Source organism: Nelumbo nucifera, chromosome 7 (assembly GCF_055504915.1).
Source record: "Nelumbo nucifera cultivar China Antique chromosome 7, China Antique-T2T, whole genome shotgun sequence".
In the NCBI taxonomy this organism is placed as follows: Eukaryota; Viridiplantae; Streptophyta; class Magnoliopsida; order Proteales; family Nelumbonaceae; genus Nelumbo; species Nelumbo nucifera.
The window spans coordinates 50,884,178-50,955,000 of record NC_142655.1 but is presented as its reverse complement, the minus strand read 5'-3'; the positions used below and the strand labels follow the sequence as shown (position 1 = coordinate 50,955,000).

The 70,823-nt window shown below is 37.8% G+C and overlaps 2 protein-coding genes and 1 non-coding gene across 9 annotated transcripts; 2 read left to right on the top strand and 1 right to left on the bottom strand.

Annotated features, from left to right (window-relative positions):
• Window positions 1-21,022: 21,022 nt before the first annotated feature.
• LOC104586520 (O-fucosyltransferase family protein) lies at window positions 21,023-37,117 on the top strand. Of its 7 annotated transcripts, none has more exons than XR_016078360.1 (5): window positions 21,026-21,747; window positions 22,166-22,500; window positions 23,300-23,480; window positions 23,715-26,039; window positions 36,571-37,117. XR_016078360.1 is itself a non-coding variant. In XM_010243782.3 (4 exons), the coding sequence occupies exon 4, from the start codon at window positions 24,497-24,499 to the stop codon at window positions 25,829-25,831; it is 1,335 nt and encodes a 444-aa protein (XP_010242084.1). In that variant the 5' UTR covers window positions 21,026-21,747; window positions 22,166-22,500; window positions 23,300-23,480; window positions 24,438-24,496; the 3' UTR covers window positions 25,832-26,185. The 7 variants fall into 7 exon arrangements, 5 of the variants coding, with proteins under 5 accessions (XP_019051414.1, XP_019051413.1, XP_010242087.1 ...); XR_016078361.1 differs by lacking the exon at window positions 36,571-37,117 and adding an exon at window positions 26,382-28,383; XM_010243782.3 differs by lacking the exon at window positions 36,571-37,117 and having other exon boundaries at window positions 24,438-26,185.
• Window positions 37,118-38,372: 1,255 nt separating this feature from the next.
• LOC148790480 (small nucleolar RNA R71) lies at window positions 38,373-38,479 on the bottom strand. Its single transcript, XR_016078953.1, has one exon. It is a non-coding gene; the product is annotated as a small nucleolar RNA R71 (small nucleolar RNA).
• Window positions 38,480-62,288: 23,809 nt separating this feature from the next.
• Window positions 62,289-68,177, top strand: LOC104586535 (uncharacterized). Its single transcript, XM_088891153.1, has 2 exons — window positions 62,289-62,858; window positions 62,937-68,177. Exons 1-2 carry the CDS (start codon window positions 62,735-62,737, stop codon window positions 63,599-63,601), a joined length of 789 nt encoding a protein of 262 aa, XP_088747279.1. The 5' UTR covers window positions 62,289-62,734; the 3' UTR covers window positions 63,602-68,177.
• The last annotated feature ends 2,646 nt before the right edge of the window (window positions 68,178-70,823 follow it).

The following is a 70,823-nucleotide window of genomic DNA, read 5'->3' as shown; positions in this document are numbered from 1 at the left end:
GATACCTCAAAACTTTATTTGTTGCTCTATAGTGAACCTTTCCATGACTATTTTGATATCTACTAAGTATACTAATTATAAAGGAAATATCTGGTCGGGTGCAAACTTGAGAGTACATGAGGCTTCCAATAATTAAGTCATAGGAGAATTTGTGCATTACTTTTTTCATTTCTTCAACCTCTAACTCAGTCTTTGGACATTGATTTGAACATCCCTAGGAGAACAATGGTCCATTCGACACCTTTTGAGAACTTTATCAATATAAGTTCTTTGAGACAGTCCCAACATGCCCCTGGTTCTATCACGATGTATCTAAATACCGATGATGAAGGATGCTTCTCCTAGGTATTTCATGTCAACATTATCTGTTAAGAACCGCTTAGTTTCTAAAAGAAGTTTCATATAACTACTTTCAAGCAAGATGTCATCAAAATAAATGACCAATATAATAAACTTGCTCCCACTAATTTTGAGATAAATGCATTCATTTACCACATTTTCTTTGAAACCAAAAGAAGTGACAACTTCATCAAACCTTATGTATCATTATCTTGATGCTTGCTTTAAGTCATAAATAGATTTCTTTAGTTTGCACACAAGGTTTTTCTTGCCTTCCACTTCAAACCCTTTAGGTTGAATCATGTATACATCTTCATGTAATAAACCATTTAGAAATGATGTTTTGATGTCCATTTGATGTAACTCTAGATCAAAATGAGCCACAAGAGTCATGACAATTCTGAAGGAATCCTTCTTAGAGATAGGAGAAAAGGTTTCATTATAGTCAACACCTTCCTTTTGAGTGAAACCCCTTGCTACCAATCGCGTTTTATATCTTTTTATATTGCTACTTGAATCTCATTTAGTTTTATACACCCATTTGCAACCAAATGCTTTAGCTCCATTAGAAAATTCTACAAGATCCCAAACTTCATTTTTCTTCATTGATTTCATCTCATCAATCATGACACTTAGCCATTTGGATGATTGTTGACAATTGATGGCTTCTTTTTATGTGGTTAGATCATTTTTAGAGCCAATATCAAAATCACACTCCCATAGATAACAAATGAAATCTCCAGAAATAGGTAGTATTCTCCCCCTTTGGAGATCTCCTTAATGGTACTTCTTTTACTAGAGGATCATCAACTTCCATAGGAGAGTGTGAACCTTCCCTTATATGATTATCAGCCACTACTTGGTAATAAATATTCTCTTCATTTAGAATAGGCAAAACATAATGTTGGGACTCTAGAACAACTAATGTATACCTCTCCTCAAACCCAATGTGTTGAGTAGACATCATCACCAACAAGCCCATCTTTCTATAATTCGGGTTAAGCATGATGAACAATAAAATTAGTAACCTTTAGATCGTTTAGGGTAACCTACAAAATGGAAACTCACTGTTCTAGGATCTAACTTCTTCTCTTGGGGTTTATATATCCTGGTCTCCGCTCTATACCCCCAAACAAGCAAATGGTTTAGACTAAGTTTTCTACTAGTCTATAATTCAAATGGTGTCTTGCATAATGCCTTACTAGGTACACGGTTCAAGATATATGCAGCGGTTTTTAAAAATTCTCCCCACAGGGATTCTGGCAATGTAGAATTGCATATCATACTTCTTACCATATCATTCAGGGTGCGATTTCTTCTTTCTACTACTCCATTTTGTTTGGGAGTCCAAGGCATAGTATATTATGCAATAATATGACATCCTTCTAAAAACTTGGAAAAAGGTCCTAGATGTTGTTTAGATTCATTGAATTTCCCATAATATTCTCCTCTGCGATCAAATCTTACCGCATTAATCCTTTTATTCAATTGATTCTCAACTTCAGTTTTATAAATCTTGAAGAATTTCAAAGCTTGTGCCTTTTCATGTAGCAAATAAATATAACAATAACGAGAAAAATCACCAACAAAAGTAATAAAATATTTTTCACCATTCCAACCAGGTATAGGAAAAGGCCCACAAATGTTAGTATGAATTAATTCCAAAAGATCTGAACTTCTCATGACTCCCTTCTTTCTATCCTTTGTGACTTTACCTTTAATGCACTCTACACATGTGCTAAAATCTATAAAATCCAACTTCTTTAGTATTCCTTCCTTTATCAATCTTTCAATTCTTTCTATGGAAATGTGGTCCAATCGTTTATGCCATAACATTGATGAATTTTCATTAAAAATGCAACGCTTTGTACTGATAACATTATATGCATCCATTGATAAAAGAGATGAAGCATATGCAGTATGAAGATTCAATTTATATAATCCATCACATAATGTCCTAATACCAACAACATGAGATTGAGAAATTAAACTAAAAGCACTATTTCTAAAGTTAAACTTAAAACCAAGAGCATCCAATTTTGCAATTGACAAAAGGTTTCTCTTCATACTAGGTATACATAAATAACATCTTCTAAGTCTAAAACAAAACTAGTGCCTAAAATCAATTTATAGACTCCAACTGTTTCAACTCGAGCTTTGACACCATTCCCCATCATTAAGAAAACCTTACATAGTATTTGAAACATATAAGGTTGCCCCAATATCAATCCACCAAGTATTAGAAGATATATCAACAAGATTAGACTCATAAACTACATAAGTTAGCAAGGTACCTTTCTTCTCCATGTTCTTTTTGAACTTTAAATGATCTTTCTTCATGCGGCCCATCTTCTTGTAGTAAAAACATCGGATTCCACTATTCCCTCCTTTCTGCCCTTGAGAGTTGTACACCCTAAATTTCTTGAACTTTCCGAAATTCCTTTTGCCTTTGTAAAAATTCTTCTTATTTGGCCCTTGGGGTGTCTATATAGCAAGACTCACACTATCAACTCTAATTTTCTTCAGCCTCTCCTCTTCCTATACACACATGGAGATCAACTCACTAAGGTTCCACTTTTCCTTTTGAGTTTTATATGTGACTTTCAATTGATCGAATTGGGATGTGAGAATTCAAAATAAATTGGACAAGGAATCGATCATCTACATTCATCTCTATGCTTTTCATTTTGGTAGTAAAATCAACCATGTGAAGTATGTGTTCTCTTACATTTCCCATACCCTCATATTTCGAATTTATTAATTGTGTCATTAAGAAACTACCAATCGCTTTAGTGGAGTCTACCTAAACCCTAGTCATATATTTTTTACTAACTGTCTCATCTGGGATACTACCTCTAATATTCTTTAAAATTATCCATTTCATTACCATCAAGCAAATACGGTTGACTCTCATCCAATCTTTATGTTTCTCTTTTTCCTCTTTTGTGCTTTGATCAGTGGGCTTTGGAGGTTTGTCCTCTAAAAGGACAAAATCGATCATGAGAATGGCCATGACTATCTGTATTTGTTCTTTGCAATCAGAGAAGCTTGAACCATTCAAAGTTTCAATACCAGACAAATAGCTAAGAATTGTAGCAATATTCAAGGTTGAAAAGAAAAGGAAAACATGCTCACTACATTGCATCTCAATTCCTTATGCATGTTAAGTTAAAATCATGCAATAAGATGCATAATATCAATTAGACAAAACCAAGAGTGACCCTACTGATCAATACAAACATCATAAATTTCCAAGAGTTTACACCTTTGGGTTTAAATCCTTGTTATTTAAGTCATTCATATCAAACATCTTATCCCATTGGTTTGCACAAAATAATGACCCATCTTTGGGTCAATCACCATTTTAATGTAACACAATGCAACTTGTTAATGGGTAATTACTAATCACTTAAACACCATACAAACCAATGAAACCGTCGGGACATGGCATCACAAAATAGGTGAGGCTGTCTGAGTGCGGGTTAACCCTCGAACCCGTTGTCTTCTTCGCCCGTTTCGGGTCTAAATAACCCGAATAATAGAAGAATCTCTACTGCTCTGTAACAGCCATCTCAGACTACCATTCGGCTGAAAAATAGTCGAAAATGGACGAAGACCAAAAAATGACCATCCCTTTATGGTTACATCGCCAGAATTCGGCAATATTGTTGGAAAGTTTAAATCTGATTTTTTTTTCTTCACACGACAGTTGAACAACCTTGGCTCTGATACCAATTATAAATATTATAGAGGATCTTGCATCAAGTATATGAGGAAAAGCGAACTTCATCTTACCTGAACTAGAGGAATCCAAAACGCCATTGTTGCCTTTTCTTGCGGCTTGAAACAATAGTTGGGGTTGATTCAATCCCGTTTCTCTTGCTCTCTAGCTCGATGGGGAAGCTTGCAGATCTTCAGATGATGAGCACGGGATTGGTGACCCCTATATATAGAACCCTCCATGAGTTGTTACTATCCCATCAAGGTAACGACTCAAGATGTGTGTGAATGGCAGTCGTTTCACTTCAGCCATTAAATGGCCATTTGCAAGACCATAACGGCTGAGTGCTTTTAATCATGTTTTCAAAATCGAACCGGTTTGGATGGTTAGACCGGAAAAACAGGGAACCGATCATGTGACTGGTTCCGTTTTTCCCCAAAACTGGATTTTTGCCAAACATTGATTTGATCAACAAACCGCTGACCCGGGTAATTGAACTGTTCAACGATTTTCACCATTTTTTTTTGAACGATCGGACCGTTGGACCCAAGAACCAGAACCCTAACCGGTTAGTTGTCCGGATCAATTTTAAAAACCTTGCTTTTAATTCTAACATCAAGTTGATTAGATCCTTCTTAGTGTGGCACAAAAGTTGGTTGCTTCCATACTTGTGGTTTATAAGTTGTTTAAGAGTTGCTTTAGAAGACTAGTTTGTATTGTTAGTTTGTTACCATGGTTACATTGTTTCTTTCCAGGGAAGCTAATATAATGTGCCAAGTTGGCACTTCCCTACTTTATGGTTTCTTCTCAGAGTCGCTTATCTTTTCTATGGTTTCTCAAAAGCATTTGTCTTTTTCTTTATTCTTTTGAATTTTTTAATTTTAAAATTAAACAAAATAATTCGTATTGACCATCACCTTTAAGACTTTTAACACTCTCATTAACTTTCATTAACTCTCTCTCTCTCATTAACTCTTTTAACTCTTTAATTATGCCATTAACTCTTTCCTTCAATAACTAATATCACTAATTCTCTCTCATCTCCATTACTCCATTAAATTTTACAAAATTCATTAATTTTATCTATATCTATATCCATTTCAATTTAACTATAACTTCATATATACCAGTAAACGTATAGTGCATTTGCACTTGAAAGTATCTTTAAGACAAAACTATTTATATTTCATGGGTAGTTTCTAAATAGTTATGAGTGGACAATTTCTGAAGTGAGAGTAAAGAACATATATGCCTTCTTTATGCCCGTTGTGTGCTAAGACAAGAGGGGTAGAAAACATCCAATGAAAATTCCAAAAGAAAGGGGAATTCGCTTTTTTATAGGTAGTATAGAATAGATTGGGCATATTTACATTAAATTGTAGTTATTAGTATAGATTAATTTTATTGAAATTGAGATGTTCAATCATATATTAGTATGCTTAATAATCTACTTCCATTTAAAATTATACTCCATTTATATTCCATTTGAAAATAATAAAAATTAATTAACTAAAATAATTTAGTAAGTTACTTGAATAAAATAAAAGTAGTTATTAATTGTTGTTATTGATCATTTTTATTAACATAATAAAAATAACTTAATTAATAAATGGAATGAGATAAATTAAAAACCAATTTCAATTTAAAATTAATATAAAACTAATAAAAACTTAGGTTCTACTGAAAAATAAAAACTTAATATAGTTAATTAAATTTCATAAGGAATTTAAATTTAATATACTTAATTAAATTTAGTTTTTACTAATTTAAAAAATTAATATAAAATATTAATTTTAAATATAGTTTAATTATCTTAAAATCAATTTAAATTCCATTTAATAATAAGGAAAATTATAAAAACCTCCTAGGATTTTCTAACAATCATGCGAAACCCCCTAGTGTTTTGACGTTAACAAAAACCATCCTTATTATTTTGAGAAAATGTCCAAATGCTTTCCTTTTATGATCATTCTAAAGAAAAAATGTTGATGTAATGCATTAATTTTACTTCACTTCAACCTTTTTGCCTTACTTTGTACAAGAAGAGTAAGGAGAATTATTCTTTGAAAGTTACTTGTCAAAATAAATTATTGGAGGCCATTGTTAGAGTCAAAACACAACGGTGGTTTATAGGATTCTTATTAAGATGTTTCTTTATAACAACAACAACAACAACAATTGTAGTAGTAGTAAATCAATAAAAATTAGAATTAAGGTACAAAAGCATGCAAATTTATCTAGAGGATTGGAAATTAACCACTCTCACTAAATCACAACTTAGATTGTGATTGAATGAAATAAACATAACCCAAAAAATAATAGTTTTTTTAGAGAACCAAAAAATAATACTTGAATTGAACCTAGATGAACATCACTTAATTGGAAATGTCATAGAGCAGCTCTATCCCCAATTTTGTTTATAAATAAAGTCATGCATTGCTCAAGTCCTACTAGTCCCTATTATATAGGATAAATTGATTATAGGCGCAATGCAATGGGATTATGGGAACGGTTTGTGTCTGGTTTAGTGTTCAAGGCACTTAATTGGGTGGGGTTGGATTTGGATCGGAACTACATTGATATGGGTTCAGATTGAATGAAACCAGATTCTTTGACTATGTATATGTTTAATTATGTGGGTGTTTATAGATGGGCCATTTATTGCTTTAAACGTTTATTTGTACAATTTTATTTTAAACGTTTCTTATTTTTCTTGTATGGTTGGGCCTTACTTTAAACGTTTTTTACTTTCTACCTCATATTAGCACCTATGGTTTTCAAAACCGGACCGGATTGGACGGTAGGGCTGGAAAAATCGGGAACCGGTCAAGTGACCAGTTCCGTTTTTCCCCAAAACCGGATATTTGCAAAAAAATGTTGATTTGGTTAGCAAACCATTGCCCCAGGCGGTTGAACCAAACGGTTTTGAACATTTTTTATTTGTTTGAATTTTTTTTATGTTTTGTCAGAACGGGCCAATTATTCGGTTCAATCAATCAGACCGTTCGACCTGGAAACCGGACCCCTAACTGGTTCGTTCTCCAGATCGGTTTTAAAAACCTTGTCAACACCCCATAAAAAATATGCCATATAAGCATTCCATTTCAAAAAATATTAGAGCATCGGAAAAAATAAGAATTTAACATTTCTCCAAATGTCTCATTCACATAAATCAAAATGTTTCAATTTTTTAATATTTATTTGATAAACAGCAAAACCAAAAAATAGTTTCATATGCAATCTCTCTCTCTCTCTTTATATATATATACACTCAACCACCATTCTCATGAGTTTGAGAATGCACTTTGCTGCATTCTCATTTTTTTTTAGTTTTTTTCCCTTTTTTTTAATTAAATGAGACTTGGAAACCAAACGTCTCAGCAACTCTTACTCAAAACCTATCAAGACCAAACATTGTGTTCCCATTCTTCAGAACCCTCAGAACCTCACACAACCCTCCCACTCTTTCTTCTCAATCTTCTCTTGCAGAACAGATTTCTTCCTCATAGCCACTCTTACTCACACCAAAACCATCTCAGGTATTTAATAGTTTTTTTTTTTCAGACATAGAGACTTTTTTTTCTCTCAAGCACCATTGTCTCTTTTCAGACATAGAGACGTTTTTCTTTTCTCTTGGGCACCATTTTCTCTTAGGGCTTAATAGAGGTTTCAACAGCTCCTCTAGCTTCAAAACGCTTCTGTTGTACCGACTGTAACTGTTTCAGTGCTTCACGTTTTGCTCCAACTTTCAAACATTTCCAAACATCTGGTACTATAAACTACTGGAACACGGATATTTTTAAAAAAGAAAGCAAAACAACGAGTAAAAATGTTGTAAAGTAATAAGGTTGACGCAGGACCCATTTTGATCATCCGGGTGAAGAAGACGATCAAAACAGGTCTGCAATGACCCGATTTCCATAGACCTAAATGCGAAAAGACGGGTCGTCACAGATTTGTTTGTGTAAGGTATGGGTCCAATGGACCTGTGTGATGCACGGGTCATTACTGTGACAACCCATGCATGATACAGGTCCGCTGAACGGTGTGATGCACGGGTCATCATAGATCCACCCGTGCCCAATACGGGTCTGGTGGATCCGTGTGATTCACGGATTGTTACTATGACAACCCGTGCATGACACGAATTAGCTGAACCGTGTGATGCACGGATCGTTACTGTGACAACCCGTGCATGGCATGGGTCCGCTGAACCGTGTGATGCATGGACCGTCATAGATCCACCTGTGCACAACACGGGTCTGATGGATTCATGTAGGTGTGTCATGCATGGATGGTTACTGTAACAACCCGTGCATAGCACGGGTCCGCTGAACCGTGTGATGCAGGAGTATAATAATAATAAAGGAAAATCGATGATTAAATTATTCATTCATTATAATCAATTATTTTTTATGCCATGGCTTCATTTATGATTACATGTATTTAAACCTGGCATTACTTCTACCAAAAAAAACCCGGCATTACCATTATATGGTTTATTTATGCTTTGCTATAATTATTTTTAAGATTCTATACATATATATATTTAAATTGATCTGTCCATGTCACCATACTTCTCCTTGCTTCAAACCCTCCTTTCTTAATTTTCTATTTTTTTGAATTTTATATCTTTGTAATTCTACATAATTATCCATTAACTAATAAGGAAATCATATATGCTTAACTTTTTCTAACAACCATAAAGAAAGAGAGATTGGCTTTTCTAATATTTAGCCAAGTGGCACCACTTTCCCCCACTTCCTCTTAAATTATCTCTAATTCCTATTTATCTCCTAAATTATCTCTAATTCCTATTTATTTATTAAATTATCTCTAATTTAGTAGAGAGATTTTCTCCTAAGCTATCTCTAATTCCTATTTATCCTCTCCCCCACTTTTCATCTATATCTATTTAAAGAAAGTTTCAATTAGGGGTGCATTGGAGCTGAGCCGAGCTGAATAGTACCAGGCTCGAGCTCGACTCGAGACTATTGTACAAGGCTCGAACTCGAGCTCGAGCTCAATTCGAGCCAGAATTTTGAGCTCGAGTTCAGCTCAAGTCAAAAGTTCATAATCTCAAGCTTAGCTCATTTTATATTTTATAAAAAAAAAAATTATACATAAATAATTATTTTATATTTAAAATTTAAGAATTATAATCACTAATAATTATAATATTTTTATTATATCTTATTTTCAATAATTCTATTATATTTATTATATATATATATATATATATATTCGAGCCTGCTCGCGAGCCTCACAAGTCGAGCTCTAGTAGGGTCGAGCTCGGCTCATTTAATAATCGATCCACTAAATTGGGCTCGAGCTCGATTGAAACCGAGTCGAGCTAAGCTTTAGTAGCTCGTGAAAAGCTCGACTAGTTGCCACCTCGAGTTTCAATTAAAAAAATTCATAACTATTTAAATGTTATAACGAAATTATATACTAAATTTAAAATATTTATTCAAAACACAAAAAAATAATAGATTTAATAATATTTATATTATTAATAATTCAATATTTTTACAAAATTGATCATCAAGAAATTACGTAGTAACAATATAAATTATAATTTTATGAATTAATCAATTTAAGTGTTATTCAAATAATAAAAATTTAACATTAAAAAAGTAAACATTATTTAAACATTTCAATAACTAAAAATCTTAAATAAAAACATTAAAAATAGCTAAATAATATCACAAATATTTAATAATTCGTAATAATATTAAAATAAAAAAATCAAATAATGAAAATTTTTAAATATTTTACATATTACTTAAATATTTAACATGACAAAATTTTAAATAGTTAAAATAATGAAATTATGTAATAAATTTATAAAAAAATTCTTAAAAGTAGAAAAATAATTATAATAGAATTCATATATTCATATTAATAATAATTTAATATTTTACAAAATTAAATAATGAATTACATAATAATAGTACAATTCTAACTTTATGGATTATTAAATTCAATAAGTAATTAATATTTTACGAATTTAAATAACAATATTATTTCAATAACTAAATAATATTGTAAATAACTAATTTCACTTATATCAATTAATAATTATAGAAAATAACTATCAACAAAATTATATTTATTAGTAATAATTTTACAATAATAGTGTATATTCATTATATATTTACATATACTATAATTAATATTTATTTTATTTTCTGTAATTTTTTATTGTTTTTTATAAATATGCTTTCAATAATTATCTATAAATGTATTATTATTTTTCTTATTTAATATAACTTTATCAATAATTATTGGAGATTAAATAAATATTATTTAACTTTTGAAATTTAATTTATCATATTTATTGTATTTTTGTTATAAATTTATTTTTAGTAAATATATATTTTTTATAATTTATAGATTAATACTTATTAGACATTAAACTATTATTTAAGATTACACAATTTATTGAGTAATTTAGTAATTTTTAGTATTTATTATATTTTTGTAATTATTGTATTTTTATTATATATCTATTATATTTTCATTATAACTTACTTTCAATGATTGTGTACATTTGCTATAAATTTTCGATAATTGTTGGAGATTAAACTATTGCTATTTATTAGAGATTAGACTATAAATTTAGTTGAAATTAGGAGTGTTCAATGACTGGTTCAGTTCAGTTGCAGGTTGTTTCACCAACCAAATCAATCTGGTCAAGTTCGTAGTTTGTCACTTGAAACTGATTGACCATTAACGAAAACCCACCGACTCGCACGGTGGGGATAATCGTGTAAGGAGAGGCATGGTGACAAGGACCTATGCTTTGTTAAGCGAAAGTTAAACAATAGAAATACATAACAGTACATAATTGTTTTATATTTTAACTTTTTAATAAATAATCCGATCAAACTCAAGCCGTATTGGTCAGTTTTCTAGTATTTCAGATTGGCTTTGGTTTAATAAATATATATTAATATTTTTATATTTTAAATTTAATTTTTTTAATATGGGAAAGTAGGAAAATTCCCATATTTGTTAGTCTAAAATATTTAATATCATAGATTTAATTTTTGTAATTTATTTTTTACAACATCATTGTAATTTATGAAATGTAAAGTTAATTTTTAATTTTTAATTTTTTGAACAAACAAATTTATGAAATGTAAACTTTCTCTCCTCTCCCATTCCCACCACTCCCATTAAACCATGCCACCCAACTACCTAAAAATATTCCTATAATCTCTCTCCTAAGGTATCTCATTTAAACCAATAGAAAAGTATCATGTTGCCCCACTCCCTAATCAATTCCTAAAATGCATCCTCCAATCTATATCCCCTCTCCCCCATTTAAAATATTTATATTAATTAATAAATAGTTAAATACGGTTAATATTTAATCCCACCCATATTCAATGAGTATTAAATAGTGTTATTACCAAAAGTTAATAAATACGGTTAGTAAATTATCAAAAATTAATAACTATTGTTATTAATTAACTCATTAACAACATTTTATAGAAACTGAGAATTATATTTAACAATTATCAAAAAGTATAAAATTTTAGTTATTGTTATTATTATAATTAATAACCGAATACAAATGGGGGAACAAAAAATTATAATGTTAGAAAATGAAATTATTAATTAATTTATATTGAAAATAAAATATAAATTAGTGTAATTTTGTTAGTAAACTAACAAATAAAAAATATATTTAATAACAAATTTAAAAAAGTCAATAAATCCCCATAGTTACACAAATGTAATAAAATTTTCATAAAACTACATTTTTGTAAAATAACATTTTTGAAATTAAAAGATATAAAGTATTTGAAAGTTTATTTAAAATGCATTAAATAATTATTAAAAATTATTAGAATATGTTGGAAATTTTAGGAAAATTTATTACATTTGATATATTTTGGAAAACCATTGAAAAATTATGTAATTTTCATTGCAAATTATTGAAATTTGTCAACACAAATTTCGTGTATTTGATTAGCACAAAATATGAAGACAAATTACAAAAATAAATTTGTAATAAAGAAAACAAACAAGAGAATTAACTCTCTTTGATTTCCGCTCGATGACATGAGCAACCTCTGATTGATGGTCGAATTTGGTGAAGACGAGGGCCGTTGGTGTGTTTCTCGTACTTCTTGAAGTGTTGATGTAGATTTCCTTAATTTTGGTGCTTTAGGAGATTTGGTGTAGATTTCTTCACTCCGGGCTTCGCGCTTGATTGGCTGTGAATGATGCTTCTTTAAGAAAGGCCCTTTTGTGGTGGCTTGATTTTCTTTGGAGAGCTTGAATCCAAGTGTTGTAGAGAACGAAGAAGCTTTTCCCTTTTTTCTTCTCTTTGGATCTTATAGTTGCTGGAGGTTGCAAGAGCTTGTGGTTGTTTGCAATCTTCAAGTGTTGGTGTGTGAGAGCTTCTTGCAGTGTGATTCTCTCAAAAGGAAGAAAAAATGCATTATTTCTTCCTACGCAAGGCTATTTATAACCAAGGGTTAAGGTCGCCACCTCAACTCACTTAGCTAACCAATCCCATGGGAATGGGGTGTTGGGTTAGCATTAAATCCTATACATTCACCATTATGTAGGAGTTAGTGGTCTTGCCAATGGGACCACCCTATTACAATAGGAGATGTGTCAAATTGTACTTAATACACTTGGATCCTTAGGCCATACATATTAATGTAGACTTGGGCCTTGGGCCCATGGATGCCCATATTATTTTAGAGGCTATCATATAAATTCAGCCCATTTGTTTGGTTTAAAAATTCACATGTCTACATACTATTCATCATCTTCTTTATCAAAAAAAAATGAAACAAAGTCCAAACTGTTCATCATCTTCTTTTTCAAGAAAATGAAGATCCGAGAACCCAAAATCAGAGATAGTGATAACCTGTCACTAAGGGGTTACTACAAGTCTACAACCGACCGACCCATGCTACTATGTTAGCACCACTAATTTCAGAGATATTGATAACCCGTCACTAAGGGAAAAAAGACACATCGTATCTGTAAAAGATGATAACAAGAAGCAATTAAGGGCAAAGAATCAAACCCCATAATCTTCAATAACAAATCTCCAATCTTTCAAGTTATAATTCAAACTCCATCCGAGCTTTAAAACCCTGAGTATCTACAGCTTAGTCAAGAAATCAATCGCAACCCAATCCGGCTGAGTTGATGACCAATGCAGTTGCTCAATCGCTGTCTCGGATGTATAAGCCAGAATTGGATCCAATCCACCCTCCACCAGCTGACCAATCAACAAAAGATCCCATTTCAACGCTTGAGAGTCATCTCTAGCCGTACATATATGACAACTACTATGTGGCGCCCAAGCTATTGCGTTAACACTAGCCTCTACAACTCCACCACTAGTAGTGTCCGAAATTGGATGTCCAAAACGAGGTCGGATCTGCTCCTCACACCAGCGCCTCACTAGCGCCTCACACGCACATCCTACCATGCATTGGGAACATCTCCCGTACTTATTAATGAATATTCATGGGAAATGTTCCCAATGCACGGTGGATGTACCTGTGAGGCGCTCATTTGTGAGGAGCAGATCCCATCTCGTCCAAAATCACCACCTTAGCACTGCTTGTTCCACCCCAATCGCACAAGCAGTGTATCGGATTTGAAGCTTTCATAGAAGCATAAAAAGAAGAATGTTCAAAGTCCGGCCAAAGTAGGTGAATAGGTGATTTTCCACTTAGGATTCGGGAATGGCGTTTCATTATGAGATCCCCCGTCGGTTGTTCTTCTTGCCCGCCTTATTGGTTCTGACTATCTCAGGTGTAAGCAAAAACCTTGCCAGCGACAGTTTTCCTATCAGAGAAGCCAATGTGCATGACCTGCGAGAAAACTTGTGGAGTTCAACCTCAGAGAGATTTGTAAGCTGAACCTAGTACTCCGTTGAGTAATAGAGGTGAACCCTGATGCACTGGATCAGTCTGACAAGGCTGATTGGGAAAGAAAGATGAATGCGCCAGCTATCGGGTTGTCCCTGTTTGGCCTGCACGGAATTCCGGTTCTTTTCAAGGATAACACCGCCATTAGGGACAGGCTGAATGCAACAGCGGGGTCGTTAGCGCTGGAAGGATCGATTGTCCCTGGTGACGCCGGTGTGGTGAAAAAGCTAAGAAAAGTAGGAGCTATCATCTTCGGGAAGGCCAACCTTACCGAGTGGTCACATTTTTGTTCTGTAAATCAACCCAATGAATGAAAGAGGTGTTGGAAAATGGGGTCACTATAACTTTGGAGGAGAAGCTCTGAGGCGCGTCTGAAGACACTATCTTTAGAACGTTATTTTCCCCCACTCTGTTTCACTGAGTTTGTTGTTTGGTTACAGGCAAATCCGTTCCCAAGATACAATAGAGCCTTGGGCGAGAATCTACAACCAGCAAAGTTGAAGAATCTTCGAAGAAACCTTCTATGAGACTATAGCAGATCGGACTGAGAGAGAGAGAGAAAGTGGATTTCGAAATTATGTGTGTTTGGAGTCCGATTCATGCTCCTTAAATAGTTTATGAAGAGGTATGAAGAAAAGGTAGGTGCTAGTTCAGAGAAGGCACCTTGAACAATCACAATTTCAAACATTATGATTGTTTAAAAAGTTGTTAACAGCTAATGACTGTTAACTTTGAATTGTGCCTCTTGATCACACCCGATCGAATTGTGACCATTGATCTCATCAACGGTGATCAACGGTCAACATCGCACCAAAACCAAAGCTGCCCTTCGCAAGCCACGCGAAGTGCGAGCAAAGTGCGCTTCTAAAGCGCCTCATTGCGCAGCATGTGCGTGCGCGTTGCACGGTATCCAACCCCCATACTCTCTTCTACTATTTGTAAGGAGTGTAAATCAACTCCTATTAAAATACTGAAAACAAAGCTTATAATTATCCAATGTGGGACAAGTTCAAAACTGGGTTTTGTAAGAGAAAATCTAATTTTTCAATCAAGTGTGCAGGTGCAATTTCTCATGTAATTGACCAATCAAACTCATTGGATTTAATCTCTTATGAGATAAAAATCTAATAATCCCCCACATTGATGATCAATTACATAGTTCTCTCTCAACCCAAACTATTATGACACAATTATGCATACAAAAGGTGTTTATCAACTTAAACCTTTTGTTAGTATAGATATCTCAGAGCCTTGTCAAAGTTATTGGTGGTAAGGCCTTAAACCAATTACTCTCAAGACAGACCGGAGACACCCATACACACAGAAATGTCCAGTCTCTACAAGAATTTCAAGTTTTGCTCAGCACTGTTATGGCCATGTGCTTTTTCCTAGTTTCATGAACAATCCCGAGAGCAAACCCAAACTCTCATGAGAAGTGGCACCACTTCTATGTTCACATAGGTGAAGTTCTACTATGTGTTCTGTTATTTGACACATTTCAGAATTTCATTAAGAGTTTAACTCAACCTCTCATCATAACGGACATCACTGTTTATGTTGTGATGGGAAATTTCTCAATGTCAGTGCTAACAGTCACATTGCTATAACTTGTTTTTACCCATTAAACCGAATACTGATGGTTTTTCAGTTCAGATCGGGTTACCATTACAGGTGACTAAGTAAAGGGTTTTAATTCCATCTCTTTGGTTGTCATTCTTACCAATTCTGTAGCCAAGCCCTTGGTAAGAGGATCAGCCAAGTTTTTTACTTGACCTCACATAGGTTATAGTGATGACTCCATCTTGAATCAGTTGCCTAACAACTTCATGTCTCAGACTTATATGTTTGGACTTACCATTGTAGGTACCATTGTAGGCTCTTGACAGAGTTGCCTCACTATCTTAGTAAATGGAAATTAGAGGCATAGGACTAGGCAAAAGTTTTATATCCAATAATAAATTCCTAATCCATTCAGCCTCTTTTCCAACAACTGCTAAGGCTATAAATTCGGATTGTACAAGCTTCCTATTACACTAGCATACTCAAATTTCTCATGTTTAAAACCAAAAGTTAGGATGCAAGAATCAAATTTCTCATGCCACTGTTTAGGTGCTTGTTTTAATACATATAGTGATTTGACCAGCTTATAGAATTTCTTCTCATTTCCAAGAAGAACAAATCCTTCTGGTTGTTCCATATAAGCTTATTCATTTAAATCACTATTTAATAAAGTAGTTTTAACATCCATTTGGTGCACAGATAAGTGATAAATGGATACTAATGCTATGAGTGTTCTAATAGAAGTTGTTCTAGCCACTGGTGCATAGGTGTCAAAGTAATCAATCCATTCTTTTTTACTAAATCCTTTGGCTACCAATCTAGACTTAAAAATTTGTACAGTTCCATCAGTGTTGTATTTTCTTCTAAACACCCATTTACATTTTATTGGTTTTGATCCTGGAGGCAGGTCTACTAGTACTCATGTGTTATTTGACATTATTGAATTCATTTCATCATTTATAGCTTCCTTCCAAAAGGCAGCATCTCTAGAGGTCATGGCATCACTGTAGGTTTTTGGATCATTTTCAATGTTTAGGACAATAGGTATCTTATTTAAAATCTTCTCTCTATCTGCCTCAACCAAAAATACAATTGACTGAGTGGAGATAAAATCTGAACCTAAGTGTTTCTCTGTTCTTTGTTTTTGACTTCTTCTAGGTCCTATCGTAGGTGTTATAGTTGTGTAATTTCTTTTTTCAGTCTCATTATTTTCAATAGGTATTGAGATCTGAGTTTCATTTTCAGGTTCTCTGTCATTTTCTGTGGATTCATTTTCTGTAGATTCAGAACACAGTTTATTTTCAAAGAATTCAACATCTCTAGTTTCAATTATTATGTTGGACTCTAAGTCTAGAAGCCTATAGACCTTGCTATGTTCTGCATATCCAACAAACATACTTCTCTTAGCTCTGAGTCATAACTTGGTTTTTTTAGGATCTGAAACTTTATAATATGCTAAGCACCCCTACACTTTTAGATATGCTAAATTAGGCTTTCTTCCTATCCATAATTCATATGGGCATTTGTTATTAACTCTAGAAACAATTATGTTATGTAAATGACAGGCTATTAGGAGTGCTTCCCCCCACAGGTTTAATGGTGCATTAGCTTTTAACAACATGCAGTTTATCATTTTTGTAAGTGTTCTATTTTTCTTTTCAGCCAAGTCATTCTATTGAGGGGTATAGGGAGCAGAACACTGATGTATTATTCCAAATTCTTCACAGAAAGAACTAAACTCATTTATAAAGTATTCAAGACCCCTATAACTTCAAAGGATTTTAATTTTCTTTTCTAGTTGATTTTCAACTTTAGTCTTATACAATTTAAACATGTCAAAGGCTTCATCCTTAGTTCTCATAAGGTAGACATAGGTGTACCTAGAAAAGTCATCTATAAATGTTATGAAGTATATCTTACATTTTCTAGTTAATACACCATTGAGTTCACGGATGTCAGAATGAATTAGTTCTAGAAGTTGAGAATTTCTCTCAACACTAGGGAAAAGTTTCTTAGCCATTTTAGATTTTACACATATCTCACATTTTTCAGTTGATTCATTACTGTAAGCAATTATACCAAGTTTGCTCATGTTCTTTATAGATTTAAAATTCAAGTGTGCTAATCTATCATATGCCATAAAGAGAGAATCAACAATACAAGCAGAAACTTTTCCTTCGTTAATACTTAATTTGAACATACCATTACAACCATATCCCTTTCCAACAAATATCCCATTCTTGGATATGATTAGTTTGTCAGATTCAAAGACAACTTTGAATCCCCTCTTACAAACAAGATTTACTGAGACCAAGTTCTTTCTAATGTCGAGAATATGGAGAACATTCAGGAGAGTCAGTGTCTTTTCGGAGGTGAAGTTCAACTCTACACTACCTCTTCCAACAACTTTGGCACTTGTTTGATTTCTCATCTGTACCTCCTGGCCATCAGTCACTTGTTCATATATATCTTGAACAAGGACATGTCCTTCATGTCCTTTCAAACATGGACTGTGGCGCCTGAATCAAACCACCATCCAAAAGACGATTCTGCCATGTTGACTTCAGTAATCATGGCCACTAGATTGTCTTCTACCATGTTTGCAGACTTGGTTCCGCCTTTTCGATGTCGACAGACTTGGGCATAATGCCCCTTCTTTCCACAAACATAGCAGGATCCTTTCGTATTGTTACTCTTCTTGAAGTTCCCATCCTTCTTCTTTACTTGTAATGCAGGGTCAGTTTTCTTTGATCCGTTTTCTACAAAATTGACCTTAGAGTTCAGCATACCGGCCAGGGTCTTATCCCTACTGTCTCTAATCTGAGACTCTTCTTCAATATGAAGGTGTTGTTGAATTTGCTCCAAGGTAAGTTCTTTAGCCTTGTGTAGAAGCTTCTTCCTGTAATCCTTCCAAGAAGGTGAAAGTTTGGCAATGATTGCTCCCACTTGGAGAGATTCAGGAATGATGATGTTAAGGGATCGAATTTTGTTGACTATCACCTGTATTTCATGAACTTGCTCCAGTATGGGTTTATGGTCATTCATGGTGAAGTCAAAGTATTCTGCAGTAAGATACTTATTCGTACCCGCTTCTTGCACTTTGTATTTGAACTCCAGGGCCTTCCAGATTTCTTTTGGAGATGTAAGTTCCTTGTAGAAGTTGTAGAGCTGATTTGATAAGACATTTAATGTGTCCTCGGCACAGAAGTGAGTCATCTTCTCGTTTTGCTCTTTCCTTCTTTAGTTTTTCTAAGTCTTTGTCAGTGGGTTCAAGAAGTGATTGCAGATTCGGGTCCAATAGATAGTATAGTTTTAGTGTGGTCAGAAAGAAGATCACATTGTCTTGCCATCGGCTGAAGTTTGCTTCATCGAACTGGTCTAGTGGAACAAGATCTTGGTTCATCATCTTGATTGAAGTCATGCTTGCTTCCGCCTTCATTGCCAAATAACATTCTAAAATTGTTGGAAAATGGGATCATTGTAACTTTGGAGGAGAAGCTCTGAGGCGCGTCTGAAGACACTGTCTTTAGAACGTTACTTGTCCCCACTCAGTTTTACTGAGTTTGCTGTTGGTTTACAGACAAATCCGTTCTTAGGATACAACAAAGCCTTGGGTGAAAATCTACAACCAGCAAAGTTGAAGAATCTCCGAAGAAACCTTCTGTGAGACTGTAGCATATCGGACTGAGAGAGAGAGAGAAAGTGGATTTCGAAATTGTGTGTTTAGAGTCTGATTCATGCTCCTTAAATAGTTTATGAAGAGGTATGAAGAAAAGGTAGGTGCTGGTTCAGAGAAGGCACCTTGAACAGTCACAATTTCAAACATTGTGACTATTTAAAAAGTAGTTAACAGTTAATGATTGTTAACTTTGAATTATATCTCTTGATCACACCCAATCGAATTGTAACCGTTGATCTCATCAATGGTGATCAACGGTTAGCATCACACCAAAACCAAAGCCGCCCTTCGCGAGCCACGCGAAGTGCGAGCAAAGTGCGCTTCTAAAGCGCCTCATTGCGCAGCATGTGCGCGCATGTTACGCGGTATCCAACCCCCATACTCTCCTCTACTATTTCTAAGGAGTGTAAATCATTTCCTATTAAAATACTGATAACAAAGCTTATAATTTTCCAATGTGGGACAAATTCAAAACTGGGTTTTGTAAAAGAAAAGCTAATTTTTCCATCAAGTGTGCAGGTGCAATTTCTCATGTAATTGACCAATCAAACCTATTGGATTTAATCTCTTATGAGATAAAAATCCAACAAGAGGTAGGAGAGCGGGTGATTTTTTTCTGGTGTTCGTTGTCTTCTTCTTCTGATGTTCTTCGTTGATATAATTTCAAAAGCAACCTAGTACGAAAATATACAATCTTTTCAGTTTTCACTTCTCCTATTTTCTTCTTCTTCTGATATTTTTCTGGTGTTCTTCGTTGATCTATTTCTAGTTTATTTGACTTTTTCCTGGTGTTCTTCGTCTTCTCCAACAATGGCACTGGATTCTTTAATTTCAACTTTTCCTACGTGCATTCAAGCATCGATTTCAATTTTTTCAGCAATGCATTCGCTTGACATTATCAGCGTAAGAGAGCTGGTTTTCGTAATCTCAATAATTGCAAGTGTGAACAGTGGTTCCTAATTACATTTGTCGAAATAGATGATGAGTCATATCGTAATTTTAAATTTGGAATTCATGCATTATACGAAATAGTTGAGAGGTATTTATGCCTTTTTATTTTCTAATTGACGGTGACTGTGAATTAACACCGGATATTAAATTATTAGAAAATAAAAATTTGAATATTAAATTGTCGCGTTTTAAAGATCGAGTATTAAATTACACTCATATATAAATCTTGATTGTTTTATTTTGGAATAACAAAACGGGTCCCCGCTAGTAAATGCTAAACAGACCTATGCTCACCAACCAAACGTGAAACATCAATCCGCATCGCCACCGGCCATGTCTTGCCTCCAGGCTGTCGATGTGGATAACCAAACTACTGGTCCCATGTCCCCGCCGATCAGAGCCAGTAAATGAGCAGATTTTGATCTACTACCGATGGTGGGTCCCTGCTGCGATCATAAAAAACCTGTGATTTACATCTTTAAGCGTCCATCTCGATGACTCAGCTCGGCCAGTCCCTTTCCTAACAGAATCGTGTCCGCACATTCTATGACTCCACAACTAAATTCTTCGGTTTCTTGCTTGGAAAACGACAGGTGCCTGGTGGGGATTCGCCTGGCTGTCAGAGCTACAGTGCGCCTTATCCACAGCGGTTCGACAGCCGGCCGTCGTGGTCACGAGTTTGGTGGGGCCCAGTGGACTGGCGCATGGTGCACGCGTTCCGTTGGGGGCCGTAAAACCAAACCAAATGACGAGTTGTGTTTAGTGTTTTATTTGTCTCGAAACACGGAAGATTTGTTCAGTCAGTTCCCTTCCCTGAAAATGCCCAACAACTCGACATCTCGTGGGCCCCACCCAACCCACTTCACCTCTCTTTTTCGGTGGTATTCGTAATTTCGTTCTCTATTTCCTTTAGTATTTTCCCGATTATAAATTGCCACGTGTCTCAAGCCGGAGATTCAATCAAAGGACCGTCCACTTCTCACTTACGAAAGCTCGAAACCTCCCCCATTCTTTCACGAAACCTCGCGGCCCCCCCCTTCCGACGACTTTTTCTGCCGGAAAACCTCACCGAAATCCTCTCTCCCTTCTTCTTTCTATCGACGTCGGCGTTATTACTCCTTGGAAGAATTCATCCCTGTAAACTAGCTGTTGGATGGAAGGAACCCACACAACAGTATCCCATACTACCGATGTGGCATCCCTCGCTGCGAGGAGAAAGTCTTGCGTCTGTTAGAAAGGGATAAGAGATCATAAACGCCCTCGGATACGAGAGGAACGAGACTTTTGGTTTCTCTCCTAGTTCGTTGCAATGATAGATATTCCACAAGCTCGGAAGAAACTGCCATAGATTGAGAGTTGAAGTTCTAGCTGTGGTACTAGCGGAATCGATCTGATCATCCATCAGTGAAACTATGGCGTCAGACAGCGTCGACGAACAAATGTTTGAAGCTAGGGATGGATGGATCCCCCTCCATGCCTTCTCGGGATGATCTTTCAATTTCGACCGCTGAAGCTTTTCGTGTTTCTCGAATTTGTCTACTACATATACATTTTCGGAGAGTCATTGCTCGTTCTTTTCATTGGAGGTGAACAGCTTTCCGTTGTTTTGTTTAAACAGCGTCTTCTTGTTTCTTTGCTTTGATCTTATTGATATCTATTGGATGTTCTGCCATTCTCATTTCCTGAATCCTGATCGATTAGCTAGTAATTCTTGTTCTTCCAGCGTCCGAACCTTAGGATAGTTACTAAAGAATCTGTACACTAGATCTGTAATGCTTCCAATTATCTGTCTTTTGTAACACTGATTATTGATTAAAGAATTAAGATTCAAAATCTTTTCTGCTTTTTTCTCGTTTGATCTGGTCCGAGTGTCTGAACTTAGATCCTCGTTTCGTTTTTCGTTTTAACCAGAAGATATTATTCATTTTATCGTCTTTGGAAAATTTCCATCTCTGATTCTCTTCCCTGTTACACTCACGATTTGCTATTTGCTTGAATCTTCAGAGCTTCACGGCTTCCTCCTCCGGTTGGATCTCCGACCTCGTTTCGATCTGCGTCCTTCCCACGACGAGTCGCTGGAAAGGGCTTTGTAACCGTAGCAAGATCAACGGAGGGGGTTACGTGTTTGTATTCTCAGTCGCACGTGGGAGATTAATTCTGACAGGTGGAGCTCCCTAATTCATTGAACACTAATTACATTAACAGTGGAGCTCCCTAACTGAAAGGAGAAGAGAAAAAAATAGAGGCACGGTAAAAGCAAGTCCATTACTCTTGGAGTTTTGGGAATCAAGTTCCCCCAATCTTTCAAAGTACTCCTTGAGACATTTCCTTAATGACTGGTGAGTCCCAATTTTCATACTCTTGGCCTTGGTCAGAATTTCCTTCTTCCCTTTATTTATTTTTTATTATTATATATTATATAATATTTTAAACAATGTTAACATCCAAAATTGTTTTGTAAGCCTTACAAATAAATGCCTCAGCGAGTCAAAGAACAAAGATTCACCGTCATATATCCTGCAAAATTGGTCATTTATGAGATGGAATTATAAGGCTTTAAAACGAAGACCAAATGCTTTTTTTTTTTTTTTGTATCGACAAGTTGTTCATTTATAAAGAATTATCTTATAAATATGAAATTGCTTAGTAAGCACTGATAAATTACAGTGGAAATTAGTAATTTTAATCCTGTTTGTAAAAAGGGTTCATGCCAATTATATTATTATTTATTTTTTGATAAACTATTATTTATTTATATTTGTTTGTGAAATTACTTATTTTTATTTATTTATCAATTATATAATTATTTAATAAAAGAAAATTGAACCACATCACAAATTCCATGAAGCAAAAAAAAAACACAATTCAAATTCCGTGACTCATATCCAAAGGACATGTGGAAACTCGGATCTGCTACCCGCAAGGACGCTATTCACATGTACCCACAAGACAGCCGTGCATCGGGAACATCTTTCTGAATATACAGATGTATTTCTCGATGTGTGGCTGTAGTATCTTGTGGGCACCAGATCCCTGGTGGAGTGTCTTGGTGTCTGTTACTCTGTTTTCTCTTTTGATGAATGGTTTTCTTTTTGTTGGTTCTGTGGTTTGAGTGCCAATTTGCAACTTGCTGGTTAGGAAATCGCGAGGGGTATTTTGGTTATTTACGTCTAAAAAGCGCCTTCTCCAGTCTCCAACTGTTTCTGGCGTTACCTTTCCCACTATCACGTATTTTTTTGTTCGTTTAATAATCTTTTCACAACTCAGACTCAGGGAGCGTACAGTTGTTGACGATCCAGCTCAACAAAAGCTGCAAGAGGTACTTTTTTTTGTGCTCGACTAATCATGCAACTGCGCTTTGCACTTCTGACTCCTTTATTGCTTCCCTTTTGGCATCTTCCATTAACCCGGATTCTTCTAATTTTATTCTCTTTTTTTCCTCTTCTGATTTGTTTTTTCTTGTTCTTCTTGCCTTGCTTGTAATTGGGTTTGATCTTGTTTTATTGAGAATTCAGTTTTTCACTTTTTCTTCTTTTGGTTTTTGTTTTTTCAGGGTTTGTTCTGCATGCATGGTGCCATGGTAGTCTGGTTTCTGCGTGTTATTTAGTTTTCTCATCTGGGTTGATTATTTAGGTTCCTCTGTCTCAAGTCTCAACCATTTACGGGTTGAAATTGTTTTCTTTTTCCCTATTAATGTTTATGCTGTTGATGGAAACGGTTTTCTTTTATGTTGAGTCTGAGCCGCAATGATGGTTCTGGATTACAATTCCTCTGTCTCAAGTCTCAACCATTTACGGGTTGAAATTGTTTTCTTTTTCCCTATTAATGTTTATGCTGTTGATGGAAACGGTTTTCTTTTATGTTGAGTCTGAGCCGCAATGATGGTTCTGGATTACATATTTTCTTCAAAGCTTTAAAGCTAGATTTGTCCATATTTTCTGCAATTTTTTTTTTGGCTTGAAATTTCCTCCTCCCTTTTTTCTGTCTTTGGATCTGTGCACGAATTTAATGTCTTCTGGATTTTCTTTTGTTTGCATCTGATGTTTGAGTTCAAATAGAGATTTCGTTATGGGGTTTTATCCAAATACGGCCTAATGCTTCCCGGTAAACTGTCGGCTTTTCGGTTTAAATTTGATCTTGGTGTGTGTTGAATCTGTTTTTAAAACATTGCTAATTTGAATCTCTCTCTCTCCGCGTCTCTGTCTCTGTGTCTGCCTCCCGTCTGTGGTGTGTGAGTGTGTCGGATTGAGTTTTGAAACTTTCTTTTCTTTCCCAGGATGTTTAGGTAGAGTTGCCGTCAAATGATATACAGAACGGGGAATTAAGGATAGATTCATGGATTTTGCCCACTGTAAGCATTTGCGATTTTTAGGTCGGCATATGCACTCTGTGGCTTGCAGATGCCTCTTGTTGGTGTTCCTTTCTCTTGTTTTCAGTGCTTTTCTATGTCCTACAATCCCTGGTTTTGGTGGATCTCTGAATAGCTTTATGTCTGTCGACACATATTCATCACAATCAAGGTTGGAATCGGTAGTCAGGAAGGATAAGTTCTTGGAGGTTCCTCAGATTGTTTGGGGATTAAACAATCAGAAGATTGCATTTGCAAGGGCTTGTCTGACTGCAAGAATGTTGAACCGAACTTTGTTGATGCCCAGCTTAAGTGCTTCTCTGTTTTACAAAGAAATTGATCTGTTGCAACCCATTTCCTTTGACAGGGTCTTCCAGTTTGAGAGATTTAATTCCCTCTGTAATGGGTTTGTACAAGTGGGTCGATACTCGGATCTTTCAAACCGGACTGGAGCATTTGAACTTCCGAAGGGAAGTGGAAGGAAGTGGACTGTGGAGAGAGATTTGAATCAACTAAAGGAATGTAGAGAAGATCCAACTGATGGGTTTGAGGTCATCCGAATTGTTGGTAAGAATCCGTTCTTGTGGCACGACCATTGGCCTGTAAAGGACTATGCGAAGGTATTTGAATGCTTGGTTTTAGTTGACGAGATAGCAGAGGAAGCGGAGAAGGTTGTATATAAGATCAGAGAGTTGGGAAGCAAGGCGAGAAGAAAAACTGATGTGCTCGAAAAGAATGAAACCTTGAAAGACTCTTCTTCTCAGCTTACACCTTTTGTAGCCGTCCATATGAGAATAGAGAAAGATTGGATGATTCACTGTAAGAAGCTTGAACAGAGGTCCAATACCAGCCAAATTTGCAGTAGCAAGGAGGAGATTGTGGAGAGGGTGGGCCATATTGGTGGCCTCGGATACCATACTGTTGTTTATGTTGCTGTTGCCGATAGTCTTCTTGAAGACCCCTCTATTTTGAGTGGTTGGAAGGAAGGACTGCTTCCGTTCGAGAAGAAGAAATTGGGGGTTTGGGATATCTATAAGAAGTATCCATATCTCATTAAATCGGCAATTGACTATGAAGTGTGCTTGAGGGCTGATGCCTTCGTGGGAAACAGTTTTTCTACATTTTCCAATCTTATAGTTCTGGAGAGGACACAGAGAATGATTAGAATGGGTGTCACTAGATCATGCGGTGTAGATGTAAGATGGCCTTCTTATGCATATAATATCTTAGGTGAAGCTGGGGGCCCTCAGAAATGGTTTACAGATATGTCTGGTTCAAGTCTTCAAGCCATTAGCTATGGATCTAACAACATTTCTTGTTGAAAAGGTCTCATAATGTACTTTCTACTGCAACTCTTGGAGCCACAAAGATCTATAGCTCCATTTTTGCCACAATTAGGTGAGACCATTAGAAATAGCTGGGTACAACATCAAGGATATATGTTCTTTTGTAATCATGAGTGATAATGAAGGATTCATTATGGTACCCTTTTGAGAGGAAATGCTACTATGACGTCTCCAGCCAGTAAAGGTGACTTTGTTTTGTTTGTTTGTTTTTTTTTTTTTTTAAATTTGATTCTTTTCATTACATTATACTCTTTGATTCTTTGTACTTCCATATGATAATGTAGAATATTCATCTTATTGTTGAATTCTTTGAAAACGTTTTGTAGATCATATTCCTGGTAAACTTAAAATTTTTACAGCAGCGCATGATGACCTAGTCTATCTTTTGGTTCATATTTCATTAATGTAATACAGAATTTTGAATGAAAAGCAAATCTACAATGCCTTTTCTTTTTGCTGCTAATTCACTACTGCACACAGAAGAATGTTTTCTATAACATAATCATTGTTCTTCACAATATCTCAGAAATGTGGCATTGGGAACCTTCAGTATTTTCTATCATATAATCATGTCAAAGGGAATCCTCAGCATCTTCACTAATATGGCTCTGCAATTTCTTCACAAGAACTCAGTATCAGTGCTTTTTTTGATGGCCATGATGAACATTTCTATGTTAAAGTTCTCCTGATCTTTTATAGGACAGTTAGAATGAGGTCAAGAGTTCTATTATCATCAGAAGAGTGAAAAATGACATCTCCATCTAGTAACTATGAGGCTCTCGGAAATCAGTTGCAGCTCAGGAATGAGAGGGTGGGGTGATGACAACAGCTGTAGAAAGAGTACTTAGAAAAAAAGCTATCAGGACATACTGGTCTTGCTATTGTTGGAGGGACTCATTATATTTTTTGATACGTGCCTTGGAAGAACTCACCCCTAAAAGCGGTTAGAGGGAGGGAACCCAAGCACATATATACCACACAACAGTATCCCAGGATATCTCACATTAGCATCCCGTACTACTAACGTGGGACAAATGGATTGTAACATTTCACAATGTTGCACTAGTCTACCTAGTCTCAGCCGAACATTGCAATACTGACGTCACCACCTGTGCTGCACAATTGCGACTGGGAGGCATGGTGTAGACTCTGATACCATCTGATATGTGCCTTGGAAGAACTCACCCCTAAAAGCTAACTGATAGAGGGAGAGAGCCCAAGCACATATATATATATATATATATATATACCACACAATAGTATCCCATTACTACTATATCTCTCTCACATTAGCATCCCATACTACCAATAGGGGACAAATGGATCGTAACATATTTATATGGTACTTTGCCTGCTATCCCCTATTCTTGTTCATCCAGGAAAGAACTTCCATTCAGAGATTTCATTGTGAGGTCCTAGATTATTCTTTCAATTTTTTTGGAGGAATTGTTTCTTATCCTTCACAACATTGTTTTGATCAAGCTTGCCATCATACCCAACCTCTCCGTCAATGAATAGTGGCACGAAGGAGCAAATGGAAATGGTATTTGTCCACATATTGAAGCAAAGTTTCATACCCTGCAAAAAGAAGGTTTTCTAGAATTAACAAAATCAGTAACAATGAAGGAACAGAGATAGCTTACTTTGGGATTGTTTGAAGTGAGGAATATGGAAAAACAATCTGGGTTTTTTTAGGTAAAAAGAGAAAAAGTGCATTCAGATGCCTTCATCTTTAGAATCCTTAAAGCAAGGATGAAGGCCATGGATTTCATTTTGGATAAGTGAGACAGAGCTTACTACAGAAGATGATTAGAAGAATCTATACGGTTACAATGTACATAAAATACCAAATGGATGGAAAAACCACCTGTGCTTCTAAGCTAAACTAAGAAAACTAGCAATATGTAATGGCGCTATGTGTTAACCAATTACCAAAAGCTCGAAATCCATCTTTAGCCCTAATAAAGGAAGTAGACAAGACACAAACATTCGACTCAGAGCAAAGGAAGGGCAACAAAGAGGTCTGAAAGTAAACCAATGTGATCATGGATGGAGCAGGTATTCTGATCACAAGTCACAACTCCTTTGACAGTCATGCCTAATTGAACTCTGCTACTTTCATTAAGGATCTCAATGTTTTTCTGGATATCAAGAACATTTAACAGATATACGGTTGAAGGGCAGCGTTGTGATTAAACCTCGTTTCTTCTAAAGACATGCTCATTTCAGCTATTTATTCAAAGGGCTAAACCTCAGAATGCTCAATTTGTGCACTTGTGTGCATTAAGTTCAGTTACAGTCCAAGGATGTCAATGTCAGCATCCTCAGTATCTGCAATAAGAAGTGCTGGCTCTTTCCCAAAATCAGCATACCAAGAATTTACATCATAAGGTTTCTGTGGCCCTGTGGATAACATTTCCATAATAATCATCTAATCCCTTTTCGAATTAGCTAGATGAAAGGAAGTATGTGTTCATGCAACAATACTATTTTAGGAGCTCAGAATAAATTGTCATACGTTTTACATCTTTTTTTATTTGCTTTTGTAAACAATGTTCTGTTTATATTTTACATTTATATATTCTTTATACTATATATTGAAAATATAAAAAACCGAGAAACCAAAGAACCGAACCAGTAAAAAATTGAACCAATTAACCAGTTAATCGATTGGTTTTAGTTCAGTTTTGATTAATGATTTTTCAAAAACCAGTGATATTGGTTCAGTTTAAAAATAAAAAACTCATTGTTTGGTTAACCAAACCGTGAGAAACCCCTAGATGGGATGGGATGAGAGAGGAAAAATGAGTGGAAATTTTCCATGTTCCATTATTTGGTCCCAAAAAAGAAAATAGTGAGAAAATCAACCCTAATAACAATTATTGCTTGGGTACCAAAAAACAATTATTACTTAACTAATTAATTATGTAATTAGTACTATTTTTATTATTTTACATATTTTTATTAAATTATTATTAATCATTAATTAATTTTATAATTAATTATTTAGTTACTTAATATTGATAATTAACTAATTATTTATTTAGTAAGAACCAAGGTTTAAAGTATTGATACGCTTGATATGCACGAATAGACGCATTGGGTGTTTTGCTACTTTATAACTTTCTTATTTTAAGTTTCTTTTTTTAAAAATTGCATTATGGGGTCGGTTTTAAGCATGCATACCCCCTCAAAAAAGTCAAAGCTTGATGCACCCCTTATTTTCGGTTTTGGGCAGCTCCTGATACAATATGATATGCCCAATATGGGGTGTATCATATAAAAAATTAGAACCTTGGTAAGAATTAATATTTTATTTTTATTTAAAATTTTATTTTATTAATATTTATTATGAATTATTAAATAGTTTTGATTTTGTATTACTAATTAATTTTTAGTTATTTAATAGTTTTATTATTTATGTATTTAATCACTAATTAAATTAATAATAAAATTATTTTAATTATTTATTAATTAGTAAATTAATTATTCTGATTTTTTTATTTATGTGTTGTAATAATTTTTTTTGACACTCAACTTTTATGTCATGAATTTAGGTTATAAATTTATTTGATTTTTATGTATGGATTTGTTATTTAATTTAAGAGATTAAATCAAGTTTTATTACTACATAATACCCCACATTATGGATCCTACATCATTCAAAATGAGTTATTGTTTTTTTTCCTTTGTGGAGTTAACTACCACTAACTTTTCTAAGAGTAGAGGTAATTAGCATTTGAGTGAGTATACACGTGTAAATGAGGAAAGGAGTTTTTATTTGAGAATAGGAATAACCACTTTAGAGATGCTCCTTGAAAAAAATAAGATGCCACTTTTGAATTATTTTTAATTGACTAATATTTTTATTAATTAATTATTTTAATTAAATTATTTTATTAATATATTATTAAACAATTAATAATTTACAAATGAGTCATGGGTTTAGCATTAATTCTTGGAAATATTACAAGGAAGATGTTTTGTTTTGTTTTGTCTTGTTTTTGTTAAACGAGTTCCCCAACCATTCCCACTTGTTTCCCACCAAATGGTGAGATTCTACATCCCAAAGAATTGGGATTTGTAACTCCACCTTTTTTCTATCTCATCTTATAACATCCTGAAAACCAATCATGGGAAGAGAATAACATTCTAAAGTATTCCATATTTTTCCTTTTGCATCCCACAAATCAAAAGGAGCCTAAGCGTTCTGAGGAAGGCTCTCTTTGCTAAGCAATTTCATTTGTACAGGAACAAACAAGTGGCATTGCAAATAAGAAGAGAGTAAATTCTGGTTCATTTTTTGCTTCAGGTTTTACTTAAGGTTTTATTTTCCAAAGTAAAACTTAAAACAAAAACAAATCAGAATTTGCATTTAATCCATTTGCACTTCTTTATGTTTGCACCAGTGCAAATGAAATTGCATGGAAAGAGAGAGGCCAAACCTAATTATTAGCTTTTAGGCCCATAGACGCAAAAGTACAAAATTTAAAGGGGGGACCATTTTTCTATTTAAAGTGTTGAAACACTATTCAGTAGGAGTTCGACTTCAGTCAGGGCAAAGCCGGTTCGAACACCCTTTTCTTCCTTGCATTGAGAATATCTATGTACTTGTGTGCTTTATTTTATGGGGAGATATTCCCAATGCAAGGGTGGAAAAGGCTATTAGAGTGGTGTGGGCACAAATTTGCCCTAATAGAAGTCAACAGGGAATCCCACGATTATTTTACGTGGAGGGATCATTGCTGTCAGCACCCAATTTTGGCTCGGTCCCCTCTCTAACCCACTTTTCACACTCAAATGCCTGATCAGACCTTACCAACATCTTTAGAATATGCCAAAACCCTATGAAACTAAATTTCAACTCAAATAGCTTCAAATCCATCGTCAAATCCACAAGATTCCCTTTCGATGGTCCCAAATGTCCCACACCACCACACTTGTTACCCGATCAGACTCCACATGAAATAAAGCCATTTATAATCCAATCACACCAAATTTAAACCTTTAAATCCCTTGATTTTGCTATTTATCCATCAAAGATTCCATTTCGATGAACCTCACATTATGACAATTCTCGAGTCTAAAACCTATGATCCACACATTCCCAACACGATTAAACCCTCACAACAACGTTGTAATTCAAATCCATGCCACTCCACCAAATTCAAACTAAAAATTCCCTTATTTACTCATCCATTAACCTAAGATTCCATTTCAAGCCCCCTTATTGGCTAAAATACTCATAACTTAGATCCTCGTGATTCCCACACCTCTAAAGCCATCGCACCTTCCATTAGACTCCAAGGACCCTAGGATACCCACCACCCAAATTTCAGATCCCAAAGTCCCCATTTTGCCCTTTGTACGCAAAGATTCCAAATCGACCATTCTCATTGCTCGTTACTCTCAAAATCCTAGATATCTATCACGACAGCTCCCCCAAGATGCTCAAATCTTCTTCAAACCACCATCAGACCCCTCATCGACCACCCACCAGATTTTAGACCCAAAAATGTCCATTTTACCCCTTATCCAAAAAGATTCCAAACCAACTATTCTTATCGATTATCACTTTCGAAATCATAGATCTCCATCACGACAACTTCCCCAAGACACTCAAATCTTCCTAAAACCTCCATCAGACCCCTGATCAACCATCCACCCAGAAATGACTGTTTTACCCTTCATCCAAAAAGATTTCAGACTAACTATTCTTAGTAGTTACCATTCTTAAAATCCAAGATCTTCATCAAAACACTCCATCTAAGACCCCCCAAACCATACTAAAACCACCATCAACTTCCTGATCAACCATCCATACAATTTTAGACCTTAAAATTACCTTTTTACCCTTTATCCAAAAAGATTCCAAATCAACGATCTTTATTGGTCGTCACTTCTCAAATCCAGGATTTCCATCGCGACACACTATCCAGGACCTCCAAACTATGTCAAAACCCTCATCAACCTCCTGATCAACAATCCATTACATTTCACACACTAAAATGACCATTTTATCCTTCACTTCAAAAGATTCCAAATGGATTATCCTCATCACCCGATATGCCCCAAATTCAAGATACATCGTTATGCACCATCTGACACCTCCAAATCCCATCAAAACCTCCCGATCGACGATTCATCACATTTTAAACACTAAAATGACCATTTTACCCTTCATTTAAAAAGATTCTAAATTGACTATCCTCATCACTCGATATGTCCCAAATTCAAGATTTCCATCGTTACACATCATTCGATACCTCCAAACCCCATCAAAACCTCCTGATTGATGATCCATCACATTTTAGACACTAAAATGACCATTTTACCCTATGTTTAAAAAGATCCCAAATGGGTAATCCTCATCACCCGATACGCCCCAAATTCAAGAAATCCACTGTTATACATCATCTGATACCTCCAAACCCCATTAAAACCTCCCGATCGACGATTCATCACATTTCATACCCTAAAATGACCAAATTTACCCTTCGCTTAAAAAGATCCTCATTGCCCGATACTTCCCAACTTCAAGATATCCATTGCCATGCATCATCCAACACTTCTAAACCCCATCAAAACCTCATGATCGACGATCCATCACATTTCATACCTTAAAATGACTATTTTCTCCTTCGTTTAAAAAGATTCCAAATAAACTATCCTCATCTCTCGATACTCTCCAAATTCAAGATATCCATCACTATGCATCATCCAACACTTCCAAACCCCATCAAAACCTCCCGATCGATGATTCATCACATTTTATACCTTAAAATGATTGTTTTCCCCTTCGTTTAAAAAGATTCCAAATAGACTATCCTTGTCGTTCGATACTCTCTAAATTCAAGATATCCATCACTATACATCATCTAACACCTCCAAACTCCATCAAAACCTCCTGATTGGCGATCCGTTACATTTCATACCCTAAAATGACCATTTATCCCTCATATATAAAGATTCTAAATCAAGGGCTCTCATTGGTTGTTGCTCTCCTATTTCAGGATCCGCATTGCAGTACACCCTTCAATACAACAAGACCATGCCATCACCTTCCTAAACATCCTGATCAACCATCCTCCATTTTTAGACCCAAAATGACCATTTTACCCTTTCATCAAGAAAAATTCTAACTTGACGCCCCTATTGCTCAACACGTTCCAAATCATGATTTCTTGCTCTAACACATGCCCCAAGGCCATCAAATCCTACCATCACCCTTTTTAGACACCTTAGAACCCCCTTGGATAATTTTGTTACAAAATTCCCTATTTTACCCCTCTATCTATGAAGATTCCAATTTGTGCGATCTCATTGTTCAAGATAAACCCTAATTTCATATCCACTTAGACTTGCCTTTTCATTGCAAAATACCTCATTCTATTTTTTTTTTTCATTTAAGTCCCTACACATTTTTGAAAATCACCCCAAAGCCCTCACTAAACCTAGAGCCAATTCTAGCCCTAGATTTGAGCCCCCTTACTTCTCCACCCTAGGATCGGCCTAACCCTCACTTCCACACCCCAAAACCCTAAATTCTAAAACCCTAGCCGCCCTTCTAGTTTTGGCTCCTAATTTCAAATTTTAAAATTTAAATACCAAATCCCCCTCATTCTAGACATTAAATGAGGGGGAGACAATTGGGAGTGATTTAAGGAGCCTTGTCTAGAAGACCCCACTCGTTAGATTAGTACAAATAGATTCTATCCCTCCAACCACTTTAGTCAAACCCTAAAACCCTAACCATTCTCACTTAAACCTTAACTAAACACTTGTCCAATTCGGTCCAAACACAACTAGACCCCCAATTCCGTCCATTCCTAACTGATTGACCAACCCTTCTCCATTCGGTTTTAATGAAAACCTAAGAAAAAATAAAATACAAAAAAAGTGAAAAACCAATAATACAAAACCAACCAAACCAACCCTAGAAAGAGAAAAAAGACAGTCCCTCCTCATTTCCACCGAACTATCCCTCTCACTCATCTCTTCTCCCTCACCACCGAATTAGACCTTCCTCCTCTCCTCTCCTCTCCACTCCACCTCCTAAACTCCCAGCGAACTCTCCCTTTCACTCATCTCTTCTCCCTCATAACCAACCTGAAATCGATCCTCATCTTCCTCCCCTCATCCCATGAAGCCTTAACCGAACTTTAGCCTTCCATCTCCATCTCCATCTTCTTCCTTCTCTCCTCTCCGTATTCTAAGGCTCCACATGGTTATGTTGTAAAGAAGAAGAAAGAAAGAAGAAAGAAGAAGAAAGAAAGAAGAAGAACAGCAAGGAAAAAAACCATTCTCGGCCATGCTGTGAAGACAAGGAAGAAGAAAGAAGAAGAAAGAAGGAGAAGAATAAGGGAGAACATTGTTACACCATTTCGGCTAGAACCGGACCTTACTCACAACTCCCTCTTCCTCTCTTCTTCCAACAATCGAAATCTCCCTCTCTCTCTCTCTAGGCTGACCCTTCCCTTCCATCCTTTCCATTATTTCGACCAGCTACAACAACAAAAGAATAGGGGAATGAGAAGAAGGAAAGTTCCCTATCCAATTCAGTGTTAGGAAGAAAGAAGCTTGAAGTAGGAGGAGGAAGAAGAAGTATTCGGCCTTAAGCTTAAGCCTCCCCTTTCCACAAGTGCACACAGTACTTTCTAGCTTCTTTGTCATCAACCAAGTTGAGTTCTCTCTGATTCATTCAAATAGCCAACACTCACCTCATTGCCTCTCCCACCTTTGAAAGAAAAACCATAAACAAAGGTATTCGGCATTAACTTTTCCTAGTTTACAACAGTTTTTTTTTCCTTTCCTTTCTCTTTATTTCTTTGGTTATTTTTAATTTTTTCTCATAAATAAAATGTCTAGATTGATGTTGTCTTCATCTTGATGTACTTTTTGTTTGCTTTGTTTGAAGATGAATTAAGATGATATGAATTCGATTCTCTTGTGATTGTTTAGTTATTTATTTATTTTTATTTTCTTTATTAACAAATGCATGTAGCACATTCAAATGCCATCCTCTTTATTTTTGTAAATCTGATTTGGAGTGAAGTTTGTGGATTTTTGTGCTCCTCATGGTCCCCTTTCTCTCTCTCTCTCTACCTCAAGTAGGAATGTGGGAGGCCTTGGATAAAGAGGGGGAGGGTGTGTAGACACCCGCCCCTTTACTCCTCTTAGGGCTTCTTACACTCGGAAAGAGGGAAAGAGGAGATTGAATCATGTGAGAGAACAGTCTCTCATGTTAATACCCTTATTGAATTAGAGGAAGCCTTTTGCATATTGATTTAGTTTTGAATTTTAACATTAGGGTTTAGGGTTGGCATTCACAAGATAATAAAGGGAGAGGGGTGTCTAACACCTTCCCTCTCCCTCCCTTTGGTGCCTAGAATCATGTCTTTGTCTTAGATTGGGAGTCTTTTCTTCTTTTATATTTCTCGAACAAGGGAGGCCCATCCCTCCCTTATTCAAGTTGTTAATGGGTGGCGGCTCCTCTCATAGCCATGAAGTGACACCCAATTTTAATGGGATGTTCACACCTGCCTTGTCCTAAGGCTGTGGTGCTAGAGATTCTTAAGGCTTGTCCATCTCACTCTCTCATCGGTGGTCATCGAAAGCCATTTTCCATCATCGCTAAACTAGCATCAACTATGGGGACCTAGACTGGACTAATGCCACTTAACAGCTGTTTAGCGGTAGTTATTAAATTGGCACATTTTGAAAGTTCGGGTATTGAATTGTTGCATTTTAAAGTTCGGGGGCCAAAGTGGCCCTAGGCCCAAAGTACAGGGTGTAGGTACATAGTGGTCACTAAGACCCTTAGAGTACAAAAGGTGTCAAATCAACACTACACGGACACCTGCGATGAATCCAAAACTCATTGCACGATTACGATAAGTTCATCACAAATCCACGATTGCGATGAACTCACACATAGGACAGGTCGCGATGAACTTTGGCTAGCACGAATCTACGACAAAGATAAGACACATGCGGGTTTGCGATGAATCCTAGACACATGGATTTCTGATGAACTCGAACACGCGCAAAAATGCGGTGAACCCAACACCATCACAGAACCGCGGAATCACGGTAGAACATGAATAGATACCGGTTACACGTATGACTTTAAGTTACACATGCGAGTTTAATGAAAGTACGCCCGCCAAACAATGATGTCACCCGTGCCACGTCAGTGCAATAGGATCATGTACGGAGAGAATTCAGAAGGGCTAGGATTCTCAAATAATGATCCCTTAATAAGACCTTTTCTAACAAGAGAGATCCTCTTTCCTAACAAGAAAGAATTCATTCCCTAATGGCCTTAACCCTCTCTATAAAAGGGGGAGAGCAATTCTTCCCTAGGAAGACCTATATAGCCTGGACCTAGGGTTTCTCACAAGGGGACTCTCCCCTCTCTCCTTTCTTCTCATCTCTTCTCCACCTCCTCTCTCATCCTTGATGCCATCTCCGGACCTTCGGAGACTGACCGACTGCCAGGAGTCTACCGTGAAAACATAGGGTACTAATCGGGAATTTTCCCTAAAAATAAAGAGAAAGTTTGAAGCTGTAGCCTTACCTTTGAGAGGTTGATGATAGAGTGCAAAGTGTATATATTAATTGTAGATAATTCCCTTTAATTTTGACAGAAATTGTGCTTAATTTATAAATTCTATTTAAATTTCATATTCAATGAAGCCAAATTAATGTTGCAGGTATGATGGGCTTGGAATTGAAGAATTGAATACCAATTGGTAGAAACCTCAATCTATGGCGCAAGTTGAAGTGAAGAGAGGAAGGAGGCGGTGAACAAAGAAAGGAGCGAATTGCCAGGCGGATTCACCCCAAGAATTTCCTTTTATTTTGGAAGGATAAGATGGTTATTCGATCCATATCGGGATTCCTATTTTTGTGCTAAGAAGAGGAAGTTGTTTAGGAGAATTCAAATCCTATCCTATAGGAGATAATCTATAGGGAACCCTTATCTTTCCAGTATTATATAAAGAGAGAGTTCTAAAAGAAAGGGACACACAAAGGAAGGCAACGAAAAAGGAGGAGACAAACAAGGAGCTGGACGACGACCAGGAGAAGACAAGCTCATCGATCTCAACCTCAAGGGCGACATCATGAGTTCTTTCTTGTACCTTGTTTGTTTAATTTCCTTTATCATGAACTAGTTTATTTGTAGTTAGGGCTATGGAAAGCCTAACCTTGACCATGGATTGATTTTTATTTAATTTAAACAAGTTCTTTTTATTTTCATATGGTCTGAGTTATTTTGCGCAATGCAATTAGGAGCTTGGCCGCCTCTTAGTTGATTTGGTTTATGTGAATGAATCGGAAGGAGAATTCATATAATAGACTAAATAATTCATAGTGTGAATCGAATGGTATATAGGAATATATATGCATGATTCATCTGATGATATAGGTTTTTCATAGAACTTAGTGCACTTTCTATCTCGAGAACTCTAATAGAGAAATCGAAGGGTTACTTGATAGAAGTAGATTTGATATATCCTGGAAGGGAATATTAAATAAGTTAGAAAAAACTTCATCTTATGAAAATAATAAATTATGTTGGTTAATTTAATAAATTGATGTTCATTGGAATGGTTAGGTGGACCAATAGTCCTGGCGCTTTCAATTAGATCGTTGCAAGTTCAGTCATTGATTGCCTTTGTTTTATTTCCTTTATCTTTAATTTCCAGTAGTTAAAATTGCTAGATCCGAAATTCGATTGACTAAATAATTAAGGGAAACTATAGTTTTAGTACTTATTTTGTTAAATCCTTGTGGGAACGATATCTTTATACTATTTGATAACTAGTGCACTTGCTAGGATTATAAAATTATAACTATCAAGTTTTTGGCACCGTTGCCGGGGATTTAATCCTAAAATAATATTAGAACTTGTTAACCTTTGGTTAATTTGGATTTTACTCTTTATTTAATGTGTTCCAATTCTTGCTTTGTTCAGATTAATTAGTGTATGACACGCACTAGGGGCAAAGAACTAGCAGAATTCGACCCTGAAATAGAGAGAACCCTTCGCATACTACAAAGAGCCAACAAAAGTAAAGAGAAAGAGAAGGTCGAAGAAGGTGAACCAGTAGAAGAAGTTGAGGAAGAGATGGTAGACGAAGCAAATCGAACTCTTTTGGACTATGCTTGTCCAACAATTGATGAGGCTACTTCTAGCATCAACAAGCCAACGATTCAAGCCAATAATTTCGAGATCAAGCCTGTGATTATCCAATTGATCCAAATGAGTATTCAGTTTAGTGGGTTGCCGAGTGATGATCCTAATGCACACATTGTTAACTTCCTAGAAATATGCGATACATTCAAGCATAATGAAGTTAACGATGTTGCTATCAGGCTTAGACTTTTTCCATTTTCATTACGTGATAGAGCTAAGGATTGGCTTAACTCACTCCCTGTAGGAAGTATCACTACTTGGAACGACTTGACTTAAAAATTTTTGGCTAAGTATTTCCCTCCCTCTAAAACAACAAAATTGATCAATGATATCACTACTTTTGTTCAACTAGAGAGGGAATCTTTGTATGAGGCGTGGGAACGATTTAAAGAGATGCTTAGGAAGTGTCCTCACCATGGAATACCAGTTTGGAGTCAAATTCAAACTTTTTATAATGGTATTACTCCATCTAATCGCTCCATTATTGATACAGCTGCAGGAGGCACAGTCATAAGGAAAACTCCAGAGGAAGCCTATGATCTAGTGGAAGAAATGGTATCAAACAGCTACCAATGGAATAATGACTGAACTGATCGAAGGGGAGTGCATCATATAGATTCTTTTGTAGCTTTATCTGCTCAGCTTAATAGTTTGAATAAAAAATTAGACAATCTTAGTGTTGCAACAATAAATGTGTCATCTTGTAATCCATGTGACCTTTGTGGCCAATTGGGACATATAAATTCTGATTGTTATGTAGGTAATTCGTTTGTTTCACATGAAAGTGCTAATTTTGTTTCTCATGGTGGCAGGCCAAATTTCAACCCCTATTTGAATACATACAATCCAGGGTGGAGGAATCATCCTAATTTTTCGTGGAATAACAACCAACAAAAAGCACCCATGGGATTTCAACAACAGCTGCCCCCACAAGAAAAGAAGGGAAACTTTGAGGACATGATTTTTAAGATCATTAATACTGCTGAATCGAGACTTCAAGACCACGAAAAGAGATTCTTAAATCAAGAGGTATCTATTAAGAACTTAGAAGTTCAAGTAGGGCAGATCATGAACATGTTGTTAGAAAGAAGAGAGGGACGATTGCCTAGCAATACAGAGAAGAACCCAAGGGAGCAAGTGAATGCCATTGCCTTGAGAAGTGGAAAGACTATTGGCAAGGTCAAGGATGATGATCAAACAATTGAGGTAGCCGATTCACAAATGGAGATCAAAGGGAGTACACCTAAACTAAATTTAGATGTTATTAAACATCCTCTCCCCTACCCTAAAAGTGTTTTGAAAGCTAACTTGGATAAACAATTTGAAAAATTTTTAGAGGTGTTTAGAAAAATACATATTAACATTCCTCTTCTTGATGTATTGTCACAAATGCCAAGATATGCCAAATTCTTGAAAGAGGTGATGTCAAATAAAAGGAAATGGGAGGAGTGCAAAATGGTGAAACTTAACGAAGAATGCTCAGCAATTCTTCAAAATAAATTACCCCCAAAGCTCAAGGACCCAGGGAGTTTTTCTATTCCTTGCACCATAGGAGATACTGAGTTTGAGAAAGCTTTATGTGATTTAGGTGCTAGTATAAACTAATGCCATATTCTATTTTTGAAAAACTTGGATTGCATGAAATAACACCTATTACTATTACCTTGCAATTAGCTGATAGAAGTATTAAATATCCTAGGGGAATAGTAGAAGATGTTTTAGTCAAAGTGGGCAATTTTATTATACCTGCTAAATTCATTGTGTTTGATATGAAGGAAGATAGGACAATGCCTTTGATTTTAGGGAGACCTTTTCTTGCTACTGGTAATGCTTTAATTGATGTGCAAAATGGTCTACTTACTCTTAGGATCAATGGTGAAGAAGTAGTATTTAATGTATTTAAGACCATGAAGTATCCTAACACAATTGAATATGAAATATATGCAATCGATTGCATTGATGTTTGGGTAGCTGAAATCAACGCATCTAAATTAGATGATCCTTTAGAAAGCTGCATTCGTAATTCTTGTGAAAACGTGCAGGTCTTGAATGAAGAAATTAAGGAGGTTTTGAACTATTTAGAAGCTGGTCAAGAAGGGTTCAAGCCAAGACAAGGAAAATTTTTACCACTGGATGGATCAACCTCTACCAAGCAATTGCGACCGTCCATTGAAACACCTCTAGCTTTGGAACTTAAACCTTTACCTTCTCATTTGAAATATATATTTTTGGGAGAAAGTTCCACCTTACTTGTGATTATTTCTTCTAATTTGACAGGTCTCTGAGAGGAAAAGTTGGTAAGGGTGCTCAAGCAACATATATTGGCTATCGGATGGAGCATTGCCGACATAAAAGGAATTACCCCTTTAGTGTGCATGCACAAAATCTTGATGGAAGAAGGTTGCAAACCCAAGGCACAACCACAAAGAAGGTTAAATCCTAAAATGCAATAGGTAGTGAAGACAAAAATTCTTAAATGGCTCGAAGCAGGTATTATCTATCCTATCTTTGATTCATCATGGGTAAGTCCTATTCAAGTTATGCTAGAAAAGGGTGGGAAATTGAATGAGGCTACTAGGAAAGATCACTTTCCTTTGCCATTTATTGATCAAATGATAGAGAAACTTGCAGGACATGAATATTACTGTTTCTTAGATGGTTACTCTGGTTATCTTCAAGTACCCATTGCACTTGAAGATCAAGAGAAGACTACTTTCACTTGCCCATATGGAACATTTGCATTTAGGAGATTGCCATTTGGATTGTGTAATGCACTAGCTACTTTCCAGCGTTGCATGATGTCTTTGTTTGGCGATTTCATTGATGATTTCATGGAAGTGTTTATGGATGAATTCTCTATTTATGGATCATCATTCGATGTGTGCTTACATAATTTAGAACATGTACTTCAAAGATGTGAGGAATCTAACCTTGTTTTGAATTGGGAAAAATGTCATTTCATGGTTAAGGAAGGAATAGTTCTAGGGCATAAAGTATCATCCAAGGGCATTGAAGTGGATAAAGCTAAAGTAGAACTGATTGAAAAACTTCCTCCACCTCAATCCTTAAAGGAAGTTGGGGGTTTTCTTGGGCATGCAGGTTTTTATAGACGATTCATTAAGGATTTTTCTAAAATAGCTAAACCCTTGACAAATATTCTAATTAATGATGTACCTTTTGAATTTGATGATAATTGTTTACATGCATTCAATACTCTCAAGGAAAAATTGATTCAAACCCCCATTGTATCAGCTCCTGTATGGGAACTACCCTTTGAAATCATGTGTGATGCAAGTAATGATACATTAGGTGCAGTTTTAGGGCAAAGAAAAAATAAGAAATTTCATACCATTTATTATGCAAGTAGGACCATGAATGAAGCACAAAGAAATTATTCCACTACTGAAAAGGAATTACTTGCAGTAATATTTGCTATTGAAAAGTTTAGATTTTATTTGCTCTTGTTTAAAGTCATCGTGTTCACTGATCATGCTGCTTTGAGATATCTACTTGCTAAAAAAGATGCAAAGCTCAGGCTGCTGCGATGGATTCTACTACTGCAAGAATTCGATATAGAAATTAAGGATAAGAAGGGTAGTGGAAATACGGTAGCTGATCATTTATCAAGGCTTGATGAAAATTATGTTGAAAACATTAATGATTTCCCATTGCATGATGAGTTCCCAGATGAGCAATTGTATAAGATAAACATAAAAAATGAACCTTGGTTTGCTGATTTTGCTAATTTTCTAGCAGGAAAGGTGGCGCCACTTCACTTGACATATCAACAGAAAAAGAAATTTTTCTCTGACGTGAAGCGTTACTTGTGGGATAAACCATACCTTTATAAGATTTGTATGGATGGAATGATAAAAAGATGTATTCATGAGGAGGAAGTGCGGAGTGTTATAAGTTTTTGCCATGACAAGGAAGCAGGAGGTCACCATGGAGCATCAAGAACTGCTTCAAAAATTCTTCAGAGTGGTTTTTACTGGCCTTCGCTCTTCAAGGATGTTTACTCTTATGTAAGTGCCTGTGATCATTGTCAAAGGACAGGTAATATCTCCCGTCGAAATGAGATGCCCTTGAACAATATTCTTGTTTGTGAAATTTTTGATGTTTGGGGCATTGATTTCATGGGGCCTTTTCCTAAGTCTGTTAATAATTCATACATACTTGTGGCTGTGGACTATGTGAGTAAATGGGTGGAAGCATGTGCATATCCAACTAATGATGCCCAGGTTGTTATTAAATTTATGAAGAAGTTTATATTCACTCGTTTTGGAACACCTAGAGCTGTCATAAGTGATGGGGGGAAGCATTTTTGTAATAAAAAATTTGAGCATTTGTTGAACAAATATGGTGTTACCCATAGAATTGCAACCCCCTACCACCCTCAAACTAGCGACCAAGTGGAGGTTTCTAATAGAGAATTAAAACAGATTTTATAAAAGACAGTTAGCACATCTAGAAGAGATTGGTCCTTAAAATTAGATGATGTACTTTGGGCTTACTGTACTGCATTCAAAACCCCAATAGGTATGTCTCCATATCAATTAGTTTTCGGTAAGGCTTGCCATCTACTCGTTGAGTTGGAACATAAAGCTTACTGGGCTATCAAATTTTTGAATTTCGATTTGAGTGATGTAGGTGATAAAAGAAAACTTCAGCTCAACGAAATAGAAGAATGGAGGAATCAAGCGTATGAGAATGCCTAGACTTACAAAGAAAGAACCAAAGCATGGCATGACTCCCATATTGCAAGGAAGGAATTTAAGGAGGGAGACAAAGTTCTGCTCTTTAATTCTCATCTCAAGCTATTTCCTAGAAAGTTGAAGACCAGGTGGAGTGGACCATTTGTAGTGGCGAAGGTATTTCCTCATGGAGTGCTGGAATTACACAATAGTGAAGGAGGCACATTCAAAGTGAATGGGTAGCGTTTAAAGCATTACATCGAAGGGGAGCAACCTATTCATTATAGGTCCACTCTTTCCTTGCAACAACCGTGAAAGAAAGAGCAAAGTCAAGCTCACGACTTAAAAGGAGCGCTTGTGGGAGGCAACCCATTGAGTTCAATTATTTTTGTTCAGTTATTTTATTGTTTTTAGTTAGAAAAATTAGAAAATTTATAGCTGTGATTTTTTTTAGGAACATGGTCGTGGTTTACAAAAAGTGATATCTTGTTCTATTTTCCAGCACAAACTAGATAGGGACATTGAAGATGAGTTAAGTATGGAGGAAGATCGAGATATCCCTTCCACATCGAATGCACCTCCACGAGCTGATTACGGAGAAAAATTTGGCAGCCTATTTCGCATCTGTAGGATTTCAACATTCCTCCCCACTTCGTCGTTCAGGGAAGTCCCCTTAAATTTTCCTATTTTACTGAAAGTTATGGGTGAGCTTGATACATTGGGGACATTAAGTGTGGGGGAGGGAACTTGATAATTTTTGTATTAACTCTAGCATGCTTTAATCATCACTTTTTTTTAACCTTTCTTTTTGAAATTTCTGCTCCCTTGAAACTTATTTTTGAATGACTTCAAATTATCATGAATTATGTGCTTACGTTGAATAGACAAGATAGGATGCAAGCATGAATAATTGAACTTTTTGCTATGATAGGTACCTCATTATTTTGAATGGTCAAATTAAAAGAGAAATGGGCAAGATTCAACACAAATTTAACCCTTATGTGAGCATTTGAGCCAATGAGCATCCTGTCATTTTTGCTGTAATTACTTTTCGATTGAGTGATTGTCAAACATGGTTTGATTATTCTAAAACTTGCTTTGTTATGCATGTTGAGACCACATTAATGAGTTTATGGATTAGAATGAAAGTTGTAGTGCTCTTGTGAAATCTGAAGAAAACAAGTTGTTTTTATTTTCAAAAAAAAAAAAAAACTGTGACCAGTGTGAGATGGAGCATAAAATGCACTCACACTAGAAGCGAAAGCAAAGTGTGAGATGGAGCATAAAATGCACTCACCCCTAGAACCCTGAGCCCCATTTCACCTTGACTTTTAATACATTGAACTCATGCTTAATGGTGGAGATGTGATATATAAGCAAGCTTATGGTAATAACATTCTATGTTTTCACTTGAGAGTCTAATGATACCTTAAACACTTTGAGTGCATAGAGTGAAAACCATGAGAGGGTATTTGAATCTTGTTGCATTTTGATTTTAAGAGAGATTGTTAAGACAATGAGTGCTTAATTTAGTCCTCAAAAGTTTGTTCTGTGAATTGCTTGTTTTCCTTGATTGTTGATTTGACTTGGGTTCATGAGGAATGGTGATTTAAGATTGTTTTTTGATGAGTTAAAAAGGAGAAAGAAGTAGAAAATAGAAAAATTATTAAGTTGGATTAAGGTATGTTTGCAGACAAGCATCATGTTAAGTATGGGGGAATTTGATAGAGTGCAAAGTGTATATATTAATTGTAGATAATTCCCTTTAATTTTGACAGAAAGTGTGCTTAATTTATAAATTTTATTTAAATTTCATATTCAATGAAGCCAAATTAATGTTGCAGGTACGATGGGCTTGGAATTGAAGAATTGAATACCAATTGGTAGAAATCTCAATCTATGGCGCAAGTTGAAGTGAAGAGAGGAAGGAGGTGGTGAACAAAGAAATGAGCGAATTGCCAGGTGGATTCACCCCAAGAACTTCCTTTTATTTTGGAAGGATAAGATGGCTATTCGATCCATATCTGGATTCCTATTTTTGTGCTGAGAAGAGGAAGTTGTTTAGGAGAATTCAAATCCTATCCTATAGGAGATAATCTATAGGGAACCCTTATCTTTCCAGTATTATATAAAGAGAGAGTTCCAAAAGAAAGGGACACATAGAGGAAGGCGGCGAAAAAGGAGGAGACAAACAAGGAACTGGACAGCGACAAGGAAAAAACAAGCTCACCGATCTCAACCTCAAGGGCGACATCATGAGTTCTTTCTTGTACCTTGTTTGTTTAGTTTCCTTTATCACGAACTAGTTTATTTGTAGCTAGGGCTATGGAAAGCCTAACCTCAACCATGGATTGATTTTTATTTAATTTAACCAAGTTGTTTTTATTTTCATATTGTCTATGAGTTATTTTGCGCAATGCAATTAGGAGCTTGGCCGCTTCTTAGTTGATTTGGTTTATGTGAATGAATCGGAAGGGGAATTCATATAATAGACTAAATAATTCATAGTGTGAATCGAATGGTATATAGGAATATATATGTATGATTCATCTGATGATACAGGTTTTTCATAGAACTTAGTGCACTTTCTATCTCGAGAACTCTAATAGAGGAATCGAAGGGTTACTTGATAGAAGTAGGTTTGATATATCTTGGAAGGGAATATTAAATAAATTAGGAAAAACTTCAGATTATGAAAATAATAAATTATATTGGTTAATTTAATAAATTGATGTTCATTGGAATGGTTAGGTGGACCAATAGTTCTGACGCTTTCAATTAGATCGTTGCAAGTTCAGTCATTGATTGCCTTTGTTTTATTTCCTTTTTATTTAATTTTCAGTAGTTAAAATTGCTAGATCCGAAATTCGATTGTCCAAATAATTAAGGGTAACTATAGTTTTAGTACTTATTTTGTTAAATCCTCGTGGGAACGATATCTTTATACTATTTGATAACTAGTGATCTTGCTAGGGTTATAAAATTATAGCTATCAGTTAACGTGAAGTGAAATTTCAAAAATAAATCAATTTCCAAAAGATATTGGAAGGGTTTGGGGTAGCGGTTGATATGAAGAGAAAATGTGGAAAAAGAGCATTTTGATCAAAAGTAACTTCATGGGTATTTTGGACATTTTCATGTTTCTTTGTTAGAGGATTCTAATAGAGGGGATCTATTTGCAACTATGTTAGAAAGTTAATGGGAGGTTTCAACAATTTATCCTTTTTTATTTGGGTTGAAGTATACTTGAACTATTTGACAATTACTTAAAGTGCCCCTAAAGTTTCAGAACCTACTTAAAGACCCCTATAATATGTTATAATGTGACACATACTGCCCTTCTATTAATTGGCCTAACATTTTGCTTACATGTAACATCACATGACACTTAATTTTTTGAAGCCCAAAATTGTCCTCATCAATTACCACGACCTTATCCCTATTGAGAACTAAGACAATGGACCCTAATTTGTTTATGCATTTGAATAATGAAAAATATTGACCAAAAATTCTGAAAATCATGTTCTCCCAAACTGATACTCAAACATCACCTCTCCTTCAAGCCTAATGTGGGGGTCTAGGGAGGATAGATGTACACAGCCTTACCTTGGCATATATAGGGAGTCTGTTTCTAAGATATCAACCGTGGTCACCCAGGTCACAAAGGAGCAACCCAATCGTTGTACCAAAACTCACCCTCTATTTCCTTTCTCTCTATAAAACCTATATGTGATGAAGAACTAATCCGCAAGAATCCTGATAGAAATGTAGATGTGATTGGTCGGAGCCTGAGACTTTGGTGTTTTCCTTAGGGGAAGCAATCCTAGAGGGAGTTAGAATCTAGTAGAAGAGAGCAGAGAGGTTTCTCTCGTCGGGGTAGGGGGAGGAGACAAAGAGTGGGGAGTGCATTTTGGACCTAAAAGGTTTCAAGTCATAGGTAGCAAGGCCCGAGTTTGACCGTTGAAAGGAGGCACCATCGTTAAAGGACCTAAAAGGTTTCAGTTGTGCTTAGTAGGGACCTTCGGTTGGGAGACCATCTAGTTCAAGGACCTTGAACAAAGTTTGATTCGGGTGTGACAGATAGATGAAAAGAGATGGGTTTTCAATTTTCCAAAGGGGGAGGATTCTTTAAGAAAGAGGCATGAAAAACAAAGACATTCCAGGGTTCATTTGGGTCAAGATTTACAGCCTACTTCTCCGCCTTTAGAGCACTAAGTTGGCTAGGAAATTAGGAAACCTATAGAGGTTTTTTGGAGACCGATGACCGAGAGCTTCTTAGCTGGTCTTCCGATTGCATTCAAATCAAGATGCGTTAGATAGGCAACCCTCTTCAAATAACGAACATAGTGGTAGGTGAGGACTTGCATGTGGTTACAATTTGGATAGAGTTGAGACTGGAGAAGATGAAAGTCCCAAAGGATTACTAGGAGACAGTGGAAATCGAATCAGAGCTAGCTAGGAAGTGCTATCAAGGCTTGAAGAGCGAGAAAAGAACCATAAGGGAAGAAGAAAATAATGCCAGTAAGGCTATCGGTGAAGCAGACTAGGGTGGGGAATGGAGGTTGGTCGAAAGGAGCAGAGGAAGAAGACTAAATCATGACCATCGAGGGCCAAGCAATTCGAATGATCAGAAGAAATTTTCGTGTTCTAAAATGGTCAAAGTGATGTCATAGGCTTTTCAAAATTCAAATAGGTAAAGGGCCTTAGGTGAAAATCAGGAGTCTATTGAAAAAGTTTTGATGGTGGTGGTTAACTATTTCAAGAATCAATGAATTGAGTTGAACCTAGGCCTTATGACCCAGGCCCAACGCCTTATCAGCTCCCTAATGGTGTCGGGCTTGATAAGCTTTAAAAGCCTAGTTCTCTATTGTCGATTGGGGTCAAAGGGCTACCAAGGCAAAGGCAAGACACTAGTTCAAGTTGATGACTTGATCTCTTCTTCGACCGAGTACAGAGGTTATATAGAGGACGAAGAAGGGTTAACCCACTACTCCATGATGAGCAAAGGAGAGATGGAAGAAGAGCTCAGAGGTGCTTTTGGTGGTGGTGGGATTTAAAGGTTTGGAATTGTCTGTCGAGGATGGAAGTGGGAGAACGGGGAGACATGGAGGCCATACTTGGCTTATGGACTGGCGAAGAGGAGTGTTCAAATGTAGTTTGTGGCGGGGGTGAGAGGGAGGAAATAGGGATGATAGTTGTAGTGCCTATTGAGGCTTTCACATAGGAAGTTCCAACAAGTTTTGGGGAAACTAGGAAATTAGACAAGTAACAGGTGTTAGAAGTGGAGCTGTTAGTAGTACCCATAGAAAAGAAGGAATATCCTTAACTCCTCCAAAACCTCTAGTGGTAATCCTACCAGACAAAGAGACAACAGCTGTTCTTGCACAAACAAGGTTGGTGAACCTAAGGTATGTACATGAAAATGAAGTATTTGATTGGGTGGACGAAATTTCTATGTTTTGGAGATTTTTTAGGGCTCCCTTTTAAAGGGAAGGAGGAGGAAACAAAGCTCTTTTTGTGGCCACAGAAAATAGATGGTTGATAGAGAAGGGGAAGAAGAATAGGAGAAAGTCAAAAGAGATAATAAGACTTGCTTAGGGTCTAAGTGAGAATGTGGGGAGTGCAAGCCAAGGTAATAAAGCTTCATGAAGACAGTTAGATGGAAAGTTTAAAATTAATTTCATAGAACATTCTGGGCCTTGGTTCTGGTAGAAGGAGATTAGTGGCAGGTGGTTTCTTGAGGGACAAATGCTAACATCCTAATTCTTCAAGAAACTAAGATTCAAAAGTTGAAACACGATGGGATACAAAGTGTGTGGGGGCCAGAGCCTTGTGACTGGTTGGTAGTGCCAACAAAAAAAATAATAGGTGGAATTGCTCTAATCTGGAATAGCAAAGGGTTTAAGCTAGTGGAAAAGGAAGTGGGTTTATTCTTAATTTCAACAAAGCTTTTGTTGTTGCAGAATAATGTTTCCTTGGTGGTGACAGGGGTATATGGGCCAGTCGTCGCCACTCTAAAAGATGCTTTTTGGGAGGAACTGAATGAAGGAGGAAATGGGATGGTCCTTGGGCTGTTGGTGGGGATTTCAATGCTATTTTGAGGCAGGAGGACAAGAAGGGGTGCAAGGGCATAAATAGGAGAATGCTGATGTTTACGGATTTTATCCGAAGGTGGGAACAACATGATTTACCTTTGAGTGGGGCATAGTGCACCTAGACCAACAACCAATAGGCTCCCTCTCTAGTAAGGTTAGATAGTTTCATTATATCAACAGATTGGGATGAGCTCTTTCCAAACACTTCTCAAGAAATTACATTGGATGGTTAAGTGTGGGAGAAGGTTGGGATGCAGAGTGCTTGAAATGTGTATGGTTAGACCAAATCTGGATAGGCTCCACTTCAAGAATTTGTCTAAACAGCAAGTGATAGAGTTGGAAAAAGCCTTCCCAGAGAAGGAGGTGAAGACAGCTATGAACAAGATGTAGGGGGACAAATCTCCAAGTCCCGATGGCTTTGCCATTCTCTTTTATGAAAAATCTGGGAGGTCATAAAGCATGACCTGATGTGAGTGTTGCATGAGTTTCACCAATCTGTAGCCTTCAAAAGAAGCTTGAATATCTCCTTCGTTTCCTTAATCCCCAAAAAGAGTGGTGCTATGAAAATGAAGGAATTCTGGCCTATTAGTTTAATTGAGAGTGCATAGAAGATCTTGGCTAAAACTCTATCTTTATGGTTGAGGTGTGTCATGAATTCCCGCATATCCCCTTTTCAAGGGGCTTTTATGTTTTGGATGCATTCGTGGGAAGAATTACCGCCACCACTAGCAGTAGTGAGGGGGGCGCACACGGTAGCTTATCTTGCCATGTCAGCTCTCCTTGCCAGTTCGCCAATAGTTTACTTGTTCCAATTCTTTTCTTACTTATCAAGTTCTGTTATTACTTATCTAGTTCTTACTTATCTATTAGAGATAGGAACTGAGTTCTGTTAGAAGTCTGTTAGAAGTAGGAGTTTGATTTACAGTTGGATTGTCCTAGCTTAGTCAAATGGAGTAAGGAGTCTCCTCTTGTAATCTCCTATTTAAGGAGCTGTGATTTGGGAATAAAGTATTCAGTTTCTAGTCAAGAGAAGAGTGAAGAGAGTTCAGGTGGTCTCTTGGACAAATCACCCATTCGGTTTTCCACCATAGGGTCTACACGGAAGGGAAGACGCAAGGGGAAGCAAGATGTTCTCCCCGTGGATCGACCCATGACGAGATCCTACGCCTGAGCCCATAACATTTTATGCATAACAAACACATTCAGGATGGAGTGTTGATCGCTAATGAGTTAATTGATTCATGAAAGAGAAGTGACAGAAAGGGTTTGGTGTGCAAAATCGACTTGGAAAAGGTCTACAACCATATAAATTAGGCATTTCTAGATTATATTATGACTAGAATGCATTTTGGAATCAAGTGGAGAAACTGGATGAAGTTTTTCATGACTACTCCAAGGTTTTTTGTCCTAATTAATAGCACTACTCAGGAATTTCAAGAGTTCCAGGGGATTATGACAAGGTGATCCACTATCTTTGTGGCTCTTTCTTGTTGTAATGGAAGGTTTAAACAGGTTGGTAGCGATGGCAACTGAAGTAGGGCGTGTGGAAGGTTTTAATGTCAGAAATAATTGAATAGAAATTCATCTTTAATTTGCAGATGACATGCTATTTTTCTGTGATGCCTTGTTAGTTCAGGTAACTAATTTAAAATTCTTATTGTATTGGTTTAAGGTGGTGTCTAGATTAAAAGTGGATTTGGTGAATAGTGAATTAACCATAGTCAGGGAAGTAGAGAATGTGGCTGAGTTAGCAGGGCTTCTAGGCTATAAAGCAAGGAGCTTCCCTTCTATGTACTTGGATTTACCCCTTGGGGATAAGTGCACTTTCCAAAGCCTTATGGGCCCTGTCTAAGGGTGGAAGGTAACTTTAATCAAAAGCATGCTTACAAATCTTCTAGATATAAAAGAATATGAGAGACATTTTGGGTAGTGGTTGGAAGGATTCTTCCAAATTTCATTTGGTAGCGGTTGGAGAGCTGGGAATAAGGAAGTTTAGATTGTTTAATAAAGCCCTCTAGGTAGATGGCTTTAGAGATTTGCAATGGCTCCAAACAACCTATGGGTTGAGGAAGGTCATTGCTAAGAAATATGGTTTTTGTAGCAATGGTTGGGAGGTAGAAATGTCCCTTTCATCCTATGGTTACAGCTTGTGGAAAGGCATTTCAAAAGTCTATAACAGTTTTAAAGAGGGGCTGATTGATGGAAGGAAGGTGAGATTTTAGTTGTATTCTTGGTGTGGTAATTTTTCCTTAAAATATAGATTCCCCTCTCTTTTTAACATGGCAGATAATAAACTAGCTTGGGTGGTAGAGTACTATGAGATGAGTGATAGTTTGATTTGTTGGACTCCCTCCTTTAGTGAAGGGATGAGATATCCATTGTATGGACGCCCAAATCTTGTGGAATAGATTAGGCGAATTTCAAAAATTTATCTCCATCCTATTGGGAATCGAATTTCCTATTTTAGAAAAATCATATTTTTCAATGATCAATCTTGAACCAAGAATCGAACCAAATCTGAACAGAAATAACAGAAGAGGGATATACTTGATACAGAGAAATAGTATCTCCCAATGGAGGTGTTCACGCCCAAGAAAGGAACAAAAAAACTGTTCCCACTGAAGATGGTGCAGTGTAGGATGGAGCAGAGTCAGCAGTGTTCTTCCCAAGAACCTGATCCTTCGCAAGAATCAGCAGGACGACACGTGAGCATAGTTTCCTATCAGTCCCTTCACAAGAAACTGATATCAAGATCCAATCTTGATTTCTCCCACCTAACTGGATATCGAACTGACAGGTGAGGTGGCGGCAGGAAGGAGGCGGCAAGATTCTTTCTTCTGTGATTTCAGTTCTGAAGAGGATGTGAATATATCTCATCTAAAGGCTGCTGCCCCCTCTTCCTTTTATAAGCTTAAAGGGATCAACTCCTAATCCCATTAGGAGTTGCTGATCCAAATCATATTTGGATCAGAATTCCCTCTAACTGATAAGGGTAAACCCTTCTCTTATCTGCAGATTAGATCAGCCTCCTCCTAATCCTATTAGGAGGTTTCCAGATCTGAATGTGATTCAGATCTGGACTCTCTGAGTGGATAGGGTTATGACCCAATCCTATCTGTTAATCTAATCTCAGAATTCGCCTCTTATTTAACTGATCAAATCAGCTCAGTTCGAAATGGGCTTTAGGCCCAATAAGGTTATGTGCTCACTTAGCCTTCCAAACTGCTGCCCAGTTGGGCTTCCTTGTATGGCGTGGGTCCCAAACATTGATGTACACATTAGTCACATGGGTTCAGCCCAGCCTTTGTTACAAGGCCTGGCTGAATACACTGTTATGGACAGTGCACCCCCTAAAACCCATCACGTGGGCTCTATGGGCCCAACACTTACCCTAAGTGGTCATTGGGCCAAGCCACCTTGTAACACCCAGGGACTGTGGGAAGATGCAAGATTAGCCCATCAGGTATTACCCTCAATGGTGGTCCTTGCTAGTATTATAGAAATTGGTTGGATTTGGATATTGAATACCATTAATAAGTGGGCAAGATTAGTTGTAGTCTTGGTACATTGCTCGGATGGATAGGGATAATGGATAAACCATTAATGTGGTCCCTTGAGATCAATGGACTAATGTCAATCATCCAAGTTATACTAAGAGTTTAATTAACCTACTATTCAAATGATGTACCAGTTTAATCCAAAAGTCATTTGTATCAAAATGGTCACCTAGAACAATGGATTAATCTCGTTCATCTAAGTGATATGTAAGAAATTAGGCCATAAACCTGATTTGTGGAAGTGGCATGGATTTGAGCCACCTGAGTAACGTGTCTGTCAGAGTTTTCATATGATAGAAATAATATTATCTCTGCCATTAACCAACATTTATCAGTCTTGATTTTTTGCATCAAAAAAGGTAAAAAAGAAAAGGAAAAAAATCTTTGATTTGGTTTCTTACCCTCTTGTTTACACTTGGGTATGAAGGCTTTGGCTTGATCACAATATGGGTTGGGATTAGACTTGTTCATGGGCCGGGTAACCCGATGGCCTAGCCCCGCCTGGTCCGAACTTGGACATACTCTTAGGTCTGCGGGCCTGAAGTCGGGACCAAAACACTAAGCCCACTCTTTTTTGGGCTAGGCTCGAGATTTATCATAAAAGTCCAGCCCGAGCCCGAGACTGGCCTGACTTTATTTTATATAATAAAAAATATATGAACATTTGTATATATTATATAATATATTTTATATATATTAAATATTTTTATTATTAACCCAAAACCCTAACCCAACTTTTCTGTCTTTTGGCCTTTTTCTCTCTCTTTCGAATCGCTCTTCACACTTTCTTTCTTCAACCTTCAAACTTCCATGTTCTCACTCGGCCACACTCACTTGTTACCCTTCCACCTCCTCCACCCAAACAGTCCAAGTCCACCAGACCATTGGTCTTAAACAAAACTTCAAAAATCTTTTAGATCTAATCAAAACTTCAGAAAATTTGGGAGCAATGTAGATAAAAACAGTTGCAATTTGGGAACAATAGGGCGGGCTTTGGGCTTTTATAAAGGCCAGGCTCGAGTCCCAATTACAGGCCCAATGGTCCGGCCGGGCTCAGGCTTTATCAAATTTTATTAATAACTAGTGAAAGCCCAATACAAACCCGGCCTAGCCTGGCCATGAACAGGTCTAGTTGGGATTAAATTGAGGCCTTGGATAAACTAAACATTGACTGAGCCCAGCCTAACCTAACTTAATTCCTGACCCACCTTTTAAGATATATTGACCTCATGTATATTTATATTCCAATTTACAATTTATGTTGTATGTATTTTTCTTACATTATATTATAGGTTCAGTTATAAACCCAAAATAAAACTTAAAAACATGAGCAAGAAGGAAGGCCTTAAAACATGAAAGGCCCCGTCTAAGCCTGCCATGGCCCAACCTCAGCTCAAATTATGTGGAGCTTGGGCTACCAAGACTTGGGCTGGGCTGGGACAAATCCGATGTTCTTGGGTTGCAGCTAGGTTGGCTTTGAAACCCAATCTAACCCGCCCAAATTGTACCTCTAAATGGAATGGGATTTGGTATATATTTTATCGATCGGAGTTATATATATATATATATATATATATATATATATATATATATATATATATATATATATATATATATATAGATAGATAGATAGATAGATAGATAGATAAATGGTGAATGGTAAAATTACAAAAATGTTCATTCATAGTTTGAATAGTTAAAAAAATAAAATTGCAAAATAACAAAAAAAAAGTATATGATTAATGCATAGATCGTTGTGTTACTTCAATTCCCTTTATATTCAATTTTGAGAAAGAAAATGGGAAAGAAAGGGTTAAAAGCTAGGGTTTTAGAGACGGGCAAAACAGTCTCATGAAACATGCGAAATGCAGTCATGGGGTTTTTAAATGTTTCCAAGTGCACATAACATCAAGTGCTCTAGATAATTGATAGAAAGCCCACAATTGGACTTAGTGTTGATTTCTGAAAGTATAGTGTCCATGGTTTTTGAACCATTGCTGATTCAGACAGTCGGATCATTCGACCTGGGAGCTGTTCAGGCAACTAGTTCCGTTTTACCCCAAATCTAATCCCTGGGCAAAAATTGTTCAGTTGATCAGCGATCAATTGACCTGGGCGGTCGAACCGTCGACCCGTTCAATGGTTTTTGGCCATTTTTTATTTTTAATTATTTTTTAATTTTTATTATTAGAACAGAACACCCGTTCGAATCATACGATCAATCCATTGACCCAAAAACCGATGGCCAGAATAATTTTATTTTTGGGTCGCTTTTTAAAACTATGGAGTACTCCATTGTGATACCTCCCTATAAATTTTCCTTAATTATTTATCAAGAAGTACATGTCTTGAAAGGTAAAGATACCCCTAATATTTATTCATTTATGCCATTATAAATAGGGGTCAGTCCTTTTGTTTTGTCCTCCTAGGATGTATTGAGTTATCAAACATATAATGCACTCAAATCAGTCCTCTTTATTATCAAGAAATGAGAGGGCGATGGTAGTTCTACAATAGTAGACTGAGTATAGATGTGATTTACTCTTTGATCATATTTTGTTGTGCCACATTGTTACCTAATCTTGGAACAAAACAAGCTGAACAGTGGGACAACATTTGCAATTTTGCATGAGTAAACTGCAATCAGTGATAACATTCTTGATTGGTCATGGAGGATTAGGGAGTTCTTCCAATAAAAATTTAATGATATTAGGAGCATCTCTTTCAATCACAGCATGTGAGAGCTTCAAACCCAAGACCAACTTGACACCGTTAAAGTGCTAGTTTTGTACTCTTTCCAAACTAAGCTTAAATTGCATTCAACAGGTGAACATTTTGGGACTTTGATAGTTTCGGCAACATAGAATCATGAGACATTTCTTGAGTAATTATGAGCTAATAATTCCTTGTATAAGTTTTCAAAGGGGCAAGGTTTCCAACATATATATATAGGGGTGTCAATTGGACTGGATTTGGTCCAATCTGATCCAGTCCAATATGAGTCCATTATAAATGAATCAGGTCCAATTCAATCCAATGAATGTTTTAGACCAATTTGGACCGGTCCAATTCAATGTCTGGACCATCCAATCTGTTCAAATTCATTTTGATTTAGATTGGTTTCAATCCAAACCCGGTCTATTGACACATATATTCTTATTTTATATCAATGGACCAAATATTGACTTAATCCAACCCAATCTAATATAAATTTGTTACAGACAGACCAGGTCCAATCCAATATGTCTTGTTGATCCGTCCAATCCGTCCAAATTGATTTTGGACTGAACGAGGTCCAATCCAAAACCGGTGGCTGCCCCTTTACAAGAGTAAAGTTTGGAGTTTAGTGTATGTTTGAGAGGGGAAGGCTATGGGAAGAATTGAACTTTCAATGTCATGAAAATCTGTCAGGAGATCTTTAATAGTAGGCATCTAACCAAGAGATTGAGAGATTTTTCAGACTTTATTGTGAAACACGGTCTTTGAGATCTTCCTCTTTGTAATGGAAATTAAACTTGGTCTAGCATCCAAGAAAATGTGATAAATTGTAGGCTTAACGAATTTCTGATGACCTAACTGGGAGGAACATTTTCCCAATTTAATTCAAGAAATTAATCTACGATGGATGCACTTCAAACCATTAGTCGGTTGTTTTGCAAAACAAGGTATTAAGAAGAGGAAAACCCCTTTTCAGATTAGAGAAAGTATGGGCCTTGTACAAGGATTTTCAACAAAAAGTGGCTACTTGGTGGAAGGAATAAAGAGTAGAAGTTTGGGTTGGATTTTAGTTTTTGCACAAGCTCAAATACTTTAAAAAATAAAGGAATCCAAAGCTTATTTTGTAGGAGAAAAATATAAACTAATTTGAAATTTGAATGAGCTAGACCAAAAAGAGCAAGAAGGGATTTTGGATGGTGGAGGCAAAAGGAAAAGAAAGGCTCTAAAACAGAATTAGGAGAAAGGAGATATCTTGGAGGCTGAGATTTAGAGTAAAATGGTTGAAAAGTGACAATAATACTAGATTTTTTCTGTAATTATACTTTAGGAAGAGGGAGGAAAAACCATGTCTCAAAACTGAAAGTAGGACAGAGAGAGGTGGTGGATTAGAAGGAAATTAAGGAGTTATAGACTAAGGAGAACGACACAGGAAACACTTTCTGAGAACTTGGAAAGGATTTACTTTGTAGGAAGAGAAAGTAACTTGGCTAGAGAGAGATTTCAATAAAAAATTATGGAGGCCATTTTTATCATGAAAGGAAACAAAGCTCCTAGGCTAGATTGGTCCCCCATTTTGTTTTATCAAATTTGTTAGGACATGAACAAATCAGATTTATGGGCAGTGTTCAAAGATTTTTATAATTCAGCTATAGTTAATAAATGTATTAATTCAACCTGTGTTACCCTAATCTTAGAGAAAGAAGGCATTTTGGAAGTTGGGGATTTTAGATCAATTAGCCTGATTGGAAGTATCTATAAAAGCTTGGCTGAAGTTTTATAAAGGAGGATAAGGGAGGTGATGTGTGACTCAATATCTAGCAATCAATTTGTGTTGCGAAGTGAAGGCAAATAATTTATAGTATCTTAGGCCCCGTTTGGCATTAATTCTAAGGATTCTCATTTTCAGAATCCTTTTATAAAATAATGTATTCTAAGAATTTTTATGTTGAGAATCACTAGTGTTGTCTAGCACAGTCATTTAATTCTTATTTCTCAGAAATATAATCACGTTTACAACCAATTTCTTGGAATCAATTTTCTAACCAATTGATAGATAAAAGTAAGTCAATTCTAATAAATATAAGTTCAAATGAAGTTACGTTGCACTCTAGTACGTTTAAATCATTGTTAAATTGTTGACACGAATTTCGGGTATTTTAATTAATACAAAATATGGAGACATATTACAAAAAATAAATTTATAATAAAAAAAAAATACAAAGGAATGAATTCTCTTTGATTTATGCTCGATAACGTGAACAACCTCTGATTAATGATCAAATTTGGTGAAGATGATGGCCATTGGCTGATATACTTCTCTAAGAATGGACCTTTTTTGGTGGCTTGATCTTCTTGGAAAAACTTCAATTAAAGTGTGTTGTAGAGAACTAAGAAGTTTTTCCCTTATTTCTTCTTGATTTTGAAGTTGTTAGAGTTAATGGTTGCTTTGAGAACTTCTTGCAATGTGATTGTTGAAAATGATCATTTTTCTTCTGAGGCAATATTATTTATAGCCAAGGATTAAGACTACCACCTCAACCCACTTTGCTAACCAACACCATGTGAGTGGGGTGTTGGGTTAGAGCCAACTCCAATACATGCACCATCATATAAGAGTTAATGGACTTGCCAATGTAACCACCCTATTATAATATTATAATAGGACATGAAGCACTTCGATGCATCTCCTACCACATCTAGGGCTGTTCATAAGAATGCCCAACCCGACCAAACCGACCAACCCGGATCGACCCAACCCGAGTCGGCCGGGTTTTCATCCGTACCGGTTGGTTTCGGGTTGGGCACATACATAAACCGAAATCTCGGGTCGGTTTCGGTTTTCTTGCATGAAAACCAAAACCAACCCGACCCGAACCGAACTAGTATTCTACTAGTTTGGTAGTTCCTACTTCCTAGTTTGAGTAGTTTCCTAATTCCTACTAGTCTTCTACTTTTAGACTTCTACTAAAACTAGAACTCTAGAAAGCTCATTAGGCAATTACAATTAGAATTCAATTAGGTGTTCTTTTTTAGTTTTTTACCTAGATTAGAATTTAGAAGGTTTCTAATTTTTTATTTTATTGACCACTTTTGTCTTCTCTTAAAATCGTCTATTCTCTAACTTGGTTGGTCTGCCCCCCTCAAGCTCAACTGCTCAAGTCTCATTCTCAAAGACTCAAAGTCTCAACTTCAGTCATTCAAAGGTTAGTATTTATTTATTTATTTTTAATTTAATGGATGTTACAAGTTGATATATTTTATTTGTGTTTTGTTTAAGTTTAAACTTTGAAAAAAATCCAGTTAATGATGATATATTTGCACAAAAAACTTCAGTTTTTTATGAAAAACCTAATCTATTTAAAAATTTAAGTATATATTTCGGTTTTAATTTAAATATATTTTATATTTAAAACTATTAAATAAATATATTTTATCTTGGACTCTTGAATATCAAATTATCAACTAATTCAGATTTTATTTGGTTTTGTACAGGAGCAAAACCAAAACCGACCCAAATCAACCCAACCCGACTCAAACCGACCAGGTCAGTTTGGCCTGTCAGTGGGTCGGTTTCAGTTCCCACCTTAGCTAACCCGACCAAGTTGGATCGGTTGGAAAAATTTCAATAAACCGACCCAACCCAACCCGTGAACACCCCTACCCACATCTTTACAACGGACTTCAAAAAAGTTCTTTACAAAAAACACTCTTCTTACAGACGTTCTATGCTTTTGAACTACTTTTTACAGACGTCCCAAACTTTTGTTTCATTTTTTTTTCTCTAAGTTCTTTTAAACTATCTTCTTACATACGTGCCAAACTTTTGGGTTCGTCCCCTGTTCTTCAGTGTATTTCAATCAGCCCTCTCCTTGCCACAGCATCATTAAGAGTGCATCCAGCATTCAAGAAACATCTCAGTGTCAATTTACTCCTTCCCGTTTGCTTGCTCATTCTAGGTGTGCATTAGATTTTTTTTTTCCGTTTAAAAATATTGGTGATGATTGTAAATGGTTGGTGAATAAAAAACGATACATACCGAGAAGAAAAAAACACAAAATATTCTTGCACCTGTCACTTATAACATATTGATTTTTCATTGAAATATGTTGGAAAGGATTACAAAACGATTATATAATAGGTAAAAAAAGTATATTAAAAAGAAAAAAGTGAAAAAATGAAAAAAAAAAGCATTTGGGTCATCACAGGACCCGTATTAGCGTTCGGGCAAAGAAGACAGTAGAAATGGGTCCTATGTGACCTGATTTCAATTTGTATTCGGTTTTTTGCAAGTCAAACTGTGTCTCACGGTTTCAATAAAAATTAAGTATTTTTTATAATTATAGTTGTAAACGTCAGAAAAACCAGCTCACTAGCTACTTGGGTTGGAAATAGAGTTGTCACCTAGACCTAGACCTGTTATGAGCCGGGTCGGGCCGGGCTCAGGCCGGATTTTCACTTGTCACTAAAAGGAATCAAGTTCGGATCTCTATAATCAAGGATGCTAGTCCTTAATGGTTTTATCAGAAAACTTCTGAAATCATTAATATTACATTGAAACCTAAAATATAGGGATAGAATAGTGAATGATTGCCTATCTGATTATACAAACGTGGGTCCGGGCCCAACCCTGTTGGACCAATATCTAGTGGGAGCTAACTGAGTCTGGGCCAACAATTCAATCAGAACTCAATAATGTAAATTAGGTTTTAACCATATATACCTAAACAGGTTGGGCTCTTACTGCATCAATCCAAGTTGCAGGTTTGTTTGCAGTGCAAATCTAAATAAGATAAAAATTTGCACCTAATTCAGTTTTGCATCGATTTGTTTGTTACCATGATTTGCACTTTTACCCCTTGTGTTAGGGGTAATCATTCTTGGCCTGGCCCAGAAACCCAACATGGCCCAGCTTGCAAATTTTCAAGCCTGGGCCCAGGTTTTTTTGTGCATGCCCAGCCCGGGCCCAGGCCCGCATCAAACCAAGAAAATTCCAAGCTAAGCTTTGGCTCGGCCTGGTCTGGCCCCTAATATAATACAGTATATGCTTTTAAATATATAATATACATATTTTATGTATTATAATGTGTATTATATTTTATATATTATATACACAAATATATTTTATTTTATATAAAATATAAAAGTTTCAAGTTTTATTTTAACATATAAATAAATATTTATGAATTGAATTGTATCAATACATATGTCAACACTTTAGTCAATTCAATTATGAAAATTGTCCTCATAAGTAAGGCCTTATATTAAAAGAAGGCAAACACTCAATGATTGCACTAACTATTTAGTGCTGTTTAGGGGTGTTAATTTATCGGTTTTGGTTTGGATCAAATTCGACCAAACCTTATCAAATCGGACTTGGATGGTCCATTATAATTATTGGTTTGTGCCAATTCAAAATAAATTGGTTCATATTCTTATTGGTTTGAATTGGATCTAAACCAAATTTTCAATAATTCGATCATGAGGCCAAAACCTTTCAATTTGAAATTAATCAAAACTGAAGCAAACATAAAATCACTTTTATGAAAGTACTTTTACGAAAGCATTTTTACAAAAGAAATTTTATGAAAGCACTTTTACGAAAGTTTTTATAAAGGTACTTTTACAAAAGCACTTAAAAGTACTTTACAAAAGCACTTTTACAAAAGTACTTTTACAAAAGCACTTCTACAAAAGTACTTTTATAAAAGTCTATGGAAGTACTTTTCTAAAAGTGCTTTTACAAAAGCACTTTTACGAAGTACTTTCAATAAAGTGCTTTTGTAAAAGCACTTTTATGTAAATACTTTTATCAAAGTACTTTTACAAAAGTGTTTTTTCAATGCCAAAAGTGATTTTATATAATTTTTTATATTTCATTCGGTTCGAATTGGATTTGGTTTGTATTAGATTTGGGCTAGGTTAGGTCTAGTCCATTTGTAAGTGAACTCACATTGGACTGGATCAGATTGGACTAAATCCGTCTAATTGACACCTCTAGTGTTGTTCCAAACTTCTAAGTCCCACATTGATCAAGAATGGGAATGATCATCCATAAAAGGTAGGTAACTCACGCCAAATCAAGCCTAGCAATTAAAGTAAGACCATGCCTAAAGCCTAGAAAGCCCAATTTAACTTTTACTTGTGTTTTTTTTTTTTTTTTGTATTACATTTACATGTTAGTACATTAAAAAATATAAATTATTAATTTTTTATTATTTAAAGTCATAGGCCTAAAGCCAAGCTTGTGCTTATTATCTAGGCCTAGGGTGTAGGCACGAGCCTAGCTTAAAGCCTTATTATTGATGCTAAGCCCAGCCCAGCCCAGCCCATGATCACTCCTATGTAAGACTTGCACTTTTTGTCCCATTTGCACTCATTTGTCTAAAAGGCTGATGAAAAATTTGCAAATGAAATTCTCACCGCCAACAACAGATGGTTTGGGCCAACCAAATATAGAATATTTTGTATTTGCCCAAATGGAGTTCAAAACATTTGTCCATTGACATTAGGGGTGAGCATGGGCCAGTTCAGTTTTGTTTTATGGCAAAACCTGGAACCGACCCTTATAAGTTTTTGGAACCGGAACCTACTCTAGGAAGATCGGTCCTAGGGTAATTTTTGGCCTTGGTGGTTTCAGGGTCGGTTTCAAGGTCTACCCATGGAACCTATTATTTGTTTACTCTCCCTCTTAAAAATAATGAAAGATATCCTTTAAAAACTTGTTTTTCAATAATGATAACTAGAGAATGACTCCGTACTAAGTACAAGGCAACTAAATGTGTGTATAATTTAATTTGAAGTTTACTATTTAGTTATCATAAATTAAATTAAAAAAAATAATATGGGTCTTGCATCTTTGTAATTAACAATCTATTCTGACCTATTTTATTTGAAACTCATTATTAATTTATGTTTTTTTAATTTGATTTAAGATATTAAATGAGATCTTATTCGTAAACAATAACCCACTTTATTTGGAATTTACTATTTATCTAATAAATCTATTTTGAGTTATTTAAAAGTTAAATTAGGTTGCTTCCTAAAAGTTAAATGAAGTTTGTAATTAATAAAGTATTTTCTTTTCAGAAAAAAAAATCATTTAAAAACAAATGTGGGTTTATGATAATCTTTTAATGGATCCCACCATTTATATTTAAAAGATTATGGATAAACATGTGTTAAGCTATTAAATAACTTTCTATTAAGAATGTTTAAAAGTAAAACTACTCATTCTTTGAATCATATTTCTTGAACTAATAGGATGCCATGTGTCTGAGTGATGGTAGTGGGCTGTAGGCTTTAGTAGCAACTTCTCAAAAAACGCCACGTGTCTAGCTTTCCAGAAAAATGAAAAGGCCACGTGTTTAAATGATGGGGGGTTGTAGCCTAGTAATGGGTTGTGGGCTTTAGCAAGAATTTCTCATAAATTGCCACGTGTTTAGCTTTCCAAAAAATGAGAATGCCACTTGTTTGAATGGTGGTAGTGGACTATAGACTTTAATAGTAACTTCTCAAAAAATGTCATGTCTAGAAATGTTCGCACATCCAAAGGATGCACCACATGTCCTCCGAATCGAGAGGGGCTGAAGTGTGTGAGGCTAGGTAAGTAAAACATGAGTTTTGCTCCTCTCCTCTCCACGAACCTCACTCTCTTTCCCAATCTGACCGGTGGCGGCGATTGCACAACTATCACCGCCGGCGACAAACAATCATCACCAGCGGCGGAATCAACCTCAGGTGTTGTTTTCTTTGCATCTCTTCTTCTTTGCACCTCTTTTCTTCCATCAAAACTAACCCTAATGGTTTTGTATGTAGTCATCCACCCGGCTGCGGCGATTGCACAACCATCACCGCCGGCGACAAACAATCATCACCAAGCTCTCTCCCACCCCAAATGGGCAGACGAGGTGTTGGACGGATCTCTCAGGTTGTTGGACATCTGTGGCACCACTAGGGATGTTTTGTCACAGCTCAAAGAATCTCTGCAACAACTTGAATCATCTCTCCGGAGGAAACGAAGCGGAGAGTCTGGTTTGGCAACCCAAGTTGGTGCTTACATGACATTCAGGAAGAAGATTAATAAAACCATCCACAAATGTCTAGCAGATTTGAAGAAGATGGAGAAGCACACCTCCTTTGCTCTCTTCATTAGCAAAGATCTTGACCTTGTGGCCATTGTTAACGTGCTGAAGGAAGTAGAAGCGATCACTGTCTCGGTGTTCCAGTCTGTATTGTCGTTTGTATCAGGGCCAAAGGCACAATCAAAGCCCAGTGGTTGGTCTTTGGTTTCAAAATCGATGCAACCAAAGCGCATAGCATGCGAAAGGGAAGAAGAGGATGGCTGCAGTGAGATGGAGAAATTGGATGGTGCTTTGTATGCTCTGATCAACTGCCAAAAGTCATGTATGGGCGGCGGAGTACTGCAGAACGCACAGCCAGAGCCAATTCCCCTACCACGTGCCCCGTCAACCAGAAGATGACGGGAAATAACCCCAAGGGTTCCTCCCACAAGTCATCTTCATCCTCGTCTAACCGGAAATCCAGGTGGGAATCTGGCAATACTACTAACTCTGACCTTAATCCTGGTGCCGCCGGCAATACCAAATCAGCAAAACCCTCATCAGTTACTAAGGAGGACGCCATACCAGGCTCGTCTAAGTTCCCTCTCGATCATATCCATCCATCTGGACTAGGTCCCTTTCCGTCGGCGGGGCCTGCCACCAGAGCTCCATTATCGTTCTCGGACCCCGCTGCCATCGGTCCTCCCCCGCCAGCTTATGGGCTTCACATGCTCGAGTGGCGAGCAATAGTCTTGGCTAATGGGAGCGTTCGGTCTTACTTTGCCTTGCTACTGGATTATCGCGACTTTCCTACTCCTATTCGGCCATTGGATATACCTGATGAGTTCGGCTTCAGTCCAGGCACCCTCAGTGCTTGCCTGGGTTTACTGCTTGTCCCACCGCCTCCTAAGAGGGATAAAAGCCGATCGAAGTATTGTTGCCGGTCTGCCGCTGCTGTGCTTCTTCTTCAACAGGGGAGTGTTCCAGATCTCGGCAGTGGACAAAACAGAGAATAGAATAAGACGAAAAGGGAGGGGAAGACAAGAGAGAGAGAAAGAAAGAGAGAATGAGATGCTAGAGGTGGAGGATGAGTTTCACTTTACTAACGGCGTGAAGCATCCTTCGCATGCTTCAACCGTTTACATGAATTGGAGGACGTGTGGCACATCCTCCAATTGCGCGAACGGTGCCCTCACTGAGGGTGCCTATATATATAGGTAAATTCACTCTCCATTGTCGAGGACTTCGATGACTCGGAAAAGGTGAGCCGAAGCCGAGGACTTCGTGCCGATGTGAGGTATTCCTTCCGAAGACCGTGGTAGTCGAGGAGTGTAGGCCGAGGTGAGGTTCCTGTTGACCAGATGTATTACAAGACAGGGAATGTCAAAGGCCTCAGGCGGGTACCCAAGGTAGAGGCTCTGATGCTCAATTTAGTATGAGGTGTAAAGTAGGAGAGGGTGCAGGCGAGGCCTTGGTGATAGTCCTCAGATGCACCAGATCTCCCAGATTAAATGTTAAGGAAGCAAGGTAGGTGCAGGGAGTAAATGAGTAAGCTGTGTTTAGGATTTTTTGTTCTAGATCTCCTTTAAGGGGGAGTTACCTCTTATTTATACTTGAGTGTGCTGGAGGTAGGTGAAGATGAACACCCCGGATGAGTGTCGTACGAGGTCAAGCGGCAAGCCCTGGTGGGTATGTCTGATCGTCATGCGGTTGGCTTCGTAAGAAGGCAGCAAGGCTCCCTCCTACTGTAGTTGACGCTATCAAACGTTAGTGGGTTGGGCCCCCTAGCCTGCGATGGGCTGGGCCAAGCTAACCCACATCATTTTCCCCCCACTCCCGAGGCCGAGGCGAGGCCTTGGCTTTGGCTGGCAACGAGGGTAGCAGTCGAGGTAAGGCATCGGCTTCGGTCGTTGGGAGTAGTGGTCGTTATACCTTCGGATTCATCAGCCGAGGGGTGTCCTGCAGTGGCATCGTTTTCGCTGTGTGCGTCGTCCCTCTTTGATTCGGAAATGTGTGTGGTGTGGATGCCTTGGTTTTGTGGAGGTGTTTGGTATCATGCATGGGCAGACCACGTTAGGGGGCTACCGTGTAGGGGACGATTATTCCAGTAGTCGTGCGTTCACCGGGTTAAACGGTCTGCCCAGTGGTTCGCGATGAGCAGGCCCTGCGATTCGCTCAACGGGCTGTCACAGGCGATTTTCGTGGTCCACCCTGCGCCGTTTCGCCTTCCGAGGGCATGCACTAGGAGGTGCGGTGGAACTGGTTCGCAAAATGGAGGGCTCCTGCATCCGTTGGATTCGCATCGATCTAAACCGTTGCTTTGGGTGTCATTCCGTCTTCCGAGGCCGAGCGTCGAGTGGCACATCATAGTTGGACGGTGGGAGTGGATTTGTCTTATCTGTCGGATTCAGAGAGGTTCAGGCCGTCCATTTTCTTTTAAATAGGGACCCTGACAGTGACTTTCTCCTTTATTTGAACTTAGACGCCCTTGCTCTCAAGTGAACGCAGCTCCCCAACTCTCAATTCTCCAGGACTTTCTTATTTCTTCCTCTCTTCGGGACATTTCACCCTCTCTTAGGTAATCAAATATGTTGTTTTCCAAGTCCGGCCTTGAATGCCATGAACTCCCGAACATCTCGGGAGGGAGCTCTCCTGCAACCCTCTCTCCCCTGTCTTCCCTGGGTTCCTTAGCTATAGTGCCCCTTCGTCGGGAGGTGGTTGTCATCAAGGAAAGGTTAACCTCAGGGGGTACCGAGGGTAGTCACCAGGGGAATGACTCTCCCTATGAAAGTGTCGCCTCGGCGTCACCGAGGGAGCCCGAGGGATCTCCTCTCTCCAAGGATGATGTTGTAGAAGTCGTCACCAAACCAGTGGGAGGGAGTGCTGCTCGAAGGGTGGCTGATGCTGGTGTCTTGCGTTCGGAGTTTGATAGCTCCTTGGACATGTGCCAGGTCAAATCCTTGGCGAGGAGGTTCCACATAACCCAGTCTTATGACTTGAGGGTCCTCGATGTGGGCGATCGGCTGTGGAGCCCCGAGGAGGGGGAAATCTGTGTCTACTAGCATATTTTGGAGTTTGGCCTTAGGTTTCCCCTCCCTTCCTTAATCTTCGAGTTGTTGGAGTGGTACGACATCACTATCAGCCAGCTCGTACCCAACACCATTAGGACCATCGTGGCGATGGTGGTGTGGGCTCAGCTTAGGGGCGTGGAGTTGATGCTGAGGCTGTTTCGTACCATGTTCACGCCGAGAAAGCACGCTTCCGAGGCCAACATGTATTACTTCCACCTAAGAAGGGGGAAGCCTGTGCATAATCCCTCATCCGTCCACAGGTGGAAGGATAAGTTATTTTATGTCTCTTGCCCCGAGAGTTGGCAGTTCAGGTCCGACTAGGGGGAGGCCTGCATCATTGTTAAGAGATGTCCCCCACAACTCCGAGACGAAGAGGCTGCAACTGTAGCTCACCTGCTTGTGATGGGGACATTCCAGGCATAGCCATTGGTGGAGGAGGAGGTCCCCCTAGTCCTTGCTTCGATTAGTCTAACCCCCCTCGGTAGGATAGGTTCCGTGGTTAGTGCGTCTTCCACGTTCTTTTCTTTTTCACTTTAATGTAGTATCTGTTTTCCTTTGTTGTTTCGTAGAAGTGTCAATGGATGCCAAGTAGCGTTTTTTGGAGAAGGCTCGGGCGAAGCAGGCCGAGAAGAAAGCCAGAGGGCAAACGCCGAAGGGGTCTGGCAATGAATCTGCCCCTACTTTGGCGAAGGGGGGAAATCTGCAAGTCCCCACCAAGGGGAAGCAACTGGTGGTGGCACCCCAGGAAGTCGCTGGTGGGGTGAAGAGGCCCTCAGAGGAGGCCAAAAAGCTTATGGAGGCGCTGAAGAAGCCCACCACCGGGACCGAGGTGCCAAAGAAGAGGCCCGTAGTAGACACGTCGAGGGAGGACCCGCCGCAGAAGGTGGCCAACACTGATAGGCATGCTGAGTAGGTGGTGCGGAGGTCCACACCCGGGGAGCGCCCATCCGGGCCTTCATCAGCCCCGAGAGAGCCGAGGGGGCCGGGAAGATCTTCAGCCCACAATGGTAGCTCCAAGAGGGGGACTCCATTCAAGACGAGGGGGTCAGCCAGGAGCTGGTGAGTAGGGTCATCCTACCGAGGGATCGCTATCGTCTACTATAGAGCAACCCCAAGGCGATTTACGACAAAGGCCTGTATCACTTGGCTAAGGTAAAATGTTCTTCGGCTTCGTGTTTTCTTCTCTCCCTATACCCTTTTGTTTGCTAACTGGTTTTGTTGCGGGCCTGTTTGCACTTCATCGGTTTGGGGGATTGAAAAAGACTAGCCATGTCTCACATTAACAAGGCAGAGAAGGAGAAGAAGTCCGCCGAGGAGAAGCTCCAAAAGGCAGCTATCGCTGCTAATGACAAGTACCAAAAATTCCGAAAGGCACTCCTGGATGAGCAATCGGTTTAGGAGCGCCTCGAGGCCCAGCTGAAGGAGGCGCAACAAGGGCTCTCCAACGAGCAGATGGAGCAAGTTCGGCTGGAAAGCATCGTCACGAAAGCGGAGAGACGGGCAGCCAAGGTAGAGGCGAAAGCTGCCGAAGCCCTAGCTTCGGTAGAATAATCAAAGAAGGCAGCGACCGAGGTGGTGGAGGTGTACAAGAAGCCCTCCAACTACCTGGATGCGCTAGTGGAGTATGCTTCATCGTCCTACCTCGACGGTATTGAAGATATCAAGAAGACACTCCTACTGGTGCTGCCAGATTTTGACGTCAAGGGGATACAAGTGATCCCCGATGCTCCCGCCGAGGCTCAACCGGCCGAAGACTCCATTCCCCCTCCGGCCAACGATGAGGCGCAGGCGTAGATTTCCCTTTTTTTTGTTCAATTGTTGTAATACTTTGCTGTTTGGTTTTCTTCTTTTTCTTTTTGTGAAGGCAATACAAAACGTTTTGTAAAGGCTATACAAGACCGAAACTGAGTAATGAATGAAACCATTTTTTGTATCTATTGTGCTTTGTGCATGTTGTCTCTTCCCCTTTCTTTCTCTTCTTCTTCCTCTTTCTCTTTTTTTTTATGAGAGGTCCTTGCCCCTCCAAACAATCAAGACCACGATACATAAGGCACACATGATTCATTCGTAGTACTCATTTATTTGCATGCTCGCCTCAAGTAATTGGGACATTGGAAGCCGAGGCAGAGTCACACGTCCGAAGTGGGGCTCACCTGGCTCCCAAATCCCTTATGTTAACTTAGGCAAGGCCGAAGGGACCTGGCACCATGGCCGAGGTCTAGGGCCAAGGTATGCCGCCAAGATACTTGGGTAGACGAAGATCTAAGGTGGAGCAGCACCATCGGGGTGCAGTTCCCCTGACTCATTCTTACCAAGTGTTTTCTTGGGGCAGGCCGAAGTGTCCCACTGGCGAAGTCAAGGGCTCTGTCTCGCTATTTTCTTTGCACTAAGTGCGAGTAGCCGAGGGTTCATCCTTTGGAAGAGGGCTTCCCGCGTCGACAGGTCCCGAGGCTATAGGTCTTTTTGGACTTAGGACTCATTCATTCGATCATCCGAGTTGAAGAGGAACTTTGCTTCATTCATTCATTACTTCATCAAAAAATTACATTCATCTATAGTACATCCAGAGGTTTTCTGAGTTCCGTATCCGAGCGATGGGTTTTCCATCTAAATTTTCCAACTGAAATGTGCCGAGTCCGAGAGCTTGCTTAATCCAGTAGGAGCCTTCCTAGTTGAGACCTAGCTTTCCCACTCTAGGTTTGGAGACCATGACCTTCCTGAGGACAAGGTCTCCCTCTTTGTAGTGCCTTTCTTTCACCCTAGAGTTATAGTAGCGGGTCACTCACTGCTGATAGGTGGTCGTCCTAATTTGTGCTTGTTTCTGGGCTTCTTCTAGTAGGTCTAAGTTCATTCTGAGTGCCTCGTCATTCTCAACCTCAATATACCCTTCGATCCGAAGCGTTGGTTGGCTGATTTCTGTTGGGATCACTGCTTTCATACCATAGGTTAGGCCGAAAGGGGTCTCTCTCGTGGCTGTCCGAAGTGTGGTTTTGTACGCCCAAAGGACGTTGTGTAGTTCAATGGCCCACATGCCTTTATCTCTTTCCAACCTGGTCTTTAGTCCATTCAGGATGGTTCTGTTCGTAACCTCAGCCAAGCTATTCATCTGGGGGTATCCCACCGAGGTGTACTGTTGTCTGATTCTGAGAGAGGTGCACCATTCTCGGAATTTAGCGTCATCAAACTGTTTTCCGTTATTCGTGACCAGCATGTGGGGGAGGCCGAAGCAACGAATAATGTTCTTCCAAACGAAGTTCTGAATTGTCTGTGCTATGATAGTAGCTTGGGGTTTGGCCTCCACCCACTTGGTGAAGTAATCCACTGCAACGACGAGCTACTTCTTGCCCCTTATTGCCTAAGGGAAGGGGCCAAGGAGGTCCATCCCCCACTTGGTGAAAGGCTAGGGGCTGCTGAGGGCCGAGAGGGTGGTGGCTGGTTGATGGTAGAGGTTGACATGTCTCTGGCATTGGTCGCATTTCCTCACCAACTTAGCCGCGTCCTTGTGAAGGGTCAGCCAGAAGTACCCATGCCTTAATGTTTTCTAGGCTAGGGTTTGATCGCCAAGGTAGTTGTCGCAGATGCCTTCATGAATTTCCTGGAGCACGTACTCGCCCTCCTCCTGGCAGAGGCATCGGAGGTAAGGCAAGGTGAAGGACCTTCTGTACAATTTACCTTCCAATAGGGTGTAGTGTGCTACCTGATGTCAGAGTCTTCTGGCTTCGTTCTTGTCGTCGGGTAGCCTCCCCGTCAGTAGGGAAGTCGATGATAGGGTCCATCCAAGATGGTTTGGCCTCTGCGGAGAGGATTTAGATGTCCTCTATGGAGGGCCGAGGTAACCTTTCTACGCGCATAGTGCAACCGAGGGTTGCGTCCGAGGTGCTTGACAATTTGGAGAGGGCGTCGGCTCGGCTGTTCTCGGCTCGTGGGAGTTTTTGTAGGGAGAAACGTTGGAAGTGGCGGGCTAACTCTTGAACCTTGGCGAGGTACTTAGCCATGCTTTGTTCTCTGGCCTCGTACTCACCGTTGACTTGATTCACCACCAATTGTGAGTCATTAAGGACTTCGATGTGCTTAAAGCCGATATCTCTTGCGAGTTGTAACCCTGCCAAGAGGGCTTCATACTCGGCTTCGTTGTTGGATGCAGGGAACTCAAATCTCAGTGCATACTCTATGACGACACCGTTGGGGGTGAGGAGAATGCGGCCCACTCCACTCCCTTTGGCATTGGATGAACCATCGACAAAAAGACTCCACGCGGGGGAGGGGGGGAGGGGCTCCTCGACCGGGCGTGCTTCTTCTGATTCATCTTTGTGAGGCCGACCGAGGGGCCTGCTGAGGTTCATTCTACTACGAAGTCAGCCAAGGCTTGCGCTTTGATCGCGGGACTCGGCTGGTATTGGATGTCAAACTCCGACAGTTCGATCACCCACTTAATCAGACCTCCCGAAGTCTCTGGCTTGGTGAGGATGGCCTTAAGGGGCTGATTCGTCAGGACCACGATGGTATGGACTTCTACCAATTTCAACATGAAAAGGTTAAGGGCGGTTATCCTGCCGGTGAGTCTCTGGGTC

Bases quoted from the DNA above. Each gene is read 5' to 3' on its own strand.
- LOC104586520 (XM_019195868.2), top strand. From the start codon at position 24,497: ATGGATTTTGCCCACTGTAAGCATTTGCGATTTTTAGGTCGGCATATG.
- LOC104586535 (XM_088891153.1), top strand. From the start codon at position 62,735: ATGAGTTTTGCTCCTCTCCTCTCCACGAACCTCACTCTCTTTCCCAAT. The intron at 62,859-62,936 runs GTGTTGTTTTCT...TTTTGTATGTAG, and splicing joins AGCGGCGGAATCAACCTCAG to TCATCCACCCGGCTGCGGCG.